The sequence below is a fragment of the Orbicella franksi genome, chromosome 8, assembly GCF_964199315.1.
Source record: "Orbicella franksi chromosome 8, jaOrbFran1.1, whole genome shotgun sequence".
Lineage (NCBI taxonomy): Eukaryota > Metazoa > Cnidaria > Anthozoa > Scleractinia > Merulinidae > Orbicella > Orbicella franksi.
The window spans coordinates 11,700,092-11,771,426 of record NC_138152.1 but is presented as its reverse complement, the minus strand read 5'-3'; the positions used below and the strand labels follow the sequence as shown (position 1 = coordinate 11,771,426).

Genomic DNA, 71,335 nt, shown 5'->3' with positions numbered 1-71,335 from the left:
TATCCTTTATTTGTAACTGCACTAGATTCATTGAAATATCGAGGGGATTATTAATTTAGGCTACATAAGTGGAGAGAACCAAGGAAATACCCTTCAATGAATTTGTTAAAGACGAAATGCGCGTTCTTATCAAGAAACTAGGATTTTTGACGAGCCATGTCTTATATGTGATTAAACTTAAAATTTCCATGAAGTATTACTTGGGGATTTTTCATGCACTTTCCTTCGAATTTTACAGGGAAAATATCCGTAAAAATCTTTCGATGGGAATTTTTCATTCATATGTCATCTTGGTAACAGATAGCATTTCCCAAGATTTTTTTCTATGAAATTTTCCTATGCGAACTATCAATTATCCCTTTCATGGAATCTTCGAAGCCCATGTTTTGGAATGTCATCTTCTTTCTTCGGTTAGGAGATCTCAATACAGCATACACTTTATTACCAAACTATACAAACTCTTGGTTACAAAAAAAAGACGATTGAAACAGAAAATTAGTTAGATTCACTCAGAATAACTAAAAGCTAATCGAGTTGAGTGAAATGAAACAGTATTGACTATTTTATATGAAGAAGTTGGTTGGCATTATAGCTTCAGGGGGTGGGGGGGGGGGGCAGTAAGGAGACAAAATAAGGAAAAAATGAAAAATAGAAATAAGTAAGTGGCGGAAGCAAATCACTAAATCACTAAATACCTAGGAATAAAGTAAATTAGCAATAAATAAGTGACTGGTAAGTTTCAGGTGAATGTTGGCAATATGGTTGTAAGATATTATGTTTAATTTTGTTTTTAAAAATTTTAAGGGGGAGTTGTTTAATACTTGAATACTGTTTTAAGCTGATTAGTTATTTTGTTTGATTGTTCTTTAGGTGGTTCAACTTCGAAAAGGTCGTTGAAGCTTTGGTAGCTGAGAATGTGTATCACATGAATGTGGAACAACTTCAAACGTATGCCAAAGAAGTGTGCTTTATCGAGGATAAAGACCAGTTCTACGCCATGCTACATTTTTATCATGACCTCGGAATGATTGTAAAGCACCGCAGCACAGTCATACTGAAGGCGCAATGGTTAATTGAGCTATTCAAGATGCTGATAACCATACCACCCTTCAACAAAGCGGTACGAGGACGTTATGCTTAGGACTTAAAAAGCCTATCGTCTATACGAAACGCCTAGCGTATTCCCTAAACAAACTCTTGGTCATATGGACCTACGTATATTTTTTTATTGAGGACAGCTTTTAAATGAGGTCTGTTCCTCTGGGCGAAGACAAGGGCATTAACGGTGTGAGTTACTAAAGTAGCTATTTACCATAGATTAAAACTACGTTCAAAGAAAGTAAGTCTCAAAGTAATAGCTTAGACGTGGCAAAACCAAAAAGCTGCCGGGATAGTTAAATTTAGCAAGATTAAGGAAGATTATGAAAGACGGACCTGTAAAATGAGGGCTGAAGTCTTAAGATACATCATACCTCAGTGACATAAATTTTTACGAGAGGCGATTTCCGTTTCTTTTCTCTAGGTCTTTTACCGATGCTAGTGAACATACATGAGACAAATTACAGAACGCAAGGTCCAGCAGGGTTATAAAAATAATCCCTTAGAATTGTAGTATAATTGTGGCCTCGCTAACCATGAGTTTCGCCATAGGTCAGTGGTTATAGCACTCAGCTGATATATGGGAGGTAATGGGTTCAAATGCCGTCGGGCACTCAGATTTTCTCTTGTCACATGCTCGTGACATGTTGAACTTCGTTTTCACAAATCTTCCTTTGCTTCAATAAAAAGTAATTGTGCAACGTAAGACTGTTTTTTGGTTGCTGTTAGGATCCCGTAGAATCCAAGTACTGGCTGGAGGTAGAGACAAGCGGTGTCCTCAACATGGAACTTGTCGATCGTGTCTTTTCCAAATTCATTCAGCAAGGCCTTGTCAAGCAAGACATCTTAGACATGATGGAACGGTTTGGTTTGATCGCCAAGTTCTCAGCTTCGCCAAGTGATGTGAAGTACTTTGTACCCGCTCAGCTTAAGTCGCCACCTGAAAACCTTGTTAAACTGGAGCCATCGCCCACCGATCCTTGCCCGTTGTATCTTCACTTTGTGGATGGTTTTGTTCCGCATGGATTCTTCTCTCAGTTTGTTTCAAGATCGATATCTTGGTGTTCCAAGACTGGATCTGTACAACCCCCAAACCTGTACCGAGATGGAGCTTGGTTTGTTGTTGGTCGGCAAATAATACATGATATGATTCTGATTTGCAAAAAGAAGTTCATCAAGATTTCCCTCAAGCAAAGAGCTGAAGAGGAAGCAGTTCCAGTTTCGACATCGCCAGAAACAGCAAGAAGTGTGCGATCGTTTGTGGAAGACACTTTACAAGATTTGTTGAAGCAGTTTCAGTACCTTGGTAATCTGCGGTACGAGTTCTGTGTTGCATGCCCCTACTGTCTGCAGGGACGTCAAGTGTGTGCAAACCACAGCCAAACCTTGTGCACACACGAAGATTGTTTGCACCTCCTTGAAATAAAACAAGGAGGACGCTTGATCTGCATGAAAAGCGTCAGTGACATGGTACTCACAGTTCGTGGTCTGGAAAAGTGGTACCCACAAAGTACAAGCCAGGTATGATTTATGAATAAAACGTAATGTATTTCACAAGTGATAACACCAGTGGTTGACATCGTAATTCAGCATGGGTGTTACAAAACAAACGCAAAAGGTATTATTTACCTATATCACTAATCAGGAATAAGTATAATTTCCAGAGGTAAATATAAGAATTGGACATTCTGATTGGTCGAAAAGCTCATCATATGACGCTATATTCACCCCGCTAGAGCTTGGTTACTAAGCTCCACATCTTTGCCATCTCGGCAAGTAAACATGGCGGACAGTCTCATTTACGCGAACGACATCACACCAAGTCCAGGATATTTGAAAGGGTGGGGAATTTTCAAAATGACTGCTGTCGCCCTTGGACCAAAAATCTTTTCAAGAACTCGTATTCAAGGCATTTAAGAATCGTAAACGTAGTGGTTGCGTTGATCGGCAGCAGGTCAGATAGATTGACCGAAATTTATTTTTCTTCAAACTAAAGCTACTCATTGTTAGGCCATGATGACAACAGTGAATGAAGTCAACAACGATAAAACAAAGGTAGCGGCTGAATTTATTTTTCGTAGTGTTGCGCTCGTTTGTTTTACTGCCGAACTCGCTGAGTACATTGATTGACAATCGATGTACATGCAAGCTTATTATTATTAAAACTACGGGTGCATACGTGTATGCGCACGAACAATTGCGTCTGTGTTTTTATGTTGTAGTCCATTACTTTGTAGTCCTTGATATTCACCTCTGAAAATTATACTAAATCAATTATTCGCCTCAGGCTCAGTGCACATTGGTGAATGTTCACCTCGACTTCGTCTCGGTGAATTGATTCACCAATGTTCACCCTGCTTTTGGCGAATAATTGTTCAATAGTCATCCCCATTACTTGTCTCTAGGGAAGCGTTCAAAAGGAAGAATGCGGTAGTTATTCATGCAAAGAACTGAAAATCAACAGTAATGGGATTCCCCTGTTTTGTTCACATCTGACAAGCTTGGAATAAAACTACTGGAGAAATTTCCACAGTTAACTTTTCCCTTGTATTCATTGTGGTTTTCGTGACGCGCACCCTAATAAACCAAGTTGAAAGAGTGTTGCAGTCTTGCATTGCGGGAAAGGTTTATCTCATGCCCGCTTACAATATAAACCGAGAAAATTGGTTGTATTCCTATTAAGACATTTTCATTCTCTTGCAGGATAGATTTCTTTCCACTGTAGCTGGCAAATCTCAGGGCGAGCCAGCACAAGGTAATCTAGGGACGTCCGAGAGAGTTTTGAATGTAACTCTCTTAGCCAGTGAGTGGCGTTCGTCTAAGGGAGGCTTGTCAACCATAAACAGAGAGCTTGCCTTACAGCTGGCACAACACATGGAAGTAGAAGTCACTCTATTGGTCCCACAGTTTGCCTGCTCTGAAGAAGAAAGGAGGGTCGCTAAAAGCCACAACATTGCCATTAGAGAAGCAGAGAGACGCCCGGGCTACGACTCCCTTGAATGGTTGAGCTTCCCACCAAGAGACCTTGCCATTGACGTCATTCTGGGTCATGGAGCGAAGCTTGGTAAACAAGCCCAGGTCATTAGAGAGTCGCACAGTTGTAAGTGGGTCCAGGTAGTGCATACTGCACCCGAGGAACTCGGAATGCACAAGAATTATTCCGAGGCCATTTCGAAAGGTGAAGAGAAGAACAGAGCCGAAGTAGACTTGTGCAAGTTGGCCAGTGCTGTTGTGGCTGTTGGACCCAAGTTGAAGGAGGCCTACTCTGCTTACCTGCGATCGTGCAAAGAACGCCAAGATGTAATTCAGCTGACTCCAGGTGTTTTCAGTGAATTTTCAGTCATAAAGCAAGCCACTTTCGAGAGCGAGAAGTTTAGGGTGCTGATTTTTGGCCGCGGTGATCAAGAAGACTTCAGTCTCAAAGGATATGACATTGCTGCTAAAGCAATAGTTCAACTGGAAGACAGCTCGTACCGTCTGATATTTGTGGGCGCACCGGATGGAAAAGAAGAGGACGTCGCAAACAAGTTGCTGCACTGTGGAATCCCTAAAGATCAACTGGTCGTCAGGAAATTTGTCCAAAACAAGGAGAGATTGAAGGAGTTGTTTTGCGAGGTCGACCTTGCTATCATGCCGTCCAGGACGGAGGGTTTTGGTCTGACTGCGCTGGAAGCCTTGTCTGCTGGTCTTCCCATTCTTGTGAGTGGAAACTCGGGTATTGGAGATGCACTGCGCTTGTTACCATTAGGCAAGCCATTTGTGGTGCAGTCAGCCGAGCCTAAAGAGTGGGCCAAGGCAATCGCAGCCGTCCGTCTGAAAGACCGGGCAGAGCGGCTGCAAGAGATTCGAAGACTGCGAACAAGTTACGAAGATACTTTCAGCTGGAAGGAGCAGTGCGAAGCTCTTGTTCAAAAAATGAGGGGATTAGTTCATGGTAAGACTTTCATTCGTCGCGTAGTTTGCTCTTTGAGTCCAATGTAATGGAATTGTTAACAGTTATTTCAACACATGCCTTTTGGAAAGTAAAGGCTAGGTTTTTTCCGTGGCCTTACTCTCGAAAGGTGGTGTACATTTTATGAAAAGGTTCTTTCAAGATGAATGTAAAAATATATTGTAGTTAAGGGCCTCTGAACGAAAATATTCGAAACACTAAAAAACAATTTCTCTAGATGACAAGTTAAATCAATCGCGTTCAGAACATATCGTATAACTGCACAGAAGACATTTCGCAGTCGCCAAATGTAGAAGGCTGTTTTGAAAAAAATTGATACCAGTCTTACAAGCAATGTATAGATTTCATACGTGGGAGAAATCTTGTCGTGGGAAAGAGATTTGTGTGAAAGATGTGAAGTGCTTAGTTTTCGGAGCCAATGTTTTGAAAAGTTTATCAGAGGAATGAAAACAAGTCTAATGTAATTTCTCTATATAAGCAGACGATTACTTTAAGTTTCATTTGAAAATACAAACATAAACAACAGTTACCCACTGGATAGTGATTTAACCGGTGGATAGCGTTATCTGACCTTTGATAAACTGGCCCCTGTTATCCACATTTTTGATAGTTTTTCTTGAACTGGACGCAAAGGTCAACGATCTAGGGATTACACTCGTTTTACAAGCGAATCCCTGCATCAAAGATTTGGTGCCAATCCTATGTGAACAATAGCGGTTCTGATGGCTACTATCTTTTTCTTTATTATTGCTGAGAAGTTTTGGGTTAATTTGGATTGTCAACAAGTTATTCGTCTCAAATGAAATCTCCTTTATACAAAATATGTACAGTTGCCAGTGGCAGATCATTTTTGTAACTTATATTTTCTACCACTTGTTTATTTGTTGCATACACCGTTCTCTCTCACAGGTTAACAAGGTTAGACCGCTTCACTGTGGTGATACATGACTCAAGAAACTCTTGAGGAAACAATGACTGTTGCAACTTCTTAAAACTGAAGGAAAGACTGCGTTTGAAGAACTTTCTGTTATCTCAGTTAACATGCACATTATGTAGCACAGGTATTACACAACTAGGAAATAAGTTTAAGAGCGTAACTTCTAACATCAACGTCAGTTGAAGCCCGCCTCAAGAGCACTCCGTTAGTGCGATCAACTCATTACTACGGGCACTTTTTTTGACCCGAAGTTAAGCAAACGCTTAGTCAGTCATTTTCTTGTTATTTGTTTTTTAAAGAATCCCTTGAATACAACCACAATATTTTGATGTAGTTGTAGTGATAGTAACGGGATTCCACTGTATAACCTCTTGGAATGCTGAGATGTTATCTTTCAGAAGTAGCTTAAAGTTTTACGGTTCCCAATTTTTTAAAGTGACAAATGGTCCATTTTAGCTTCCAGTGCTACAAAGTCTTTGCAAAACATTCGAAAACACGGGTGCTTTGATAATATATTTTTAACTCAAAGTGTTAATACTTTTTAGTTTGAGAATTTATTGTATGGTGTAGCTGTCGCTATGAATTTAAGTTTACACTCAGTGCTTCGGAAAAGGTCGAACAAATTCATAGAAGCCCTTCATGTGATAATGTAAAAGGCAATTATATTACTCCAAATGAAAAACAGAAACAAGTATGTAATTAGTTTTTGAAAAGAAATTTTGAAACAGAATGGTATTTCATATCTTTAGCGAGTTGGCCTGTAAATGTGTTCCAAGACTTAGGCTTTCAATATTTGTAGAGGTCTCCAATTAGCCCTGTTGTACAAGTAAAACTTGAGCCGGAACGTGTCCAAGTAAACTGATTGAAAGACTGATCAATTCATTCAACGATCGTCAAGGTCGCGTAGGACCTTCACCCACGAATAAATCTGTATGATTTTTATAAACCGAAATTCTGGGAAATGTGTCGCCTTTTAAACATTTTTTTTTTTTACATTCGCTGAAACAGTTTTTGAATTTGAATTCGCCAAGAACTAACAGGAATATTCACGGATGATTGTTATCTTCCTGGTACATCGTGTGTTACCGTCATACTTAAAGGTACTAAAGCTAGAATTATTAGACTTATGTAAAATGTGATTTTGTGCCCCAAGCTTTCAGCTCCAAGAGCTGAGTGAATTGAATTGATTTATAGTCTAGATTCAAGTGACAAAGTAAAAAGTAGATTATGGGCACTTAAAGATTGCCTAGGGAAACAAGAAATATTAAAGAGAAACGTTCAGTGGTATTTTAGTGATAACGGGCTGAGTATGCAAAGATGATGAGAAGCCTTAGTGCGCTGGACTCCTGCCATTTTTCACCCGAGAACGGGATTTCAGTTGCGCATGAGCAGAATATTATTTCCAGCAAAACACATTTAGACGGTACTACGCATGAGCAGACCATTACTTGTAGGCAATCATTTGAAGGTCACGTGGTAGGCTCTGGGCCAATGGAAAGGAAGAAAAAAATACGAATGAGAAAAAGAATTGTCGTTTTCCTTCAGGCAAAACTGCTTGAAATATTCTCCCAGTTTGTTTTGTTGTATGAAGTACAAGTGATCGATTCATCAGATAGTTCATGCTCAGAAGGTGAATTATTTTTTTCTTGTTCTAGTTTTCAGATTGCTGCGTTAGAACTTTGGACACTGGGACTTGAATTCAACATGAAAAATAGCCCGATTTATGCAGTATTTGTAAAAAGTAAAAAGTATTTGTGATGAGATTATTTAGATATCAAATTGCTCAGGACCAAAACTTGAAACTGAAAGGTTAACAGGATCGCAGGAATGCAATGCATAATTTCAGAGAAGTTTGAAAGATCACTTGTAACAGTTTTCAACATTGATGTTTTGATGGATCAATACTACCACTGTCAGGAGCTGATGATCCAGAGCCTCCATCTCCCATACTAGCTCTTGAACTCAACCATTTCCCACATATTTTGACCTCTTAGAAGTTTGCGCTCCTCGCCTTAAAAACGCCCAATGAGAATATATATGTTATTGGCCGGCTGGGAGGTCCGTATAGTGAAAAACTGTGACCGAGGTTTTAAAAATGCTGCCCGAGGCCGCAGGCCGAGGGCAGCACTTTAAGCCCGAGGTCACAGTTTTTCACTATACGGACCGACCCTAAGCCGGACAACAACATGTTTATCTTTTTTTATTGCGGTAAATTGGCTTACAAGTGGGTTTGTTTTCGCAGCTTTGTCATTGAATTGGTTTACGCGCCGTCTGCAGACTCTGCAAACCATTCGTAAAAAATCTAACGAGCGAGCGGGCGAGTAACTTATGGGGCGCCGTTTGTAAATTTATTATTTAGACCGAATTTATGCCATTTTCCCCTTATTTATAAATAATTGGAAACGCCACAAAATTTGTTTATAAATAAGACACAAGAACTTGTCCGTTGATATGTAAATAATTATTTTAGGTACGTTCTGATTTATAAATAATCTTTTACCATAGAGTTATTATATATAAATAATAAACTAAACAACTTCAATTATTTATATATCAGGTCATCTCTAAAATAGTTATTTACATATCATAAAGTTTGTAAATGCCATTATTTATAAATAAATTACTTCACCGGGAGTGTAAATTCATTATTTAGAAATAATAAATTTCACCTCGCCGAGTGTAAATTTATTATTTATAAATAATGAACTTCACTGAGTGTGTAAATTCATTATTTAGAAATAATGAATTTCTCCTCGCCAAGTGTTAATTTATTATTTATAAATAATGAACTTCATTGAGTGTGTAAATTCATTATTTAGAAATAATGAAGTTTCATTTCGCCGACTGTAAATTTATTATTTAGAAATAATGAATTTAACCATGTGTGTAAATTCATTATTTAGAAATTAATTATTTAGAAATAATGAAGTTTCATCTCGCCGAGTGTAAATTTGTTACTTAGAAATAATGAACTTCACTGAGTATGTAAATTCATTATTTACAAATAATGAAAGTATGAATGGCTGACCCAGCGTCTCTTGCCCGATCGATTTCGGAGGCTGTTTCTCGCGCTATAAGTGAGACAGTTAATGCTACCCTTGCTCAAGTAGGTAACGGCGGCGGTATGTAGCCTGAAATTCAGCACTGGCGGATCTGGGGGAGGGGCCCGGGGAGCCCGTTCTCCCCCCCCCCCCCCTAACCCCCCGCCTCAACTCTCTATTATGGAGTTCTTATTCACTCAGCAATTCGGCAGCTCACACTGCAACAGGAACAACTACTCAAAGGCCGAGGTAACAGGTAAATTTTAAGAAAAGAAACTGCTGCATGAAGAAAATAAAAATTGCTTGGCGTGTTAAGTGAAAGGTCTGATTTCTATTGAAATTCAATAATGGTTTAAACGTAAATGAATTTAGCTTTCCACGTGTACGATCTTTAGACTTGCCTGGAATAGACATGCTCAGTCGTGACTTCATCAAGCCAAACAAAGTGTGTCACACAGCTATCCGTCCAAAGGTCACAAAGGTCACAAAGAATTTAACCTGCGAGCGGGCTCACGTTTGAATCAAACACGCGAGTGACGAAGAGGAATAGCGATCGGCGGGAAAGAGGCGCCAAGAAAGTGACTTTCTCCTCTCGCGGCTTCGCCCGTGGATTTCTCGCTCTCAGCTACGCCGAGCGCGTTTGTGCTCCAACGTGAGCCTGTTCACAGGCTACAAAGAATTATCTAAACATCTAAAGACATTATTCGATTTCCCGATTTTAAAAGTTCTGCATTTTCTTCATGCAGCAATTTCTTGGCTTAAAATTTACCTGTTACCTCGGCCTTTGAGTAGTTGTTGTCGTTGTCGTTGTTCCTATTGCAGTGTGAGCTGCCGAATTGTTGAGTGAATAAGAACTACATAATAGATATTTGAAGCGTGATTCTCGCTTAAACTCAATTAACCAAAATAGGGGGGGGGGGGGCCTCCCCTAGATCCGCCACTGCTGAATTTCAGGCTGCATACGTACCTGAGCAAGGGCAGCATTAACTGTCTCACTTATAGCGCGAGAAAAAGCCTCCGAAATCGATCGGGCAAGAGACGCTGGGTCAGTCATTCATACTTTTATTATTTCTAAATAATGAATTTACATACTCAGTGAAGTTCATTATTTCTAATTATTATATGGCTGCGTCTCACAAACACTAGGAACTACCGAATTCACGAATATTATTGGCTGAAATCGATATTGACCGCGGTCTAGATTTTCCCATCTAGACCGGCATCTAACTAGACCGGTTTCATTTTGCGTTGACAAAGTAGCAAACTAAAATACAAAAATGTTCACCATTTTCTTTTATTTTCTTCTCAATCATTTATGGCACTGCCAAAAAGCCTGATGACAAAACAAACAAGTAAAGAGAACGAGCAAATTTCGGCAGGTTTAAGTTAAGCTCATCGCCGTTCGCAAGCAAACTGTCGGCAAACCAGTTACATTAAACGAATTAAAGTTTTCTTCTTTGCCATATAATAAACATCTTATTAACCGAGCTAAGTCGGTCTGTATGGGAGAATCTTGACCTCGGTCGTGTGTACAGACCTCACTGCGTTCGGTCTGTACTCACGACCTCGGTCAAGATTCTCCCATACAGACCTCCAGCTCGGTTAATAAGAGCTAAGTAATAAATTTACATTCGGCGAGATGAAACTTCATTATTTCTAAATAATTAATTTCTAAATAATGAATTTACACACACGGTTAAATTCATTATTTCTAAATAATAAATTTACAGTCGGCGAAATGAAACTTCATTATTTCTAAATAATTAATTTCTAAATAATGAATTTACACACACGGTTAAATTCATTATTTCTAAATAATAAATTTACAGTCGGCGAAATGAAACTTCATTATTTCTAAATAATTAATTTACACACTCAATGAAGTTCATTATTTATAAACAATAAATTTACACTCGGCGAGGAGAAATTCATTATTTCTAAATAATGAATTTACACACTCAGGGAAGTTCATTATTTATAAATAATAAATTTACACACTCAGTGAAGTTCATTATTTATAAATAATAAATTTACACTCGGTGAGGTGAAATTTATTATTTCTAAATAATGAATTTACACCCCCGGCGAAGTAATTTATTTATAAATAATGGCATTTACAAACTTTATGATATGTAAATAACTATTTTAGAGATGACCTGATTTATAAATAATTGAAGTTGTTTAGTTTATTATTTATATATAATAACTCTATGGTAAAAGATTATTTACAAATCAGAACGTACCTAAAATAATTATTTACATATCAACGGACAAGTTCTTGTGTCTTATTTATAAACAAATTTTGTGGCGTTTCCAATTATTTATAAATAAGGGGAAAATGGCATAAATTCGGTCTAAATAATAAATTTACAAACGGCGCCCCATAGTAACTCAGATATTAGACAAAGAAAGATGTATTAAAGAACAGATTTATACCGAACTACTTAATGTTAGTCGCATTTAGTTCACCATTTAAGTTCTCTAAAAGTGTTTTTCCGGTGTGAAATTTCGTGCAAAGTTTGAAGGTGTACTACAAAAACAATTTCTGCCAGTCGTTGCGAATCACTCGAAATCAGACTTTTCTATCGTAAATTGAGTAGTAGATAGCGAGGAAATTGGTGAAGTGTATTGCACAGAAATTCTCTCAAATAAGGCAACGAACGGAGAGGTAAACTCGACTGAAATTGACTCTTTTTAATTAAAATTGTACAGAGAGAGACACGCAGGACTACGCGCCATTACAGCGCCGAGCTACAAACAGCCAAACAAACTCTCACAACTTCAAAAAACTCAATTGAATTTACATACAGTGACTTTCCTTGCCATTTAAAGGTGAATAGAAATAAACTTGCGTTGATTAATCGGCTATGGAAGTGTAAAATGGGCGAAAGATTGACGATTACCGCTAATTCGTTCACGAAAATAAGATCAACTCGACGGATTCCGCCCACTGCACTGTGGCGGTCCGGATGAGAAAATTCCGCCCGCTCCAGGAACCAATCAGATTGCAGGATTTGTTGAATTCCGCCCGCTCACGAGCTGAGAAAAAGATAAAAAACTCTAACATTCCATTGTTGTAAAGCAAGACACACTTGCGCGTCATAAATAATGGTAGTGGGCTGACATAGGTAATTCGAAGAAAGGCGCAATGTTGTTTCTTTCTCCGAATAATCGAACAGTAGCATATTTAAAGGCGAACGTTTCTTCAACTAGTAAAATTGAAAACTCGACCCTCGACCCCCGACAAAAAGATAGACTACATAGCAGTGCGTCTTGAAGTAGAAACTTACAACTTTCCTGCCGACCAACAACACGATCTAGACATGAAGGCTCCCCCATGTGGCAGCAACATAAATTGAAACTTGAACAAAGAATTTCATTTCATGTGTTAATTAAGGGCTGGTTTTACGAATTTCGGTCTTTTATTTCGAAAAAAGCGCTCAGCCACATCGACTTTATATAACGTTTTCTGCTCCCCGAGAGAAGCGAACCTTAAAGGCTGCTAATTCCGAAAATAACGAGGGTCTTTACTAAATAAAGTTGTTCTTAACAGTACTATTACTATTACTATTACTAGAGCGGTTTTCAGTTGAGTGTCGAAAGTAATTAGACAATTACTTTGGTTTTGGTTTTACTACAGTTTGAGATTAGCTGAGAAGTCTAATTGGTAAGTAATTGGTTTTGGTTTTGGTTTTACGACACTCAATTGAAAACCGCTCTATTACTATTACTGTTACTATTACTATTACTATTATTACTATTACTATTATTATTATTATTATTATTATTATTATTATTATTATTAAAACCATTAAAATCACATAAAAAGACAAGAGGTTCAATTCACGAGAGGTTCGAGCTATAGCTGGTTCCAAGGCATACCACTAGAAACGAAACATATATTACAAATAAAATGTTATAATCAATGTAAAGTAAAGATGGTGTGTCATTTCTGAGCAAATATTATTAGGGAATATATTCATTTCTGAGCAAATATTATTGTCAATATTATATGTAAACCAAACAAAAATTTGCACAGCGCGAAAAGGCCTAGGTACGAGTTTAGCGTTACAGTGTTACGCGGGACTTGTAGGTAACGGGGCTGCGTAAGACATGACAACTGGAGATAAAGGTAGACTATTCATTCTCTTCATTCCGTTATTTACTCTCTTCCTACTCAGCAAGATAGTGTGCGCCCTGTGCTCAGGCTAAATATACAATGGCAGCATTCAATTCCAAATGGAAATACGAAAAATTAGCCGTCGTCGTTCGCGTTCCTCAGGCTTACGCAGAACTTGGTCATTTCACGTTCCTGTTTTGCAAAGGACGGCAAAGAATTGTACAAAGATTTATATCGCACGTGCACAGCTATTGTTCCACTCATTAAACCTTTTGTTTGGTGACGTTCTCGTTGCCGTCGTCATCGTGGTTTGGTCGGGGATACTCTAAAATCATTTAGTATGTTTCTCTTTGTCAAAGCTATCTCGAAACTGAACATGGAATACAGCGAAAAATTCGCAATTTAAATTTTAAAAATTACCCTTCGTGATTCACGTTCTCCATACAACGCAGAATTTGGTTTCTTCGCGTTGTTGGTTTGCAGAGAACGGCGACGAAATATACCAAGAATTGTAACCCACGTGCAAAGCCACTGCTCTGCTCATTAAACTTTTTGTTTAGCGACGTTCCCGTTGCCGTTGTGTTTTTCTTAAATCCTCTATAGACCTCTGTTCTACTCAACGATCTAACCAGTCGTTGCTGCCGCGATCAAAGTCATACCATAATGTAGTGAGTCCTTGTTTGATTCAGGTCCGTTGGGGAATTTGTTTTTATTCCGTAGAGCAATGGTGTATTACATTAGGTGTTCCTCACGCTTCAATATAATAAGCCGGTTAATGGAAAATATTAGCATTTTCATGTAAGCATAATGGAGCATAATAGTAACGCCTTTGCAGCATAATAGGCAAACTTTTTGAGCATAAAACACTAGCGTAATAGTAAAAATTTGAGCATGTGTAAAACCTTAAAAACTCAACTGTTTTTGGAGCGATCGTAACGATCTGATGGAAACCAACCTTATCACGAATGTTTTAGCATGCCAATTTCTGATTCTTTTTTTTTTTTTTGGGGGGGGGGGGGGAGGGGTTGGGGTGCGGATTTTGTGACCTCCTTTTTCCCCCCCAAAAATGCCAAAATTTCCAACACTCACGTTTTACGTGTCACTAGAGTTCAAACTGTTCTTTCAACAAGTTGTCAAATAGACTTCCTCTGACCACTCCTATCCTCGGATGTGTTCTTAGCATGTTCTTATTAAAATCTTGGTTATTCTTAGCCTCAAAGTTCCTAAAAAATATATTTCTTCAAAAAACGTACGTTCTTATAGAAAAAGGTTCGTACCCCCCCCCCCTCCACCCATCCCCCACCTCTCCTAGGTATGTTTGAAAACAATCAAGAAAAGTACCAAACACGAGTAACAAGCAAAATGGAGTTTCTAATGTTCAAGATAACTTTTATTGTTATTTAAATTTCTGCTTCACAGCTATAGTCTATTACCTGCATGTAATACATCCATCTATCCGTGAATTGCACTTCATTTCTACAACGCTGCATTTTTTTATCATATAATATACCCCAATCACCAGGAACAAAGATTTGATGAACGCTCCCCTGTTTCTTAATTACCACATCAAAACAAGACAATCACCATATATCAATGATGAGAATTTTCCATAAACCACTTGAACCAGCCATTAGCAATAAGAATAAAATTCACGTTGAAAACACGGAGACGCCTAATGCAAATCCGTTTCGCCCCAATCTAGACCAAGAAATCAAACTGTTCACTTTTTTGCTACAACAAATGTATTCTATTGTTCTTAAAAGAACTCAATTAAACTTAATGCAAACGTAAAAGGATGTAGGAAACCTCGATTTCGTTAATGATATATGTTACATCCTTAAAATGCCCCTTGAAGCAGCCTTTTTATGAGATCACATATATTTCAACCCTCACACAAGGCCATGTGGAATAACTGGTAGGGTGGAATCGCACATATCTCGCTTCTTCGTAAGTAATCAGTGAATGATGCACAATGCTGTTTAAGTCTTCATTTGCCTCAAAATCCTGTAAGTATACAAAGACAATGTGTCCACAAATTTCACCACCATAACCACAAATTTTTTTCCCCACACAGGATGGGTAAAACTCAACTTGTTTGATTACGTGCGTCACAGAGAAGGGAAAAAAATGACCTCAATTTTCAATTTGCATCGAGAGCAGTGCGCTTGCAAACTGTATTCGTTTCAACATAGAAATGAATCAATAACCGCTTAGCTTCGGGTGCGCAAGTTTGCTTACTGTCCCTGCTCATGCGTCCTTTGCGTGCACACGAAGAAGCCTGTCCCTGATTCACGTCCCCACAACATTTACCTTAGTGTGTGCCGAACGTAAGAGTTTTGCAAATAAAGCTCCGCTGATTAGCAATCCTTTAAGAAAATGTTTGTGCAAGTCAGCATGCGTAGGGCCACACAAACGAGGAATGTGTCCAATACATATAAAAACCCTTCCTGTTTTCACGCACATCGATTTATTTAGTGCATACAATTCAGCACAATAGCCCTTTTAATTAACGGTTAGCTTTTCTCATTTACATTACTATGTAATCCACGCGGATGTGGTGCAATTTCGGGCCGAAACTACAAAATTTGCCTCACATGTTGGATTATTTTAATTATTAACAACATCCAATGAAATAACTGCAGAGCGCCGCTTTTAGGCTTGGCTAAATCTACATATTATACCTTGTTCTACTCCATCCTCCTAAAATTTAGGTAAATCTCAACCTGAGCGTTCTTATAGAAAAGGTTGTTATAATAAAAAAAAAAAAAAAAAGGAAAAATAGTGTACCTTTTTCTGTCCATCCTCCTGGTACGTGCTCCAGGTTTGACCATCAGTAGAAAAGGACAGTTGATAGCTTGTCAGATATGATCCTGACGACTTTCCTTGTGTTGCCACAGCACAGACTGAATACTCGGCTCCCATATCGATTTGGAGGTAATCATCTGGGTTATCTCTGCTCCCCGCACACCACCCCGATGATCCATTTAGTCGGCCATTATATGAATAATATGAGAGGTAATGTGAGGTCGTGGTCATTTGACTATCTGGTATGTTGGATATATCTGCTGATACTCCTATTGCCGTGCAGGGACCTGGTACCAAGACAAAACAAATTGTCTCCTCAGTAATCATTTCTTTACAGAGTGTTTTCACATGAAGTCCCAGCAGCCTTATATGTGTCCCTGTCTATTGGAAAACTGATAAATGCAAGGCTCATATAAAAAACCGACGCTTCCTGCAAGTGAATATATGAAAAATCATAAGAGAGATGTGAAGACATGAATTATTATCGCAGTTACGTACATCTCTCTCCGCAGTTCAAATATATGATCTCAGTTTTATAAAAGATATATTTACTTGCATTTTTCACCGTCCAAGGCTACATTACGAACGTAAAACGTAACCAGCTCCCAGTTGGCTTGACAGCTCAGACGTTAGAGCACTGCACCGGTATCGCAGAAGTCAGGGGTTCGATCCCGTTCAAGCCTGTTTGTTTTTCTTATTATTATTCCTCAGGCTATGATTTTATAACTGCCCAAGTTGTGGACATTATTGCGATATCTTTACAATACACGCTTTCTGTCGAGGGACTCTTGACTAATAGTTGCCCGGAGAAAAGCTGTCCTCTAGAAGGCCCGAGAAGGAAGTTTGAGGGCTTACATGTGACTTTTTTATTACAATTTTTTAAGGGCTACTGTCCGCGCATCTGTCCGAGACATTAACACTCTGTTGCCTTTCTTTTCCACCACTAAATTTTCTTGTAGCGAAATACCCAAAACAGAAAACGAAATACCTCTTACTAACCGAGTTCCAGGGCCGAACTGTAAGTCACGGACCGAGTTTTTCCCTATCGATTTATAGCCCAAGCGCGAAGCGCGCGGACCATAAATCGAAGGAGAAAAACGAAGATCCGTAACTTACAGTACGGACCGAGAAGACGAGATAAGTAAGATATTTATTATATCTCTACTGTGTGTCTGCCGGGTTTGGGAACGCTTTCTATTCACGCGGAACGGCTTCAAATTTCTGACCCACGTCAAAAGCAGAACGAGTCAATTTGAAATCGCTGTTAAGTGACCCTTAAGTCGTTAGCAGGAAGTAAAAGAAAGTTGCCTAAGTATCGTGTCTAAGTATTTCATAGCAATGTCGGATTTTGCCTATTGACCTTTCACAGTTTCTGACGCCATCTTTCTTGGGGGACAAACACGACAAAAATTACGGTAGATGTAAGGGAAAAGTGGAGAATCTAATGCCTAACAACTCACAGAAAATTCGAGTTCGGAAATACATATGAATAAAAAACTAAAGATACAAGGTAAAGGAATTTATTGGTTCGAGGGAAATAGCCCCGCTAAAAAAGCTACAATATAGGATTTCATGTTTGCATACCTTTGTTTTTAAAGCCGGGTCGCAATTCGCAGGAAAATTTAGAGGCATTTGAATGAAAAAATTTAAAGTGTAATTCCTCGCCTCATAGCAAATCTATGCTCTTGAAACTTGATCAGAAAACCCTTTTATTGGTTTTCGTTTTTTTTTTTGAAAGTCGTAAAATCTTCAGAACGTCAGTCACTTAGCTCTAAAATTATTGGGCATCCAACTTTTAATTTCCATACATTTACTGAACCTTTTACTGTATTTTTCGCTGTGTTTGCCCCCCAAGCAAGCGGGCATCAGAAACCGTGAAAAGGTCTATTAACCTTCAGTTGTTGGAGCAACAGTTGTCGTTGGAGCAATGGTTGTTGTTGGAGCAAGAGTTGTTGCTGCAAGAGTTGTTGCTGCAGCTGTTGTTGGCTGAGCTGTTGTTTGAGGTTTTTTCCACTCTGCAATCTCCTCTTCAATCTCTGTCAGTCGAGCTTCGAGGTTTTTGATCAACTGGAGCACTGCAATGAAATCAAAGCAATTTTACGTTCCAGAGGATTGTCAAAAGGCGGTAAAGTTCAAATAGCCCTCTTGTGCTGAGACTGTGCAAAGGAGGATACTAGCAGTAACTCTTAGACAAGACCTGTTCCGCATGAGATGTCGAACGTTCAAGATATGATACTCAGGGGAGTTTAACGCACAGACCACACTACGCCGGAGAAATTTGGAAACGTTTTCTTCACTCTGAAAACGTATCAAGTGTTTTCCGTCCTCACTACGCCGGGGAAATTTTTAAAACACTCACTGGTCATTGATTTTGGATTTGTGTTTAAGGAAAACTCGATCCGGGAAATCACATCATTATCGTGACGTCATCGTTTTCGAAAAGTTCCCTTTTCAAAATGTTTCCGTCCACGCTAAAACGCAAAGTCGACGTTGTCAAACTTCTCCGGTTTGAAGAGCTCTTTCGACAAGCTCCATTTTCGTGACGGATTAGTGTGGACGGTAGGCCTTATCACAGAAATAAAGCTGCGTTTTCAAATTCCTCCTGCGTAGTGGAGCTTGATTTCTACGGTTAGGCCTACCGTTCACACTAATCCCTCACGAATGCGGAACTTTTCAAAACGCTCTTCAAACCGGAGGAATTTGACAACGCCAGCTTCCGTTTTTCGAAATTAGACACTGTGGTCCTCCAGATTGGGGGTTGAACATAGGGCTGACAACCTTATTCCTATGCTGTAAATAGCTAAATGTCACAGAAACTTATGGTCTGATGACGCTTAAGGGCGCGAAGGGGATTGAGTAAGTGATAGTTCACTGTGTTGGCAATCATGGTTTACTTACGTTTGCACTGGTCCTCCAAGTCGAATTCCACCGATTTCTTCTCCTTGGCTTCCAGCTTCTTTAAGATCCCTTCATAATTTTCTTTTTCCATAACAGGAATGGGGCTGACATTTTCCATCAGGATAAACAGCAGCAGACAGGTCACAAAAGCAGTCCTCGGTCGAATGATCATTTCTGTAAGACCTGTTATTTATTCTCTATTAATGTTTATGTCAAGTGACTGTCTGGTTCCGCTAGCCCCTATTGTTATTCCGGCCCGGCAGCGCAATTCTCTAATTCCATTCCTACTTTACCAATTATAATATTTAATTTAAGGGTAAGAAAGTGGGCAAATAACAATTGTTGTTATTCTTAAGCAATAAATAACGGACTTAAGATTTGGGTACGAGGACGACTTTTCAATTCTAATTTGCAGACTCCACATTATTACGTCAAACACCCAGAGCGAAGTCACTGGTTTGAAATTTGAAAATCATACTCGTAACCCAAGGTCTCAAGTAATGCAACCTGCAAGTAATATGCTACTTACTTGACGCTCCAATTTGATCTAAATTTGTTGCGAATACGAAAAAATCTGAAAATCTTCAACAGTTGTGTCATTTGAGAAACAATTTTTCTTTAAGAGATCTATTAATTGTTGTTGTTGTTTTTGTTGTTGGATGGTATGTAAATGATATGTTAAACTTAAAATTGATCAAAAAAATATAATAAATTAATAAAATAATAAAAACGAACAAAAACATGTTTCTGGTAGGCACAAAATTCACGATCTTACGATATCTATTCTGAAGACATGATTGATTATCACAGTTATGCACACAGCTTAAGCAGTTGTGAAATTAAAGCCAAAAACAAAATCCCGTTCAAGTCTGAATTTCTTTCAGGCTTTAAATTTCACAACTTCTTAAGTTGTGTGTGTAGCCGCGATGATCAATCATGTCTTCATATTTTTCTTCGCAGTTCAGATATATGATCTTTCATAATTACATTCACTTGTAACATATATTTTGTTTCATTTTCCTGAAGAACAATGTAAACCTTTTCAACTAAAGAATATTGATTTTTACGAAATGATCAGTGAGTTAATTGAAAGTAATTGATAATGCATGAGAATTTTGAATCATGGCTGATCAAGGGCGCTTTTCATTCAACGAATAGCTTCCGAAACTTATAAAATTCCTTGGACAGTACAATTTCGTGAAAATCCGAAAATTGTTGAATATCAGGATTGTGAACCATTGAGCCACAAATTACGGTAAGGAATTTTCCAACTTATTCGGTAATACTTCTAAAAGTTCTGGAAATTCTAACCGGAATTTTGGGTCGAATGAACAGAGCCCCAAAGGCCAGCTGTACAAACAACTTTCGACAGATCAATCTCTGACAGAATTTCATAATTGAACAACTTCTTTTCAACAAATTTTCTCATGACTTGGTGTCCTAAAACAATTTAGAAGACAGCTGTTAGTATCTTTATTTCTTAAGGCATATCGAAATCAAGGGAAAAACAAAGTTGTTTTTTTAACCTCCTGAGAGTGCCTCGATCAGTATCGCTAGACTTTGTATGTTTAGCTGTAGCTAAATTTCCATATCTACTCAGTTTACGGTTTATCTCTTTTAAGGTCAATATTTTGTAATGTTATTTGAATTTCGTTCTTTTACGTCTAAAAAGAAAGGATGTGGTTTACATGTAACTGATAGGTGAGAATTGGCCAACTTTTTAACGATGGCGCGCCTCTTTAACTCGTAGCTGAAATTTGAGATCTCCAAAATTTATTGATAGCAGAGAAATGGGCGGAATTTGTAACCAACAACGGAGAGATAAATCACAATCTCTGTAAAACCTGGATATACAGGGCATGGGTTTAATTCATTTCAACTAATCATGATTGTAAAGTTTTTAGAAGTTACGTAACAATGAAGATACATTCAACCATACAACACAGTATTTTCTACATGAAATTGAAATGAACCCAAATTATGTTCATAAAGCCTTTAGTTTTTCAGTATGTACTTATTATTTGCGTCATCTCTGCCCCAACGATAGAATATAAAAGGTTCTTACGGAGAAAAAGTAGATTCACTTGAGGAAAAAACAGGCCAAGGATCGTGTAATCTCACTGATCAAGAAATTCTCAGCAATTCCTACCTTTTTTCGGTATAATTGAAGATCTCTGAGAACAATTCGAATACTGAAGTGCAGTGCTCAGTGTTGCGTGCGGAGTCAGTAATAGGTGATCATAATAAAGTCAATAATGAGATAAGGAGTTAACTGTGAAGATGGGTTGATGGCATTTGAGGTGAGTGAATAATCACCCATGATCGGCTGTTTAAACAAACAAGAACTAACTACAGCTGACATTGGCCATTTGGGTCACACGTTATTCAAGACAAAACGAGTTTCTTTCACACCGTCGCACTGATAGCGTATTAAGAATCAGAAAGGTAGATTTTTTTGTTCTCTTCTTTTTCGGGGAATTTGATAGACAAAAGGGAAAACATAAATATCTCAATTTAAAGGAACAGTACCACGAGAGGTCATCTAAGTTTTTGTGCAAATTATGCTAGAATTATGAAGGTGCACTCACTGATCAATAAAATAACCTTTACAGTTTTCTGCTTTTTTGAGACTTTTAGAACCAGGTGCGATTTTTCAGGCTTGGAACTGCACTGTTTTGAATGGCTGTGCAATTTTTTTAAGGTAACTCTCCACTGTACCTTTCGTTGTGTTTAAGTCATAAATTAAGGTTGCAGTGTCCTGTTGCATAGCAACGAACTTCACCCGCTTTTTGCCATCAATTGTATCTATCTTTAAAACTAAGCCGGTGACTCCATATTTTGTTATACAAATCTTTTATTACACACTGAGGAAGAAACAGGGAAAATTAGAAAATATTCTGCGGAGTAGATTTTTCTTAAATTTAAAAAGAAATGGAAATTTCAAGATTGGAAAAATTCCACTCCACAGTTTTGTTTGTTTTTGTTTCTTTTTTAATTTTGCACATGAATTCCGCTTTTGCTGTTGAATATTTTTTTTGCATCAAAAAAAGTAGGGTCGCCGGATAAGTTTTTGAGATATTAGCTTCGTGGATAAGTAATTGCAAGCGCGTGTTCTACGCGCACAATAAAATCTCGACTTTGCAAGTTTTACGAAGTAGGCCTGGGGCCGCCATGTTTGTTGTGAGTTTTGCAAACTTGAAATCTCGCGCGCTTTCTCGCGACCCCTCGGGTGATCGCGTGATGGCTAGCGCTGAAGAGCGCGTTAGAGCCCAGGCCTCTTGATATTCAAATTTGAAGACGTGCGGCCGACGTTTTCAAATTTTAGACCACTTCTTTCCTACTCTTCAATAGGCACAACAGTTGTAAACAACTTTCGTGACTAGCACGGTGCATTTTAGCAAGGGTAGGCAACTACCAGTGAATTTCCAATTAACACCAACACCTTCATTGGATTTTTAAGTAGCCCTAAATCTTGGTGGGAGTGCCCCTTTAATTTGGACAGAACCTCAGTCAGCAATCGCGCACTTTGTTTATTCAGCCAACGCTAAAATTTAGTATTTAACTTACTCCACGGTTTTTTTTTTTTTTTTTTTTTTTTTGTAGTTCTGTATTTCTGTATTTTAATATTTTCAATGAAATTTGAATTCCATACTCTGACTTCTGAGTAACCTTCACAGAGTGCCGTTTGAAAAGTAAAGGCAACAAAACTGTTCGCCGACGAAGTACGTGTGAGTGGCGGGTTGCCGAGAGAGTCTTACTAAAAGGCCTAGAAGAAAGCTCTTAAGACGTTCTCAATAATTGAAGTAAAATTTGAAGTTCGTTCTTTGACGTCTGAAAAGACAAGATCGGGTGTTACTGATTACCGAGAATTGGTCAAACTTGTAACGATCATCTGACAAATTAAATGGCCCTTTTTTCAAACTCATAGCTGAAATTTGAGATCTGCAAAATTTACTGATAGGTTAGAAATATAAAGGATATATCTACCTTGAAATGGGTTTTTTGCGACTTGCGTGAACTTGCGAGCAAACTTGCGAATCCGTTTGGCCAGCGAACGCAAGTCTCTCCGCAATTTCGACTTGCGGCTACTTGCGTTCGTTTGACCAGGGCTTTAGCAAGATTAGACCTATTAATGTAATAGTGAAGTGAGCAAAGAGAATATACAGTTTTGATAACCAAAAAATAAAGCATGAGTGATTTTCCTTTCTTTTTCTTGCAATGGAGTCTATACGGTCCAATGACTAAATAAAAATATGAACAGTATTGAACATAAACGATATCGTTTTGTATTCCTGACTCGTCGTAGAAAATATTGGGTTGTGTGCTTATATGTATGTTTTCATTGTTACGTGACGACTAAAAGCGATAGGGGATCGAGTAATTTTGGTTTTCCGTAGACAAAAACCTAGTACTAGAATAATTTTAGGCATATTAAAAACCTTTTTTTGCGTTTTCTAAAAGCTAAAGATATGAATACTAGCCTGAAATAACACCAAAGAAAGTTTCGCATGGAATCTCGAGAAAATAAATTTTAAAAATCAGAGAAATTGTGCCACCAAATGTAAAATTTCAACATCAGTTTCATTTCACCAGTACTTTCAAGTGTTTCTCATGAATTTCATAATTTGTTTTCGACATTTGGTGTTGTTAGAAATAATTTCTTCTGAGAAGATATTTAAAACACTCGCACAGAAGTTTGCATTACCGTGTAAATAACCTCGGTACGAAATTTCTGTCCGCCTAGCTTGTTACTCGAAATTCTGGTGGATTCCTTCTTAAACACTGAACTTTGAAAACAAGACCCAAATAGATGGAATAGATGAAACTAAAACTCAAGAGCCGCTTTCACAGTTTTATATACACGCTATTAATTAAGATGTTTTTAAGTTACCATTTCCAGTCGTTGAAGCAGTTTTAGTAGTTACGTAACAATGAACATCAGAAGAATATGCTTCTGTGAACATACATGAACATTCAACTATACAACCCAATATTTGCTACATGAGATGACAAGCTCGTCGTTTATGTTCAACTTATGTCCATAATAGTATTGTGCCATAGTTCAAACCATTCTTTTAAAAAGCTTTCAAACTAATTAAAGTTCCTCTAGTGAGTCACCGCGTCGAGTACGTTTTTAGTATGTTCTTATAATTTGGGTTCATCTCGGGCCCCCAACGTTAGAATTTCAAAAAAAGCTCAACAAAAATTGTGGATTAACTTAAAAAAAGTACCAAGGATCGTGCAATCTCATCGATCAACAGAAAGTTTAAGAATTCTTACCTTTTCTGGATATAATACAAGATTCCTGAAAACACAAGCTGAAGTACTGATGAGCGCGGAATGATAGATTATTCTAATAAAGTGAATGATGAGATAAGAAGTCAATCGTAGAAAGGGACTGTGACACCAGTCATCAGCTGTTCAAACAAATTAGACTGATCTATGATATTCTGATCGAAGTGACCTGCAATCGTGGACTTTGTATATTAAGGACGGTGCTTACTAAATACAAAGGTTTTTTGGGCCAGATTAGGATTACTGATATGGAAAAAGTAGATCTTGGCAAGGGCTATTGGAATCCACAAAGAAAACTGGGGTAGCCACGCATTTTCCCGAGATAATTAGCCTTGAATCTCAACAAATTTGCTGATATCAGCGTTTTTCTGAAGAAAAAAAAAATTTCCTTAGAATTCGCCTTTACACACAGAAACGCAAACACATTCATTGAGATCTTTAAACTACATGGCAAATGGTAACATCTAAACCTCTTTTGGTATGTTTTTAGTTACAAAATCGTCGCAGCAGCGCTTTTAGCTTCTCTGACAGCTCTCCCCTGGTTTAGCCAAAATACAGTCTAACTAGCCGTTTTCCTCGCCACTAGAAACTATTCACTTGTTGAATAGGCTTGCCACTTCCAGTTCATAACATAAAACGTAAGGGTAGCCACGCGTTTTTAAAAACTAAATGCGTTGTTTTCATCTTTTTTGAAACCTGTTACGGTGCCCGTTACAGTTTTTCCGTCACCTTCCTTAGTAAATGAAACATTTGCGTCTCTCGCGCTTGTTTAGCGCGCGCACTACGCCATTGGGAGGTATATGTTTACAGTTGGATTTCATTATGATTTTCTGCGGATAACAGCTAGTTTTTCAGATAAAAGACGTTAACAGTAGGTGGTTAACGATATACTGCTGTTCTGGTTTTCCTGGTTTAAGTACAACTTCATTAAACTTTATTTGGTCACAATAGTTTAATTTTACCTTTATTTTAAGGCCCAGATACACGGGGCAAAATTGCGCGCAATGGTCAAATTGCATCGTGTATTAGGCTCAATTTCCGATGCTTTCTCGAGTCCGCTCTACGTTCCTCCCGAGGGAGGAGCGCGGCCTCCTTTCCCGAACAACGGCTGGTAATCGCGGCTAATCGTGTATCCACCCCTAAAATTGTTGAGCGCGATATTGCGGTAATAGAATTTCGTCCTACCTCTGCAACATTGCGTGTAACAAATTTCTTCGTGTATCCACCACCTGCAACATTTCGTGCAACAGTGTGAGGCAAATTTCAGTGTTTAGCCAATCAAATCTCACATTCAAATTTAACCGCTGACTTTTAATCAACGGCGAAACCAAAGAAACGAAGGTTGAAAAGAAAAGAAGTTTGGAGTGTTCTTCGTGTATTCGTAAGTACTCCTTGTACGAACTGGGATCTTCCGTAGCCAAATCTCGCACAATTCTGTGGGATGCCACCATCTCCTGCCTTCTGGCTATCCAGCCTCGGACCCAAACACGGCGATTTTTCCTTTTAATGCGACATTTCTCCTCGCCATCTAAGAGCATTAGCGCAAGAATTGCTACAGCGTTTTTCTTGCATAACGACGCCATTTTGGATTGCGCGATGTAAACATGATCGCAAGAGAGCTTGGTAGCTGCTCATCAAATAGTGCGCGTAATATTGCACGAAATGTTGCAACCGTGTAGCCAGGTCGAGTAACAAATGTTGCGCGCAATACTGCACCGTGTATCCGGGCCTTTAGCCGCGTACTTGGAAGCGTAGTTGATTACGTCATTGTCAATCCTAGCGCGCGCGTTGTGTGTAAACCATGCATTGCGTGTGCGCAGAACATTTGCGCAGTAACAAAAGTAGGCAACGTCCTTAAAAGTTAAAATCGCGTATTTAACTTACTACCTGGTTACTTATTCATCAATAGCAACAGACTTATAGCTGCAATCTTTAGCCGCTGCGCATGCGGCAGGCGTGGTTGGAAATAAAATGCTCTGGAAACTTGGGCTGTCATAGGTGAGATTGACCTGGAATTGAGTAGCTTGGATTGTAATGTGCATCGTCTTAAAACTGACACGTTAGGGGAACCACGTGATATTGGGCTTGACTAATTCCCAGTTTTCGGTGAAGAATTCCTCAAGATCACGTGACTCTCGTAAACCCACCGAACAAACTCCTTCGATACCGACATGATCTCAGGTAACGCTGGCATAAAAATCAACAATACAGACCCGGTATTTAGTTTATTTATTTGAAAATGCGCTCATTAGAAACGGGGCACTTTCACAAAATAAAAAAAAAAAAAGGTTTTTGTGAGCTCTTATGCAATGGCTATAATTTGCACCGTGTCTTTCGCTTTTGCTTTAAGCTGATTAAATGACAAATACTGAATAGCCTTTCCTGTCTTGTTTCTCAAGTGTCATTAAAGCGCCTCGCTTCATTTACGAGCGAGTGGAGTACATGTCTTTGTCTTCAGGGTTTGACTGTCCGATGTCTCCTTCAGGCTTCACATCTCCACTGGCTGAATCTTCTTGCACAATCACTTGATCCTTGCTGCTTTCAGCCTCCGCAGTGACAACCTTATCATCACTGACTGGCACAGGACTCACATCTCCAATTGCACTTGTCTTTCCACCAGTTAACTTATCAACAAATGGAATCTTACTCCAAAATGATGACTGAGGTGTCACTTCTGCGGCCATGTCTGGTTCTGTGGTTTTCTCTTGCACGTCACTCACTTCAATCTGGCTTTCCACAACTTCCTCTTTAGTGACTTCAACTGTAGGACTTCCCTGCTCTTCTAAAACTTGTGTTTCCTCTGCACGAAGTTTAAGTTCCTCTTTAGCAGCCTTTTCTGCTTGTTTTTGGTTATAGTTGCTTCTCTGCTCATTCACAAAGACCTTTAGTCTCTGATAATTGGTCTGCGTTATGTCAACCGCCTGTTTTGGATAACAGATAGCTGCTGCAGTTGTTCCCAAAACAGATGCAAAGAAAATTCTTCTGATTGGCCGACCTGGGATATAGAATCAATGGTCAGCTATACCAGGAAAAAAAACAGCTTAAGTTTACCTATTAAGCCACTAAATGAAAAGGTTTGTTCAGAACTGGAGGGAGTTACCATCAATTTTTACAGTCGAAGTGAGGTCCGATTCTGTACCTAATTGTACATACATGTAGGTAAGGTCCCGGGGGAGGGGGGGGGGGTTACTCCCTTATATGGGCTATATAGGTATGTGTGGCCCCAAAGGGTAAGGTTTTCAGCCGTTTTAGCCATAAACAGGGTATCGATTTTGGCCATGGGTATGGTTTTAGCACTCTAGTCTTTAATTGGGTATATTTCTGAGGAGAAGCTACTTTTTCATCGTTATCAATAACAATGTCAACAAAAGTCCTTCAAAACTTCAGTTTAAGGCAACTTCGCCAACCGCAACGGTCATAAATAGGGTATCGAATTTTTGGCCAAGTCATAAATAGGGTAGGAAAAATTGCAAATTTTGGTCACAAATAGGGTAAGGGTTTTGCGAATTGGGCCGCACACCCCTACCCAACTTTTCTGGGAGTACCCCCTCCCCCGGGGGTAAGGTTAAGTCTGCATTGGACTGAAGTATCCCATCTTACCAGAGCTTATTCTGTCTTGGTAGCGTTAAATGACTAGGATTATTTCTACTCGCCTTTGGATGGGATGGCTAGTGGACTTAGTAAATAGTGTTGCCTCTCGATCAAGTGGTGAGGGTTTGAGTGCCAGCTGGAGACTCTCATTGTGTTGTGTTCTTGGGCAAAACACTTTACTCTCACAGTGCTTTCTCCACGTAGGTTTATCAATGTCTCCAGGCAAATTTAATGTTAGGGGATAACCTTAAGATGGACCAGCATCCCATCCATCTGGTGTAGAAATACTGCTAGTTGCCTCACACTACAGAAACTGCAGATAAGCAGCGGCTTGATGGGTCTCTTAGATCATATGCAGGCTTTGCGTTACCTCCGGATGGGTTGTTAGTCCAATGCAGGGTTACCCCCCAGCATTAAGTCTGCAACTGACTTGCCCATGGACACGACAAAGTCACTGGTGTAGACTCAGTTCTAGAACACTTTATCCTTAATTTGGGGTGCTAACTGTTAGGCCACTGTTCCTCTTACGACATTTTGTACACTTTGAGGAGTATCTCTGCTTTTCAAAAATCTGAAGGAAGAATGAACGGAGGTATCAGACGACGACACCCACGCTAATCATGGCTTGCACCTTTGCCCATGCCTCTGTTTGTTTGCATTCTTCCTCTTGAATTTTCAAGCAAAAGAGATACTACTCGCAGTCTAGACAATTTGCTGACCTTATAAACCTGAAAAATAAATTATTTCTGTTGGCAGGCTTTTTATAATACTTCTAAAGGATAAATAATGTTTATGATAATACTGTTGTACTTACGGCCTTTCCCTGCTAACAGAACACCACTCAAAACAGCAGCTGTTATTCCTCCAACTTTGATCTGAAATTGCCTGTCTGTACGAATCAGTTCGACAAATTCTACAGCCAATTAAAAGAAAACAATTTCAAAATATTTATCTCATTTGTTCTTACCATATTATTTTTCCTAATAAAAAGATTTTCACTGGATTCATGAATATTACTGACAACAAAATACCCTCTAAAAGGGCTGAATGGCTCATTTTGGAATAAGAAGTTCACGAGTTTATTACCATAAGATTTATTTTCAACTGTGGTAAGAGTGTTCTTGACCTTTGCCACACTTTCCTGCCAAAGACATGGAAAAACAAGCTATATTATTTCACATGTATTTAAGCAATATTTATTAGAAATATAAAGCAGAAGTTCAGAGATTTTCTGTTTAAACACAGCTTTGAAAGGCAAAATAGTTCCTTATGTTTATAAAATTAATTTTGGCTCTATCTCGGGAAGGTAGGGATGACCTGAATACAAGACTGCCCGCCCACCTTGGCCAGGGACATTGTGTTGTGTTCTTGGGCAAGCCTCTCTCCACCCAAGTGCATTAACGGGTACTGGCTAACTTGATGCTGGGGGTTACCCTATGATAGACTAGCATCCCATCCAGGGCGGAGTAGAAATACTCCTAGTCGGTTCATGGTACTGAAACTGTAGACAAGCACCAGCCTGATGGGCCACTTGGCTTGCAGACATTACCCACATTGTGCAGTTGATAACCTAGTCTTGAATACAGTAACTTTGGTTTAATTATGCAGTTTCTTTGTCGTTCAATACTTGGTGAAGAGCTACAAAATTTCAGTAATTTCTGTAAGAGATTAATGATGAAAAAGTTGCAATTCAAGAATAGTGATTCCTCCTGTAAGCAAACACCCTTGGGACCAGAAAAAGTGTCCACTTGAGAGTGGTGTCCGCTTATAAGCGGTCAAAAATGCAGAGTCATTGTTCAAAAGAATGGCAGTCCAGCAAGATTAGGAATGGACCATTATTTTTTTGAGGAGGGTGGGGTAGGGGGGGGAGGGGGTTTGGGCAATTTTCTGGGGCATGAAATTTTTTTTGCTGACCACTAGGTTGTGTGTGATTTTTTTTTTGGTTGGCAATAGATGTGCAAGAATTCTTTTTAAAGTCAAACACAGGACCTACACGTAGATAGTAGAAAGCACTTGCTCTATTTTTTCCCTTGGCTTCCCTTACATGATTCAGCTGCTTTGCTATGCAGGAATGTTTTTTAGAAATTGCCCAATACCCTCCCCCCCCCCCACCCCCCCGTCATCAAAAAAAATAATGGTCCGGAGGTAACGTTCATACATGTAACATTTCTTGCTCTACTCACCTTCACACTAAAGGTCCACCCCCAGACATATTTCCTAGCTACTGACACTTTCTCCTCTAACTGTGAGATTTCTTCTTCATTCAGGTTGTTCTTTGACTCTTCAACTGGGCCATCATAAATCTCCAACTGAAATGAAACATCGAATGTGAAAATGTATATTGGTTAGGATGTCTGCAGTTGCATTTTCGGTTTTGTAAACACGTTTTTTGCAAAGGCAGACCCAAGATAGTCAGAAACAGAGGACATACTGTACATGTAGCAGCTTAAGGAGAAATGAGAGTATGTCCCCTCTACCCTCCTGGTGGGAGGAGGGGCTAGTATTTCTCCCCACCCCCCCCCCCCCCAACTAATAATATTATTTGAAAAAAAGTGCCAAATCAGTTTCAGTAGTGCACAGTATCCCTTCCCTTCTACAGATATTGAGTTTACCAGACCCTATCCACCTCAATCCCCTGCTATCTCCATAGTATTTGAACAGGTTCTCAATAAACAGTGCCTTGATTTCTGTGGGTCAGCGAGATTTTTTAAAAGTGCAGCTCTTTGCGTGTGTTTATTATTTCATACCTCTCTGGGATGGACCTTCATGGAACCAGCTTTGACAGTTTGAAAAAATGGCACACCAAGGACAGGGACTGAGACAGCCACCAACAATCGACTCCTCTGTAGTTTGGAAGAATACTGATTATTGACTGCACCACCACATTGCCGCAAAACAGAAAACTCTTTTAAATCTGAAGTCCGTCTCTTTGAATAATTAACTGCTAACCTCTTTTCTTTTTGTAAACATTCACTCATTCATTCATTCTGTTTATTTGCCTTTTTACCTAATACAGTAATTATTTATATATTAAATATTTCAATGTATGGTGAGGTGACCTCTAAAAACCACCAGGCTTTAGTTGAGGCCACCTGGTACATAACAATACAGTTATATAGATAGTGCTACAGAGTGTGGCTTTGCCAGTTCAGTAATTATTTTACTAAAACTTCTAGCAGTCTTTTCTTAAAATTGGGAAAACTTGGAAAAGAAGTGATTGTAACAGAAGGGAATTCCAGATCTCTGGACATCGGTAAAGAATTGTGAATTTTTTCAGATTAGTCCAGCAATGATGCACGCGATAATTATTGGCTGTTCTGGTGCTATTGTCACCTGCAGTTGCACTATACTCCACACATTTTAATTTAGTAATTTCCAGACCTGCATAACACTCAAGATGTGAAACTATTGTCCTGTAATTGTTAGATTATGTAGTTAAATACACGAAACACAGTCCAAGAAAACTATCTATCAGCTAAAACTTGATCAATCTCTTCAGTGAAAATTAAAAAAAAAAATTGAATTAAGGTTATTGGCTTACAAATCCTCTCCGATGCAATTGCTGGAAAAAAAACCCTTAATTCATCCTCAGATTTAACTCTTTTTACATGTTAACTGTTGTTATCGATTTTCATCAATAAACAAAAAAACAATATAATCGTTCCCAAATATCATAATGGCTGGCGTAAGTTTCGGGTCATCAATATTAGCTACATGATTGTACACTGTAGAAGTCTGCAATTCTGCGAAGAGTACTTTTTTTAATCGAGGAGGAATACAGTTTTGGTGATTACTGTAACTACAAAAACGCTAGCTCTCAAAGCTTCCCTAATTTCCCCTTTTAAGGCTTATTTACAGGCTAGAAACCTGCTACAAAGTTAAGGACATAGATGAACATACCCAGCGAAGTACTCCTCCGACCGCCATTTTGGCCGCCATCTTCTCATTCATGTAACACGAAATGAACCTTCTCCATTATTTCCATGCTGCTCGAACTGTCCTATGGGTATTTGTCCTTCTGAAAATGGCGGCGACTGTTAGTTGAGAAAAATTTAACTACAATCAAAGGTAGATGAAGGCAATGCTACTTCTTTGTCTGTCTTAAAAGAAAAAAGATAAGCCATGTTTATATACCTGAGCAAAAAGGTACGTTTTTCCTGTTTTCTGGCTCAATAATTTCAAAAATACAAGTTTGTTTACGTCGCGAACGTTGTCAAGGTGAATTTTTTTTCTGAACCTACGCTATTTTTTTTTTCTGATATTTAGTCCAAATTTATGTTTAATTTGTAGATTGCCATACCCAATAACGTCAAGCTGAGATGTCTGGCCTGGAATCGAGAACAGGGCTACATAGCTTGTGGAGGAGAGGATGGAATGCTCAAAGTCCTCAAGTTAGAGACTCAGCAAGGTAATATAACTGTATTAGTCTTAATTATGCTTATTTTTAAGACGTAATAGGCTTAACCCTTTGAAATGATAATTTGAGTTCGCGAGTAATACATGTAGATCACAGTGATAGAAGTTAACCCGGATCCTTTGATACTGAAAGCATTAAATCAGCAATTAGAGAAGGGTTTTGATACACTGTATACATGTACATTAACATATATACACATACCTACATACATGTACTTTATTTGATACGTAGGTTAAAAATAAGGCAGCCATAGGCTGATGTGGACCTAACATATACAAATAACTGCAAAATACAAACACTGATAATAAAAATTTACAAATATGATATTAAATTAAAATATTATTTTCAAAATAACTTTATAATATTATGCTTATGTACATCAGTCGAAAGTAAATAAAAGTAAATACATGTTATGCATGGAGTGCCCAGTTTTCCAGGATCAGAACTAAGGCATGCTGAGTTTTAATGGGGTCTGGGTAGCCCTGAGGGTATGTCAACTAAGGAATGAGTCTTTAACTAATTATTAATAGCTTGTTTAACAATATTTTAGTGGGAACATTGTTTCCCAAATTTCTTGCTTTGGTGAATAAATGAGGAAATGTAATTGCTGTATATACAAAAGGAAAATGGTCCTGAAAAATTAAGGAGCATGTTGTTTTTTTCTTTCCCATAAACAAAAATTTGCTTCTGCAACATGAAAGTAGCACGTGGCAGTTTTCTATTTGTAATGTTCCCTTGACAACTCTCTTGACTTTAATCAAATTTCCAAGTGAGAGTACCGGCCACTACCTCAACTAAACAGGGGTCTTTAGTTTTACACTCATTGGTTTTAACTCAAAATGTTGCAATTGTGGTATATGAACGTAGCACTGTTTAGAAAGATTCACAGACCATAAAAGGTAAAGTCTGTATACGAGCCAGGTGGCCATCAGGCTGGAGCCATTATCCCATTTTCTGTAGCATGAAAATTTGCTGTTAACTACCCATTTATACACCTGGGTGGAGAGAGGCACTGTGAGAGTTAAGTGTCGTGCCCAAGAACACAAGTCCCATGCAATGTCCCCAGCCAGGACTCAAACCCAGACAGCTTGATCCAGAGTTGTCCGCACTTAACCATGAGGCTCCCACATTTGCAAACCACGACTGTACATAAACAGGAGCCAAATATTTTCTCATAAGTCTGACCTTAGTTGCTGAGCCAAAAATCTGGGCCTGATTTGGTTGGTTAGTTGACTCAAAGTATCTTGTTAAATGTTGCCTTCTGTTTTGATAAATGGGTAGAAAAACTGTGTTTTTACATAAAACAGGAAAAGATGCAAAGGTAAGAGGACTTGCTGCTCCAAGTAACCTGTCAATGAACCAAACCCTTGAGGGACACACTGGTAAGTATTAGGTTAATTAAATACTGATTATTTAAATACTTTGTAATGCACATGCAGGATGTGCATCTTAATCTAGTTGAAAGTTTGGTTCCTCTGCTTGAAAACTCAGCATATTAAATACTATTTGCAGCTTAAGAAATTTGAAAAAAAAAGCCAAGATTTTTCAGTTTTCCTCAAGCTTCATTGTACACTCTCAGAAAACTATTTGTTTCTCGCAGAGATAATGTCCGTGGACAAATATCGATGCATATTTTCGCACCAAATGGAGGCTGTTGTTTATTTAGTATCACCAACTAGTGAACTAATGCAAATCCTGCATTTTGATTGGCTACGCTACTAGATCCTTGAGTAGCGAAATTGGCGCAATCAAGCGTGATGCTCTTTTTTGTTTTATTCCCAAATAAATATTTCTCCAACTTGCATTTGCTACCTTTATTATTGCCTTTTGTATCTGACTAGTTGGGTACGTGATACTAAAACAATTAGACCCTTCGCTATTGACCTGTACCCCTTGCGGGCTACAGGTCTAATTGTTAAATATTGCCCAATTTTCAAACTGCGTGTGTTGCAAAAAATATTTGAAGGATAATAAACATTGACAATAGCCTCCATTTGGCTCGGATTTGTCCTCAGCTTGGACATTACCTAGACTGTCTGCTTCATAGAACAGATACCAGAAATGTCCGCAGACAAATATTTGAGCATATTTCCGCACCAAATGGAGGCTAATGCTTTGGATTTATTCCTTATGACATCTGTATTGGTTGCCCTACTACATGTAAGACAGTGGATATCAAGGGCCAATTACTGAAATCAGCCAATTAGATTAACCTTATTTGCAGCGCAATAATACTTTCTAAGATTAATTGACTGGGTACTGTTTTCCAGGTGCTGTTCAAGTAGTAACATGGAATGAACACTTTCAAAAGTTGACTACTAGTGATCAGTATGGCCTTATCATTGTCTGGATTCTCTACAAAGGTTTGTGATGATAATTTGGTTCACAGAAGTAAGACTAATAACTAGGAAAAATAGATTACTTTATTACACACAGGGCTCAAAAAAAGTGCTGTCCTGTCTTCCGGGACTAGTAGATTCTCCTTCTGCACAAGTTAGGAGATCAGGCAAGTTGTCTGCCAACTAAATCATTAATTAAAAGAGCAAACTATTAAAGAGAACTTTGCCCAGGACAACAAAGTTTTAGAGCTACTTGTCCCAAGGGCAAGCTAGAATTCGATTTTTTCTAGTCCTGCATATGGCTGAACTGGTCCGCAATTAAAAGGATAATTGTGATTGGTTCTCTTAGTGGTAGAATTTTCAATGTAGCCTGCTAAGATTGACTGCTGACAAATTAATTTTGGCAAAGTGCTTTTTCAATTTGTTGCATAAAATGAACAGCTTTTTGGTGAGAAGAAACCATTTTAACAAGTTTATGTACTCAACAGGACAATTTCAGTTACGGTTTATTTACATGTTCACAAAAGTGGTCAACATGAGTCTAAACATAAATAAATGTTTACCTTTCATGCGTGCATTTACCAAGAATGGATTACAGAGACACACCAATTTAGCAGCAGATTAAAGAGAACTATTAAAAATATTATTATAAATACTTTACTAAACTAGAGGTTGTTCTGTCTGGATATTTTTTTAAATGCACAAATATAGGTTCTTGGTATGAAGAAATGATCAACAACAGAAACAGAAGTGTGGTGCGTGACATGAAATGGAATGCTGATGGCCAGAGGATCTGTATTGTTTATGAAGATGGTAGGCATACCTAAGACACTGTAACAATGTTAATTTATCCATGTTTAGCTTACATCTGGGATCCCGAATGTGTTCCCTCACTTCACTTGATTTATACCCGTTTTTCAAGATTAAACATTGTGTTTAGAGGCTCCAGTGCTTTGTTGTCTGTCTTAGGGAATAAGTTACAGACACGATCTCATGATGGCGGAACTAAATATACCCTGTACATGGCTAACTATTAGGCATAGGTGAAAGTGGAATTTGAGGCAGGAACTCTTTACAATGTAATTTGTTTCTTATACTGTTCATTTGATTAACACCCTGTGAGAAATAATTATGTGTGCAAATTATTCACAGTATTAGCCCTTAACTAACTTTATAATTTTTATCTCCTTATAATATTATTATGTATATCTGAGCTGAAATTCTACCAGTTGTAACTGTATCTACATGTAGATAATTAATATATATATATGTTCTTTTGTGGGAAGGAGGGAAGGATATTATAGATTCATACAAGAAAAGTGACTCTGATTTTTGATAATTTTTCTTAAAATCATGGAGTACATAATACAGTGACATGTAACTAGGTACTGACATACCAGTAAGCTACATGTACAAGTGTATGAGCATGTAATGTAGTTGTTATTGACCAAATGTAACATTGACCATTGATTTGTGATCCTCGTATCAAAGAAAAAGGTACCTGCAGTTAGGTGAAAAATACACATTTCTGGACCTTTTGTTAACCAATTAGATTGTATGCACAATCCAGTTTGTCTAAACTGCATGCTGACTGAGAATAGTAATACATATTGTAATATAATTAATATTGACATTTGATATTGATTTGTGTTTTGTATTTTAGGTGCCGTAATTGTTGGTTCAGTGGACGGAAACAGGATCTGGGGAAAAGAACTGAAAGGCCTACAGCTCACAAATGTTGAGTGGTCTCCAGATGGAAAAAACATTGTGTTTGGAATCAGCAATGGAGAAGTTCAGATTTTTGATAACATAGGAAACTTTTGTGTAAGATTTAGAGAAAATGAAGTAATACTACGATTACCGGTTGATTAAGGTGCAGTGGAGGTGTTTTTTCGAAGGTTCTTTTTTTTGCCGTTGATGAAATGTTGAACCAGAAATTAAGGTGTTGCCATGGGCAACTTTCCTCATTCTCCAATGGTGTTTCCGGCACTTTGCTGCCAATGAAGTCAAAGGTGTCAAGTTGCCAATGGAAACGGAGCCAGTTGCCCATGACAACCACACAAGTTGGATGTTAAAACCTGGTCACCAAACTTTCGTCGCGCCTTACTCAACTGACACTCATAGTAGCTTCACTTGACAGCAAAAAAAGTGGTTCTCCCTATTTACAGTTCATTTATTTTCATTTATGTTTACTTTCCAGACAAAGATGACCTTGTTCTGCCTTGCCAATGTAACAGGAGCTGTTAAGATCGCTGGAATTGAGTGGTAAGATATTTTTCAGTTAATCAATTATGATCAGAAATACAAATCTTGTGCCCAATAATAAATGTTATGTTAAACACAAATATTCAGAAACACCGAAAATTTTCAATAAAAGTTGATTGTTTCTACATCTACAGTTTAAGGAATTTTGATTTTTAAAGTTATATCTACATCATATACTTGTAAGACAAAGGATCATTTCCTGACTTTTTTAATAGTTTCTCTGCAATGATGTGAATTAAAAATGCAGTCTATAAATGTGTCATTGGTTGTATATGTAACATAAAAGTAATTTAGATTGAAATAATTACATGTCATGTATGTACATGTAATATATTTTTTATTTACATGTGAATGAAATACATGCACATGTAACAGGATATTAGAGAGGAACTGGGAAATAATAATTCATGCAAACAGTCAACAGAACTTTTTCTTTACATGTACATGAAATTGTATGATTACATATCATGGTCATCTTCAACTACGAAGGACGAACAACATATACACCTGATGTTTGGGAAACCAGGTTTACACAGCCAGAATACCCAGCTGAATAACATCAGGTTCACTGAAAATCTAATTAATTAACATGTGTTGAACATTTCTAAAAACACTCTTGCTAGGTATGATGGAAGAGAAGGGTTTGTTGAGCCTAACTGTCCATGCCTGGCAGTGTGCTTTGACATGGGACGTATGCAGATTATGAGACATGAATTGGATGAAAGTGAGTAACTTACAGTGCTGTGCATCTTGTCTTAGTTAAATGTAATTAGTTTAATTTTAGTTTGGTTTGATTTTTGTTCACTTTTGACTCTTGTCACAGCTTGTAGAAATTGCATGTCATGTACAAAAAGGACAGTAAAAATCAAACTATTTAATTGAAACTACAACATTTTTCTATATGAAGGCCACTGAATTTGTTTTCACAAAGAATTTATTTCCCGTAGCCTTTTGCTACATGTGTTTTTTTCTCACAACCCCATCCTACAAATTATGCCTTGTATTCAGCTTAGTTCTTTAATCAAGCAGAGGATCTGATCAAGGGGAAAGACAAATACAGCACAAATTATACATACATGTATATACATATTACATATTTCACGCGGGTGGCACAAAGATAATGTATGAATGTTATTTTTTAATGGTAGAAACAATATTTTATGAACAAGCACAGCTGTGAGTGATTTAAATATTGATTTTAACCCGAGAGATTAAAATTCATATCTTCATCAAGGGACCTTGTCATTTTCTTTTTATTATACATGTATAAACAAACTGACTGTTTGTGCAAATTGAAACAACAGTGAGAAAGTGGGAAATGACATCATCAATATCCTCACTAGTGAGAATATTGAAAATACATGACCTGGGTCCTGGATGTATTTTCATATGAATTTCATGAATGGTTTATTTTCCAGTAAAACACTCTATGTAATAATTAAAAGCTTAATAACATATCTTTCTACTATAGATCCTGTTTTGATTGACACTTCAATGGCTGTAATGAACATTCAGTGGAATAACTGTGGTTCAGTGCTGGCTGTTGCCGGTATGCAAAGAGCTGCTGGCCAGGTGAATGAGCAAACAATTTCTGACAACTGTAATATTCATAGCAATGCTACAAATTATGTGTTTGAAGTCTTAATTAAGCCCGACCAAACAATCGCAACTTTGCAACACAACACGTTGCAACATTCGTAAGCGCAACACGTTTGGCCAGCCTGTTGCGACGTGGGGTGTTGTGACTCAAGTTTGAAATTTGCCAAATTTGAGCCAACAATACTCAACATGTTGCATATTTTTTCACAAAAACTGAAGAAGGCCTACAGCCTCATGGTCAGTTTGGTTTCATTTGTATGAATCACTTAATCTCCTGAACCATGAGAACTTCATTTATGGTCACCGTAATTTCCAAATAAGGATGTTAATTTCCAAATTTCTCTGAACGGTTTAGGTAAGTTTGAAAATCAAATATTACATTTTGGTAATTTTTCCTTTTAACAGTCACTTGAAATTTATGGCCTATAAAGTTCCTAGAATACTATAATTTCTTCCCCAACCAATAGGTAGTGCTAGCATGGCTTGCACACTACATGTAAAGACACATAGCAGCATATTTTCTTGCTTATCTTTTGCTAATTCAATTCAACTGAATTTTTTTTTTTCCAGGACAAGGACATCAATGTTGTACAGTTTTATACCCCATTTGGTGAGGTAGGTCTCAGATATAAATACTTGGGAAAATAATAATTTTATATAATTATATTGGTCTCCACTATTTATTGTTAGTATAACAGATTTTAAGGTACCACTTGTAATGATATATCTTTCTTGTATTTGTTTCTTTTGTGTAGCATTTGCGAACTCTAAAAGTCCCTGGAAAGCAAATAATGCAAGCTTGCTTTGAAGGTGGAGGACTGCGTATTGCCTTGGCTGTTGATTCCTTCATCTACTTTGCCAACATCAGACCAAACTATAAGGTTTGTGGAAGGATGGTGTCACTGTATGTAGTTCCCACAGTAGTTACTGTAGTTGGTAGTTGGTAACGTACATGTATTTACATGACCTAAATTAGTGTGAACAGTAAAATAAAATAAGTTAATGTAATTTGCCAGAGCTAGAGTTTAATTTAATTTATTTGTCAAGTTTAATTAACCAAAGGAAATAACACTCAATAATTGCAATGATGGTGGACATTAGATCTTGTAATGGATTTTTATAGGCTTATTTCTCTGTTTACTCTTTCGTTTGCATTTCACTTCAATTGAGAAGATCATCAAACTCTCCAGACCATGTTTCAGGCCTTGAATCTTGTCGAAATATGAGCCTGCTTTATATGTTAGGTTGTCAACTGTCATCTTGGTGTAGCACTGTCTGTATTACATGGACATGTTCATCAAGCAAAATTTTTAAAATCTGGCTGACTACATGTATTGCATGTCCATGTGCACATGGTGCAGTTAATTTTTGATTTCAGTTAGTCAACTATTACTTGTATAATTATGTAGTTTGTTTTGCTCTAGCTAGTTAGTATTTTTTCACTTTATTCCTCAGGGCTAGTCAACTAGAAGAACTAGAAGAACATGAACTAGATATAGTTGAAAACAAATGTACACTGTACACTGAAATAAAAAATAAACTGCAACATACAGCTATTCAATCAATACATGCATGCAGATTACATGATAAATTTCCCATATACATGCATACAAGAATTTGAAAACTTGTCTCCTAACCTTAAAGAATTAATGCCTCCCTTCCTCTGCATTGAAAAGTTGCACATCGGTTTTTGTACTGTGATTATACTCTTTATTTGTCTTAGTCTGATACAATGTAAACAATGTTATTTTCAGTGGGGATATTTCTCTAACACAGTGGTGTATGCATTCAACAAGCCTGATCGACAGGAGCACTGTGTGATATTCTGGGATACCAAAAATGGAGAGGTCTGTGTAGTTATTCATTTTTCAAGTATTTCCCATAATAATAGTCACCTGTTTAACTGAAAGTTGTAAAAATTAATTATTCTAAAGCCTATTTTCTCAATAGGGTTTTCAATAATTTATGCAATTTTTTTTAAGAAAAAATAGCGATAAACAGTTTTTTTTAATAAATAAATATATTACTGGTGCTATTACTAGACAAACAGACAAATGGGAAGCTTGCTTACATGCAGGTCATCATTAACTACTTGATTTTCTCTTAAGGAGATTTTCATTATTTTATAACTATAATAATTTTTTTCTTACCAGAAATATGTGAAGTATGTGCGCAATCTGTTATCAATCACAGCATGTGGAGAGCATTGTGTGTTGGCCACCAGGGCTGATGACAGTAGTGGACAGGTAACTGATCAAGATATACATGCTTAAGTTCTCTTTACTAATAAGCATACATTTCTGAAGATTTGGTGATGGGTCAATCTTTTTTTATTGTCTACCTGATAGTGGTCTTAGTATTGTAACAAGAGGCTATCCAGAGGTTAAATTAAGAAAAAATGAGAGTCTCACAATTAAAACCAAATGTTCCATTGTAATGGAATTTGAAAATGAGTTTGCACAAGATTCATAACATGACAACCACCTTGTACAATGTGTTAAAGGCATTTTTGCAAGTTGTGCCAAATGACCTTCAAAGTATAGGATCTTGAAAATATACAGGTTTACTAAATGAAGGAAACAAAAAAGGCACCACGAACAAGATTGTGCATGTAACGAATTGATTTATCTGCTAGACAGCTAGAAAAAGCTAATGAAAGAAAACTCCTCAAGCAGGGCAAGAACCAGAAAAAAACACTCAAACCATGCGTACACTGTACATGTACAGGTACATGTGTCTTCCTAGAATGTACTGAATATATTGTTTTACGTTGAAAGTATCTTTTTTTTTTCTGTCGTTTTCCAGCATGTCCTCGTACTTTGTAATGCCATTGGTACCCCATTAGACTCCAAGTATATTGAAATAGGTAAGCTGCAGTTAAGAGCACGGTATTAATTTTGTTTTATATGTTTAAAAATTTGTTTTGTCCTTTTGGAGTAAAAAATGGTACCTATAAATATTACGTACAACGCTGTATGTCAGAATGGCAAACGAATGATTATTTTAACTGGCAGAGTCTCCGAGCATAATGAGAAAGTCAGCGGGTCTCCGGTTTTCATATTGTTGACCTGCATTGTTAGAATTTCCAAGCTCAGAATATTGACAAAGTTCCAAATTCCATGCATAACATACTGTACCTGTGTCCAAAAAGTAATTCAGGTATCACATAAAAGTACTATTATTCCATAGCGCTCTTGCGGGAATGCCCACGTATTATATGTATATTGATTCTATTAAACATAGAATCAGAGATCTAAGCATTTTTACCATCTTAAACCGTGCTAACATTGTGAACAAAACTCATGAAAGTACTGCTCCATAACTTTCGTTTGAATGGTCACACACTAGGGTTTCATTCACGGGCTCACAAGCTACTCTGAACCAGCCCGTACAGCAAACAGTAACACCCTTGGCTTAAGTACTGCTGAATAGCTTTCATTCGAATGGTCACGCACTAAGGTTTCATGCATTGTTAGAACCACCTTGTGCAGCGTAACAAACAGTTCTACACAAAAGTACTGCTCACTAGCTTTCATTCGAATTTGCACACACTAGGGTTTTATCCACAGACTCAAAAGTTAGAACCACCTTGTACAGCAAAATAAACAGAACCACGTGAAAGTTCTGCGCAATAGGTTCCATTTGAATGGTCACACACTAGGGTTTCAACCACAGTCTCAAGATTTCGGTAAAATCATATTGTTCAGTGTAGTGAACAGTGCGATTATACGTGTGAAAATAATTCCCAGAAGCTTTTATATGCATGGTTACACACAACGGTTTCATCTTAACCTCAAACGATGATAATCAACGATTGAAAGCGTTTACTACAGTGTCATTCAAAGAGTCTATACCAACTCATGCCAAACCTCTCTTCATGCTAGAGCCTCTGTATGTGGCCATGACCAGAAGCCACGTGATAGCTTCATCCAAGGAGGCCTTTTATTCCTGGCAGTATCGAAGCCCAAAGAAACTCACAGCTCTGGAGCTTCAGACACATTCCAAGAGAAAAGATGTCAGAGAAAGGTTAGTTTGACATTGTATAAATAGATCCAACTTTTTTTGTAAATAAGTCCAGAGGAAACTTTCGAAAACTTTAAACATGGATTTCCTTTGTCAAGGAAAATCCTGGCTTGATGTTTCGTCCATTCTTGTTGAAAACATTTCCATCGGTCGCTAAAACGAAACCCATTGTGTTGGGCTTTGAGCGCGAACGTCTGGGTGACTGACATGTTAAACTTCAAATGACTGATAGCGAATCATGCAACATTTATACCCAGTAAGATCAGGTTATTTTGTGACGTGACCACAATTAGATGCACTCTTAGAACTTTGCAGTCCTTCGCAGGCTACCGATTATTCTCTTGGTTAATTCCACCTAACGCTTGAACGTGAACCATCAGATGTGGTCTAACAGGCTAACCATCGGGCCAAGTTTAAACAAAGGAATTCATAACTTAATCACGGCGTATATTTTGAAGAATTTATTAATAATTTCTCTTTTTTTCCTTAGTGTCAGTTTCGATTGAGGAGATATGTTAAACACGGGAGACGGTGTTTTATCAAATTTCCAAGCATCTCGGTGTTCGTCTCCTGACCAACTTTCTCGTTGTTTAGAAACGTGGTAGATCATGGTCTCTCTTGTTTGATATATTGCTTCTCCCATAATCTTCTTACCGTGCGCTGGATAACTTTATAGTTGCCGAGTTCCTGATTCATTTGGCGTGTTTTGTAATCATTTTCTTTGTCGATTTAAAGATTAAACCTGTTGAATCTATATTGTTTAGTTAAAACTGATCAATGAAAAAAGTTAAGTTTAAAGTGGTTAGTTGAAGTTAATCAAAATCTTAATAAAATAACTACTAAACATTGCTAAATTATTTACGCTCTCAAATGCATAGAGTTAATTCTGCAAATTAAATTCAAAAAATGGTGGCAAAACGGAGACTTAAAATTCCAGAAACTTAACAAATTCACTGCAAAGAGACATTCTTTTTGTTAACAACACTGATCAAATATGTTCTTTTAAATTATTTTGTAAATATTTAACCTTTGAAGTGATGCTGGAGCGGCTTATTATCCAGAGTACTCCAACCTGCGGTAAGATATCAATAAAGTATTATTTTTACTAACTGATAAATTTATAAAAATTTAAAAATCAACTATATGATCACTTTATAATCGTTTACAAACATCTTGTATTCTATTCTAATAAATCTCGAGCAACTGCATATATTTCAGTTTTTGCTTTACAGTGTATGTAAGATTTTAATAGTGATGCCATGCTTGTCTAATATGCTTAATTTCACATTGGTCAGTGCAATTCTACGATATATGTATTTATTATCCAACTGCAGCGAATACTGTCCGAATAACAGTACAAATATATAGCGATATTGTACAGTTATTTGTACAGTAGAAAACCTGTTTGCCGGACAGGTCGGCGCGCGCACGCAAAACTGTCACACTCTCCCTGTTTCACTGATAAATTTATTGACTAACAGCAATTGGATAATAAATCTCTTATTAGATGTTTTGGTGTGCAGTATCGCTTTGTATTTTGACTCGCCCTACGGGCTCGTCAAAATACGGCACAACTCGTGAAAATATACAGCGATACTACACACCAACACATCTAATAAGATATATATATTGGGATTGATTTAACATTGATGTGTTGATATTCTGATTAAAGAAGATATAAAAAAAAAACATTTTGAAAGAAATGCAAAAAAGTGTTGAGGGAAGCTGGAATGCCTAATTTGTGAGAAGCTAGTAATAACGAAAAAGAGACCATACTTTAACGTACAAGGCGACTCAATTTGTGTAGAAGTGTTTAATTAGCCGACTTATTAAAGACTCTTTCACACCTAAACTAAGACATTTTATATATTTGAATCTTGAGACTTGACAAACAAAAATTGCATTTGATAATGGCGAACGTCTTCTACAGTACTAGCATTTATAACTTTTACATAGAGTGTTTTCACGTGACGTGACGGCAGCTGTATTGGTTTCTCAAAACAATGACATAGCAGACATGTAGGGTCCCAGATCAATCCTCGGGAGTTGAACTCTTTTCTTACGTAAACATTTTCCTTTTTGCCAATACATTTGCGTAGCTGCTAGCCACGTGAGTGAAAACTCTCTATATTCCTTTTTAAAGCGTGTTGATATTGTTATAATTAGTATTATTAGTGAACTTAATAAATGGGTGGCCATATAATAAGTTTTGTATTCAGGAGTTTTCATTGTGGCCTATGAACGCAGCCCAACAGGAGTTGGCAGGAAGTCGAACAATTACTTGGCATGGCTGAGGCGAAGTTGAAAGGGACAAAACAAAATAGTGTACAATCCTGCTCAATAAACTTAGTATAAATTATGTCGTGAGAGCATTTTTCCTTCAGCTGCCTAACATAACCACTTCCTAACTAACAACCACAAGTTTTTAAGCCTGTTAGATTTCAGCATGATTTGGAAAATTACTAATGCATTAGTATTAATCCAGTATTTTGAAGAAAAACAGGGTAACGAACACTGAAGAAAACGATAAAGACAGTCAGATGTAGCGTTGACTTGTTATTGATTTCATATTAATTTCAGGATGTTTCATATTGATGATGTACCATCCGGAGCTGGAGAGGGCATCAAGGACGTAAGCAAGGCTCTAGCGGTAGGGATAATACATATTTGTCATTAAGCTAGTTAGAGGACCTTACTAGAAGAATATCAGTCCTAGGTCTTCACACTTGAGGATCCATACTGAGAAGCAGCAGTCATGAATGAACTTGAGTGGATTAAGATTGATTAGCCCAACTTTAACGAGACATATCATCACAATTTGTTTGGCAGAGGAATTTTCTCTTTTTTGGGGGTGGGGCGAGGGTGGCGGGGGTGGGGGGGGGGGGGGAGGGTTGTGGTAGAGCGTGGCGTCAACGTACACAGAAGGCAAGTGTTTCTCGCTGCGTCTCTCGTGCTTCGATTCCATTCAAAACTGATTGTCCTACAGGTTATCTACAGGTTAAGGCACTCTTCGAGTGAATCATCGGGATTTACCCGCACGAGTTCACTAACAATGAACGAGAAATTTCAATACCGCACTCGGCAAAGCCTCGTGCGCTGTTGAAAATTTCGAGTTCATTGTTAGTGAACGAGTAGTGGTAAATCCCGACAATTCACGAGCAATGAGTGCGTTAACATTTTTATTATTCAAATTGAATACACTGCACAAAGAAACACTGCATTGAAACCACTATATTTGAGTCAGCCGAAGCCATGGTGTAATGACAGTGGGGTGTTGAATTCACAGCACGGCTATTACACCACAATAATGACGTCAAGGTGGCTGTTTCGTCACAACCCAGCATCACGTGGTACAAATCAGCCAATCAGAAAATCGGAATTCGTACAGTGTATGAAAGTTGAATAATAATTTTTATTATTTATTATGAACGTAACTTTGTAAGAGTGCAAAGGTGTCTTCAGGAAGAAGAAAAATGAGAATTAGTCACCCGATAACATTTCACCAGAATTAAATCTATTTACATAAGGAAGCGTGCATGAGAATGGCAGTTTCAATATTTGCAACTCAGTTTATCTTGCTTTAAGCCTCTGTGTCAAAGTTGAACATTCGCTGTACCAAGTTACAGAACTTGATATTACTAGTGACACATTTTATACAACTGTTTCTTACGACTCATTTTTGTCCTTTATTGTACTAACTGCCATGTTACTTGTCTTGCTTACAGCCAACGCATGATCCAGTGTGTTGTATTTGTGCCTCGGATAAACTTCTGATTTTGGTAAGTGTTGTAAAATCGCTTCTTCCCTGATACGTTCATCATCGTAGTTTTCGTTAGATGCTTCCCACTGTCTAATAACTAATGGAACCTATAAAGAAATGGTGGGTATTCAAAATTGACTGACTGACCCACCCACGCACTGACTGACCGACTCACTGACTGACTGACTTGCTGACTGATTGACCGACAGACTTATTACCGGACGGACAGACGGACTCACTGATTGACTGACCCATTGGCGGGGGGACTTAGTGACTGTCGGACGGACTGATTGACGGACACACGGACGGACAGACAGACTGACTGACTGACTGAGTGACTGACTGATTAACGGAGGGACTGACAGACTGAGTGACTGACTGATTAACGGAGGGACTGACTCACGGACTGACGGATGGAAAGACAGACGGACGGACAGTTCTAAGGACTGACTGAATGACTGATTGATTGACGAACGGACTGACTGACGGACGGACTGACGGATAGACCAACAGACGGAGGATCTGGCTGACGGCATACCTGAAGGTCTGACTGGCCTGCTGTAAAATACTCTGAGACCCAGACAGACGAACGGTCAGACAGACAGACTCATATGCTTTTGGTTTCATTTTTTAGGGCCGTGAATCAGGAACCATTCATCGCTACTCATTACCCAAGCTCGCACTGGAAATGAAGAATGTGCTCAACTGTCGCCCACACCAACTTTCACTAAACTGCATCTCCTCGTAAGAACTCAAATCTAGCTTTACAGTACCGTGGCATTTTTTGGCCGAAATATCTTCAAGATTGCTCTTGCCCTTTGCTAAGCAGTATGTAGAGTCCCACTTCTGACTAGCCTTATACCCTTTGAAACAAACCGTGTTGCTTTGACCAACTGTCGTGACACGTGCTTGTGACAAGCTGTCATGACATCTTTTTTTTTGTCACGACAACTTGTCTTGAGAAGTCGTCAGTAAAAAGTTTTCGTCATGTTTCTTTTGTGTGGCTCGCTTTGTACGAATGTTTTGGTCTATCTTGGGCAAGATTTTAGATATATATATAATTTTCCCCTCCCCGCATCAAAAATAAAATGGTCCATCTCTCAGAAACTTAGAAACTGTTGTAACATCTTCTGGCGATAAAACCAATCAAAAATATAAATACGAAAATGCCATGCATATACAATAGGCCATTTCCGAGTTACCTTGTGCCCCACGAGTCCTCGTGTGAAACCTTTCATAGGAAAATGAGTTTGATTAACATGAAAATGAACCTGAAGGCAGAACACATTTTCATATGAATGGTTTCGCGCGTAGACTCGTTTTGACATAGAGACAAAAGGTAGCGCGGAAATGGCGTAATAAACCTATACATGTACATTATAAACACCCACATTAAATTATTATTATCGTCATTTAACGGTGTTGAATGAATATGTAAATAAAGGCAAAAATCAATAAAGGCAAACCTATAGTGTTTTCTTTTTTCTTTGCACAGACGCTTGGCTATCATCGACATTTCCGGAGTTCTATCATTCTTTGAACTAGTAAGTTATTTGAAAACAGGTTATTTAGTGAATAAAATGATACTGAACCAGATAATGCTCTTTTTTAAACAACTTGATTCGTGTTGTTGAATTTAACAGGATGTGCGAAAAGCCGATCCTTCAAGAAACGAAACAGTGGTCGGTGAACATCTGAAGTTTGAGAGAAAAGACGTGTGGGACATGAAGTGGGCAGACGTGAGTCTTACCAAATGTCAAAACTCGTTTTGTTATGGTTTCTTTACCAAAAAGAAGACAGTTTTTTGTGTTCTCTAAAGCCTGGTTTTCTCTAGCGACGCAAGCACAAGCACAAGCGCAGGTAATAGGGATGATCCTAATGAAAATGAAATTCGACGCAAACACAAGCACAAGCAAAATCATCCGAACATTCCGAAATGGAGTGTTTAGGCGCGAGGTAATCTGGATCCAGTGTTTTCATTGGCCAAACATATCCACGTGCGGTAAATATCCTTGTGCTTGTGGTATGCCTGAGCGGTATTTCGTTTTCACTTGCTGCAGCGCAAACACGAGTTTAAGCGCAAGCACAAGAAAAAGGAAAATTTTTGATCCTTGCGCTTGTGCTTATGCCTGCGTCGAGGCCGTTTTCACAGTGAAATGAGAATTGTTGCGCTTGTGCTTGCGTCGCTAGTGAAAACCAGGCTTAAATTATGAAAATGATGCGTGCTTGAGGTGTAGAAAAACTACCTCTGAACGCACGAGTACAACGCGATTGTGTGTTTAGCAGTTTTTCTAGACCTGAAAAATGCATTATTTTCTGAGAAAACATAGGAACACCATCTTCTATTTGCAGTTTGGTTTAGAATAGAGCATCAGCATTGTCCGTAAGTTGCAGTAGGGACCGAAAAGAAGACGGTAGGACGATATTTAATATATCTCCACTGTGTCCCAGACGGGTTGGGGAGCCATCCCAAGCCGAGCGGACGATTTGAAAACTTTTAGTGAGCCCTTCAGTATAGAATACGGCCCGCTTAATTGACAAATCACAGCGCTCGTGTAACTGATAGATATAATAAATGTGAATAATGGATTTTAGCAAAGATTTATTTATCGCTCAATTTGTCGATGTCCTGTGCTTTATTTCACAGGATAACGCAGAGCTGTTTGCCATGATGGAGAAGACAAGGATGTATATATTCCGTAACCTCGACCCTGAGGTACTTGTACACCACAATGAGTAGAGAGGAAAAACTTTGTTTCAACTTAGTTGTCGTAAAGAGCAGCAACCCTTTGCTTGTCGAAATTAAGTGTTTCACAATATTCCACTACCATGACGGGTAATTATTTTTTTGAGTCATAACGGCATTGAGTTTTGGCTTAGTTTTTCCATTTTGTGATACGTCTGTTATTGCTTGTCGCTGGGATTAGAGACATTAGAGCGTGATGTACAGATAGCAAATGATTCGTCTATATTTTCACTCTTCGATCGCTTCCTAATGGTCTCCCGTTTATCTGGCACTGCTCCACAAAATCAAATCAATTTTGTCGGGTTTTATACTACTTAACAATTAGATTTTGAGCTTTCTATCGCGTGAAAGTTGACAAGGGTGCAGCCCGAATCAACTATCACGCATAGAAATCGAGAGCGAATAATCTAATTGTCTTAGTATAAATCTACTAGTCGTTCAAAACTTTATCCAAATCCTCTTCACTGACACTTCGAAAACGCAAAGAAGCGACCGTTGTTTTGTCAACAACTGTACACCGTGACTTCTAGGCTACTCACAATCTACAACAGAATAGAATATGAGTAGCATAGGTAATGAGAGAACGACATTCATGATAGAACGCTAGTAGATTTAGACAAAATAGGGGTATGCTTATTCAGCCTGTTAAAATCATTCCAACAGAATGGGTAAAGAGGTGCGCTTTCCTGTTCAACGTATGTAGTATATGTTAGGCACTCAGGTCTGTTGTTCGCTCAATATATAGCTAATTTGATAGTAATTCTGAAGATACTGATGAAAAACAAGTTTTCTATCGCGTTACTTTCTTGTAGTAGGGTTGATAGTAAAAGGTTACGTCTGTATACGAGCCAAATGGCCCACCAGGCCGGAGGTTTTCCCGGTTTCTGTAGCATGAAGCGACTAGGGGTATTTCTACTCCCCCCTGGATGGGATGCTAGTCCATCGCAGGGTTACCCCCAGCATTAAGTTCGCCGGTACCCATTAATACACCTGGGTGTAGTCGGGTTGAGGAGGGACAATATTTGCCAGACTGATCTCGCCTTCTCTTGTCTTCTGTCATTAATGTTCAAACTGTTTTTGCTGTAGGAGCCGATCTTGAGCTCCGGCTATATCTGTCAGTTCAATGACCTGGAGGTGAGGGCTGTGCTGTTGGATGAGATCATGAAGGTAAGTCGAAAAACTGAAATTGAAATCCCAAAATATTTGAATGGTTCCATCGAGGGCAAATGTGCGGATAACTGAGGACTAGTCTCCAATCTTGGTCATTTCTTTGAAACGCTGTAGTGGAGGATGTGTTGTCGATATATCACCTTCACCTTAGGGACCTTACGCATATACAACAGCGACGGCCAGGACGACGCCTGTTAGAAAATGTTTTAACATTTTACTGCAGCATTTCGTAGTTGTCAAGATTTGTTCAGCATGTCTGTCGGTCTAAAAACTTTCCCTGCTGAATATGCCACGAATGCGCTCGGTTCTAAATAGAAATGCGGCGAAAAATTAGAGCCGTGTTGTTACATGTTCGTCAACGAATTTGGAAATTGGTCATTTTATGTTGTTGATTTCCAAAGGACGGCTACGAAATGTATCAAGGTACATAATACGCGTCCAATGCAGTGGCGAATCTAGGGGAAGGACCCGGGAGGCCCGCACCCCCCCTTCCCACCCCTTATCTGCCCCCCACCTTAGCTCAAGGTCTAGCTAAGGTCTGGATCCGCCACTGCATTGTGCTTATTGATTCTTTAGTTTGGTGACGTCCTTGTTGCCGGTACCGTCGTGTTTTGCGTTAAGTCCGTCAGCAGAATTTACATGTGGACCTTGGGCATGGAAGAGTTCAAGGATGCAATTCAAACCTTGTTTTTCTTTTTAAACAGGATCCCGACCATCCAAACAAAGAAAACTTGATGGACTTGGAAGTTAAGGTAGGATAAAGAAGCTTCCAACAGTGGTAATATGTACCTTTAACCACTCGCTGACACTCAGTGAGTAGCGATAAGTGAATAAAGATGACTCCGGCAGTTCTGATCCTAGCAGTTTATGCCTGTCACGTATTAACTCAGTGGATAGAGCGCCCGCCTGGTGTTCGGGAGGTCATGGGTTTTATTCCTGTCGGGGACTCAGATTTATTCTTTGTCCCACGCTCGAGTCATGTTGATCAGATCACCTTTCACATTTCATTACCGATCTTAAAATACACCATTTTTATTCACTTATCAACACATTTTTTTTTTTTTACAGTCTCTGCGCGATGCTGGTGACCTGCTGGAAAAAGTTGGCATTCCTGATGCGTACCAGTTTATCGAAGATAATCCTCACCCTAGATTATGGTATGAATGTAAATCATTTGGTAAAACGCAGCTATAACAGCTTTCTTCCTTTCATACATGTACCTCGACATATTCCCCTTTGTTATCGAAAAACTGCTGAATCCACTGGAAGAACCAATTCTCACTTTTTCTTTTAATTCCACAGAACGAACGCTACTTGCAATGCGATACTTACATCACCTACATTTAGATACTTCACGGAAAAACTCTTTCTTACATTACGTTAGATTATTTACATTACGGTTCTTATACAATACAATATTTACACTACTTACATTGTTATACTTAAACCACTTACTAAACAAAACCTGTATTTACATACTTACTTACAGCTTAAAAGAAAAATTACTGATTTACATCACATGTTAAAAATTTGTTTGCATGTGGTCAAATCCAAATGACCCAACTCAGCCTCCCAGACATCAACAAAAAGCGGGCAAAAAGACGCCAAAATCCTCACAATGATGGAAACTTTTGACTGATTTTACTATGACTTGTTCAAAACACATTAATTTTTTTTGTATATAAAAACGTTGTTTGGAGTAGAAAATTTGGAATTTGGAGTTTTTAGTTTTTAGGCGGTAAGAATGAAGCGTCAAAAGAGACGTTCTCTGCATTTGCAGACTACAGTTTTAAGAGTGGGTTCTCTAATTCCGGGTACAATGGACAAGTTTACTTGAAGCAAATTTAATGATTTTCTACTTCACTGTTCACTCGGGTTACCGTTACACGTACCTCTGTCATTGCAGGCGCCTGTTGGCCGAGTCATCCCTTGAGAGACTGGAGCTAGAAGTAGCGGAGAAGGCTTTTGTTCGTTGTCAGGATTATCAAGGAATCAAGTTTGTCAAGAGGCTCGCTAAGTTAGACGTGAGTTTAGTTTGGTTCTAAACCTTTGTGTCCTGAATAACGAGGTATCTCTCTGTGCATGTTCAATTCCTTTCCCGGTCGAGACACTTCTGGGACTGGAGCCGAATAATTCCAAACTGATGACGTAGCTCTACTGAGATCCGTGTTCTTGATTGGCTACTCCATGCAGCAACCAATCAAAGAACAGCAAAAGTCCATGTTCGCGTTGGTTTCAGGAGTCGGTACAAAGTCAACTTTTGACCCTGCAAACATGCCAGCAAATCCTGAAATCTGGAACCTTCGATTCTTCTTAACGCTCGATTATTCGAAGCAAATTTGCCGTTCTTGGCAAAAAAGAGTTTGGTGGTTTGTTTTGACTTTGTCAAAGCGCTTAATTGGGAACACACCCCCTTTTGTTTGCGGTCATGTATTTTGGCAGTTTCAAGTTTATCCTGGCTCCACTTATTGTACTCTTGGCGTTTCAAACGTCGTTTGCGGCCTCTCGTTGATTGTAACCTCCCAATTTCTTGGACCAATTTCTGTTCCCCTTTATTAGATGGTTTGAATTCTACTGTATTTACAAAGACCCGAATGCCGTTTGTAAAGGTAGAAGTCAAAGGTACATACAAATTACCTTAAATTAGGAAGTGCAAATGGTCCAGATTCATCAACACTCAACTTACTTTACTGGAACTTTACTGAACTCTACGGTTGAGCAGCTATGATAATTTCATTTTACCAGTCAGGGTATGGTTGCCGAGCTTTACTTAACAGAAAGGGATATGAAGTGTTTAGCATTCTCAGATGTTTCCATTCATTTACAGAATGAAACTAAGAAGAAAGCCGAAGTTGCTGCATATTTCAAGCGATTTGAGGAGGCAGAAAGACTCTACCTGGAAATGGACAGAAGGTAGTGATCATGGTGTTATGATGGCGTGGAACCCAGAAGTGATTAATAGACAATTTCTCCCTACTTGTTAGTAACAAATTCAATCGGATGACTACTGAGAACCGAGGACTTGATAGTATTAGATCGATATGCATATTTTCCTTTCCCTTACGTACACTCTCTTTGGGCTCGTCACGTAATCTTCGCCGGAAGATTGCGTGACGAACACAAAATGCGTCTGCGTTGGAGGCTACCGGAGTTTTCTACTGATCGTGACTTAAGAAATCAAAGATCTAAAAAATTTAAAAATAAGTTGTGATTAAGTAATAACAAATGATGATATAGGGCTCTTAAATAGTTTTATGTTACTGAACTTGCGTGCGTTTCTTATTGGGAAAGTATTGCGAACGAGCTAGTTCAATAGAGTAGATATGATGGAGGCTTTTTCACAGCTTTGCTGAAAAATTAACGCATCCCCGCGACCCACTCTCTGTAAAAGCGCGGGGAAAAGTCAAACATTATTTACTTTTTTCCTGGTCCGTTTTGGTCAAAGGTGGACTCTAATTGTCCGCCAAGTATGAACGATAAAAGATTGCTACTTGAAAACAAACTGTTTTCTTATGTGCAATCATCTAAAAAAAAAAAAAAAAGTAATTCGCCGAAACTAACTCATAAACGGTCCATCTTAGCGGTCCGTATTGCAAAATTTGGACCGCTCGGTGAACCAGTGAGAATTCTCATTTCACTTTGACAAGTTTGCCATATATTTAAAGTTATCAGTGTTATTAGAACCCGCCAATACCTCCTTAAGTATCAGATATCTCAAGATTGCGGAACCATAAATGCTATAAATTCTGGTATTAGACTTTGTACATTGAATGTTTCAGAGACCTTGCTGTTGACTTGAGGCTGAAGCTTGGAGACTGGTTCAGAGTCGTTCAACTCCTTAAGACCGGAGGGGGAGGGGGTAAGTACGCTTGGGGAGGGGGAACCAATGTCTGTCTTTGGCAGCGCCGGCGGCTGCGAATTCAGGTTATAAAAAGCAAGGTTTTTCTGTAGTCCGTCAATGCCAGTAGCTCAGTAATTGTGAGAATTAAACATCCCAAAGAAAAAGACAAGAAAAGGAAGTCCGCTCTCCGCTCTTTTTCTTTGTACGCACGCTTTCATTTTGAATTAAAACCTCCCAGCGGTGTGTTAAAGGAGCATTGTCATCAGGAGTTATGAAGCATTTTTTTGCGGTGTACTATACCACCTTTAAATTGAAAAAACCTCAAAATAGTACTTTGTCATTACTTTGCTAAGTTAGGAAAACACCAAGGAGACCCAAAACGGAACGAGTTTGGTTAAGGATGACGAAGATTAACACGGATTACAAACGAAGAACTTGGAAACTCTAGGCTAAACTTTTCAAGATTCACGAACCATGAAATAGTTGGTTCAAAATTGGCACCGCGTCAACTGTGACGTCATATACCGTGACACGTGATCTAGCTCGTTTAATTTTTCAGGTGATGATCAACTTCTGGAGCAGGCCTGGAACGCAATTGGTGATTACTACGCTGACCGGCAAAAGTGGCAGAACGCGGTCACATATTACGTCCAAGGAAGGAACCAGGCGCGGCTGGCCGAGTGTTATTACATGCTGGAGGACTATAATGGGCTGGAGAAAATGGTCAACACCTTACCAGAAAATCATATCCTGTTATCGGTCAGTATACATAGCAATCGTGTTAGTAGTAGGCTCTCAATGATTTACTATTAGCGTACCATGAAATTCAAATTGACGTGTCTGTAGAAGAAATAAGTTTTTGTTTGTTTGTTTGGTTCGTTGGTTGTTGTTGTTGTTGTTTTTTTTTTTAAGGAAGATTGTCTGTTTCGCAGGAAATTGCTGGAATGTTCTCTACAGTTGGTATGTGTGAACAGGCAGTGGCTGCTTTTACCAAGGTACACACGATCAATAAGTCCTTTTCATTGGCGACCGTGATAGGCTGTACCCTCAGCACTCTTCCAAGTATTTTTCAGACTTTTTAGGATCAGTATAGGCTGAGTTTTACATTTTTCTCAAGTTTGAAGTCGACGCACAAACAGCAGCATTCAACGTCAGGGAAAAAAAAGAATTTTCCTTATTGTCTATATTTTTCCGTTGAAATTTTTTATACTTAGTCATCCGATCATAACCTAGGTTGTCGGAAAAAGTGCTTTTCAACCGACTGTCTAAAGTAAAACAGAATGCTCTGGTTTTGGTACACTACACTGGATGATTCCCTTAAAATACACTTGCTAATTTTTAACCAATCAGACACAAGAACAAAACCAACTGCGACTTGGTCACGTGGGTTTTCCCGCGCTTTGCGTCTGTGACGTGTATCTGATTTGGGTTCCTATTAGTTTATTATGTTACTTACTTGCGCTGACGGTTTTGGGTGCTCGACTCTCTTTTGAAAATGCTCTCATAGTTTATATAAACCTGTAAGCAAAATTATCATTATATGATTATATGATCTTTTCTCCGAATGGAACATCCATTCTTACATTTAGTAGACATTGACAGTACACTCCACGTAGAGTGCCCTTTAATAAATAATTTATTTATTTATGACACAAATAGAGCAGTTTTCAGTAGGCCATTTCTGAGTTGCCTTTTGCCTCTATGTCAAAACGGGTCTCCGTGCAAAACCATTCATATGAAAATGTGTTCCGCCTACATGTTCATTTTCATGCAAATCAAACTCATTTTCAAAAGATAGTTTTTGCAGGAAGACTCGCTTTGAAACAGAGGCACAAGGAAAGTCGGAAATGACCTATTGAATGTCAAAGTATTGGCTCTGCACTACTACGCTACACGATTGGCTTGAATAACTCGCGCCACTTATTCATCCAATGAGAAAATTTTAAACCAAAACCAATCATGACTCGCTCACACTCGTTTCCCCGCGCTTCGCGTCAGCTGCATGTATTTACTTCGAGTTTTGATTGGTTCACTGGATTGTCTGTGACCTTTGTGATTGGCCAGAGTGATTACTTTGGTTTTGGTTTTATGACACTCACCGCTCTATATGCACTCTTCTAATTTCTCACTGTTATTTTCCAATATACTGCGCCTTTAGACAGGGAAAGTGAAAGAAGCTATTGACTGCTGTGTTCATCTTAACCAATGGGACCAAGCCATTGAATTGGCCAAGCAGCATAACATCAAAGAGATCGATACTCTACTTGCCAAGTACGCTTCTTACCTGCTAGACAAGAAGAAGACGTTAGACGCTATTGAACTGTATCCTTTTACATGCGTTCATTTCTAATCCAACTCAATATGCTTTAAATATAACCATCTTTATTTCCTTTGTGTATATACTTGCCTTTCTGTTGTTTCTCTGCTTTAGTAAACTATGATTTAAAGGTTGCCAGTGATTTGAAGGTAATATTGTATTGGTGACAAACGACTTAATTCCGTTATCGTGCAATACCAATCGTGACTTGGTGGCGCGCGTTTCCCGCGCTTTGCGTCAGCCACATGAAGTTAATTCGAGTTTTGATTGGTTCATTGGATTGTGTTTGTTTTACGACACTGGCAGTGTTGGTTTTACGACACTCAATTGACAACCGCGTGGGTGTGACTAATACAAAAAGCACTTATCAGATTCGTACTTACATCGCCTTTAAGGTTTCTCAATAACAATAAGAAAACGCTTCACTGGCTGGCATGACAACTTAAAATACCATACGCTACAACTTCTGCGAATTTTTCTTGTTCAGCTGCAAAACTTGACCAAGCCTCTGGGCATAGCGTCGATACAAAACGTTTTGGTATGGCGAGAACAGAAACACCTATGCAATCGATATCAGTTGTAACACCAAAGGTTGTCTGTCAGTTTTGCTATGATGCCTTGACAATGTTTAGCTACCGTAAAGCAAATCACTTTATTGATGCTGCGAAACTCCTTTTCAAAGTAAGTGTCAGCCTGTCTTCCATGTACTATTTGATATTACGGAGAAAAGAAACCTGAATGTTGAGTAGCTTTGTTCGCACATTGAATCGCAGCATGCTTCTTTTATTGGCTTAAGTATTCGATTACTTGTGCTCTTTGTGATGGTTGTCCAATGTAGACATCCCATCACGTAGCAAACAACTTCATGTAAAATGGAGCCAAGTGTTCCCCACCGCCAGGGCTCATGTTGGTTTTCATTGCATAAAGAGAAAGGTAATGCACTGTGAGGAAAATGCCTTGACAAAGACCATAGCACAATGACCTCAGTTGAGGCTCAATCAATCCATCAAAAACATTATCAACCAACACTTTAACATCAGTCAAAGGCTCGAACTCAGACCGCTCGACGCAAGCAAACCATTGGGCCAATGCTGCACTTACTGGAAGTATTCTTTCTATGAAATTAATTTTCATCTTAATTCCACTCTATTACAGGTTGCCGGTGAAGTGGCAGACGCCAAGACTAACCCACTTCGTGCCAAGAAAATGTATGTCCTGGCAGCTTTGCTGGTAAGATTGGAAATTCTGATTTTAATTCATAGCGGCTTAGTTCATAAGTTATTAGAAAGAATACTAACTTGCGAATAGAGACACCTCTTCGAGCCTCAGTTAGTGAACATCTGCTTACCCTTTCCACTGTTCTTTACCGATATTTTGCTTTACCGTTGTGTGTTACCGCGTTACGGTTGCCGTGTGTTACTCGTGTGTTACCGTTAACGTGTTTTACTTGTAGGTGGAAAATTACCATGAGCACGTGAAGATGACGAAGATGAAAACTGCTTCTGGAAAAGAGAAGAAGAGTACAAGGGAGGTGGGTATGGACTACCAGTAGTCTCTCTCTTGTTTGAAAATTCGCGGGGGAAGAACGTAACTGAGGAGTAACCCAAAACAACATGAGCGTGCGAGCGTGGTATGCAAAGCCCCAGTAGCGCGGGTGTCGGAAGACGTGTGTAAAGAGAGAAGGAGTTAAGGAGAATTTGCTTTCCGTATAGGGGGATTCATGCTGAAGTCATTGTTTACATTTTTGCTCATTTGCATACGACTTTGCGTAAAGAAGGAAACATGTTAGATATGAATTGACACCAGGCGGCTAAATAGCTAGTGAAACCTAATACATGGTAAACCTTTTCAGCTCCTTGGGTGTAATATTCAAGGAGATTGTCTTTCAAAAACTGCAAAATTTCTGGGTGGCAAAAGCGCTAATGAGTTCATACATTCTTTGTAAAAATTTGAGTTTATAAACCCGTGTTACACAAAAAGTATTCAATACATCAGGCTCATATTCATTGGCAGATTTAATCGTACTATGACCTTTTAATATTCAGAACCGATTTATTTATTGCTCCATCAGAAACTGAATTGCTTACGTTAATGAGGCAAATATTGTAAACCAGGATTCCCCTATAAGAAGTAACTTGTTACATTCTGTAGCTTAATTTTGGACTAGACCTTGCGTTAAGGATACCCAAAACATAAATACTTGACTCATCTTTTTACAGTTTTTTAGTTGTTATAGAATGAGGGCTCTTTTAGCTTTTCAAAGTGTAAACACGCTCATTCTGTAGTCACCAAAATGCACAAAAAGTGTTAAATGTTTGCTAGTGTTCTGTGCACTAAATCTCTGACTTTTTCTGCTTTTAACCGTTTTCATTTTATGTGTTGTCTTACAGGAAATTTATTCTGAGGTAATGTCAGTCGAGTGGCAGGTAGAACTAAATTTACGAAGCTAGTATCCACTTAGTTGATAAGAATGCGCAGATGCAGATATGGATAAGTGCTAGGACTAGATACATGTAGAATGTATCAGATACAAGAGAGCAGTTGATTTCAACTCCTTGTATTTATAAAAGTATCTTTAGACCAGTTGAAAGAGGCCTTATTATAGTAATAGCAAAAGAAAGCGTTCATAGCTCTCGGCAATTAACTCTGGTTTCAGTACCATGAAGCGACTAGGAGTGTTTCTACGTCTTCCTGGATGGCATGCTAGTCCATCGCAGGGTTACCCTCAGCATTAACTTCGCCGGTACCCATTTATACACCTGGGTGGAGAGAAGCACTGTGAGAGTAAAGTGTCTTACCCAAGAACACAACACAATGTCCCCGGCTGGGGCTTAAATATGAAGTTTGCAGCTGAGGAAAAAGCAAACATTTAATACGTGGCTAATATCGTTGTTATCGATGCCAGTTTGAATTTGACATAGTACAAGATTTAGGATCTACAGAAATTGTACTTTTCGTCGTTTTTCCCTGTTTTCCAAAGGGCGGAAAAACAACAACCGCGACCAGTATGGGGACAAACCGATATGGAAACAGTATCTCGCAAGGCCATGGATGGATTATAAGGCTAGGAAACACTGAGGCAGCTAGAGCGACTGAAACAGTATAACGAAACAACAAAACAACTCCTATTTCTTGCCAGTTTTCATCGCTTAGTTAATTACAGCGTCACCGTGTTTATCTTTAAACAGGCGACATCTGCCTTAGCTGGCTTGCTGGAAGAGGACGCCATTGCTACTGATGAGAGTAAAATCATCGACAACGCCTGGAGAGGAGCTGAGGTAATTAAATCATTTTTGTTACGTACCAAAATTTTCGATCAAATCGTAGGGAACTGCTAAATTCTAAGTTTAGTAAGGTAGAAAAACATCAAAGAAGTAATACTGAATCCAAACGGAGCATTATGGGTAAGAATGGGGAAGATTGACACGGATTACGAATGGCAAAACTTGAAATGTCTCAAGTTGCGCAATTCAAGTCCTAATTCTTAATTCCTTGTGGTGCAAAACGTCTTTACTCAGTTTCAGTTAATGTTTTTAAAGGAAGGTTACCGGTAATTTAATAGTTCGTCTTCCTTTTGCAGGCATATCATTTCTTTCTCTTGGCACAAAGACAAATGTACGAGGGAGCCATCGATGCTGCAATGAAAACGGTGAGAAGCGAAGCACATAGAAGACCATCTAACCTGACTTTTGCGAACGGGACGCGGGAATGGTACCACTTAAGGAGCTACGTAGCATTCGATTTCTAATTATAACCGGTTATCAAATGGTGGGCTTTCGAAAGGAAGTTTTTGGGGAAGGAAGTAGGATCTCCTTCTCTTTTTCTCCCCCATTCCTCCTCCCCTCCCTCCCTCCCCCCCCCCCCCCCCTCACACCCCTCCTAGGAAGGCCTGATGCTCAGGATAATCAAATCGTGTTTGCTATGGTAGTATGTTAGTACTCTTGTTGAGCTAAGCGAAGCCTTAGAAGAGTACGGAATGGTATGTTGTATGGGTGAACATGACACAGCAAGTTAAACCCGTCCATGTCAGTCAAAACCCGGGCAGTATCTGTCGAATAACGCTTATACATGTATAGCTATCGTTTTTTGGTTCCCTTAACTGCATCGTATTTGTTTTTCTCCCCAGGCCCTGCGCTTGTGTGATTACGAAGACGTCCTGGATCCAGTGTGCATTCATTCTCTTCTCGCGTTAGTCAGCTGCGCGAACAGGGCTTTTGGAACTTGCTCCAAGGTGAATATTTAAATGTTTTCTCTATAAGGTTTATTGCTTTAAAAAATAACCTCAAAACGTCTTGCTTCTTTTATTTCGAGTCCATCGACAGATATTTGAGCTTGCTTTCTTTGTTTTTGTAGGCCTTTATAAAGCTGGAGTCAATTGAAAGCCTGAGCCAAGAACAAAAGACTGCTTACGAAGAACTGGCCTTGGAAATATTTACAAAGTACGTCAATCTTTTGAAGTGATTTTTAATTATTACTTTGTGAACTGTCCGCGAACTGTCTGGTTGACAAATTTTGACTCTGATAGTTACGTTGGTTTTGCTTTTTCTTATCCAATTTAAACAATTCTTAGTTTATAAGTTAAAGAAATGAAAATCATGTCGCGCCTTTGTGAAAGCTTGGATTTGCTTGGAATTTTGGTAAAACTAACAGAAAGATGTCTAGTTATGTTTCATAACTGAGTATTTTGAAAACAACTAGTAAGGCGTCTAGCTCTCTTTGCAAGTTATCGCATGAAAGATTCATATCTTTTCTGGCTAGTTCTTTTCGATAACCCTTACTCTGTTTAATATCATTATTTGTAGGCATTCTCCTAAAGATTCTCGTGGCAACAAGGCGGAGTGCACTACCTGTGAGACTATGATTCCTGATTGGTATGTTGCCGTTTTTTCTTTTTGGTTTCGTTGTTAGAGTCGAACCTATGGTAAACGGCTACAAAAATGATCAATTAAAGAAAAGTGAGGTTGTGCTACTTTAAGGAACAAGAGAGAAAGTTTTTTTTTTGTCCAAGAGTATGGAAATGTGGGAAAACACCGTACCATATGCACCAAGAATGTTATTATCATGCACTTATATTTCGTTTTATAAGTTTTATATCCTCCACTTGGTGTAATAGGGCTCTGTGCACATGTGGGCCTTGTATCAGTTGAATTTACTTTTTGCTCATTAGTCCTGTGGTACATGTAGAAACGTAGTAAGAGAGAAAACAATATACTTCTGAAGTGAAAACAAGTTACGTTCACAGACATGAGTGATCAAACTGAACTTGCTTACAATTTTTGTGCTGGCTCGAAGAAGGAAACGTCCAGTGCTCAACCTCGCTCCTCCCTTCCGTCCCCCTGCTAGCCCCCCCCCCCCCCCCCCTTACCCCTCCGTTACTGATTTGGAGCTAATTAAAGAAATCCTCAACTGCTTTGTATCAAATTTCTCCGTACCCTGAACGTGTGTTTCCAGTTTATCCCTATAACCTTTCACTTCAGACAATATTTGGCAACTTGATTCAACATTCAGCGTTTCCTTTATAAATCTAAGAATTTGATTTCATCAATAATTTTTCTCCGCACCTTCCTAGGAGTCAAGCTTGCCCAAACTGTGACACCAAGTTTCCGACATGCATTGTGACCGGTCGTCCACTGATGGACTATCAGTTCTGGATGTGCGGCACGTGCAAGCACCGAGCCTACGAGCAGGAGATCAGCAAAATCAAGCACTGCCCACTTTGCCATGCGCCGGTCTGATCTCCCATTAAAACTCTTTGTATTGACGTCATACCCAGCTACCTATTAGTCAGGCGCGTTGAGCAGGATCTGGGTACGAATCTTCTAACGGTTTCACTTAAAACTGCAAGACTCGTTGATTTTAAAACATGGAATTTTTCCTCATTATGCCATTTCATAATCAAGCTTACAGTTCGTGAGGATTGAAATGGTGATTGCCAATCGAAAAGAAGAAACAAATTCGCCCAACTGTAAGTGTAAGAAATGTATGGAGATCGTAATGAGAATCTGTTAAGCTAAGGCCTGTAAGGGTAAAACTGTAACACTTATTTATTCTGTCATGTTGCTTCTTGTGCGCCGTTTTCCCGCCTTGTAAATAGTCTTTCCAACTGATTCTACTGTCCTTACTTGTTTTGAGCAAGTTTTATAAAATGTTTTTCCATCTGTCCTCAAAATATACCAAGTAACGTATTCATTATCAAAGCATTGAATGAAAGAAACAAGCTCTGTTGTATTTATAGAGGAACAACCGGACGCGGTGTAGGATCATGGTGAAAGCCGAGTCGTTCTCGCCAATTGTAAATAAAGATTTCATTTACATGTTGGATAAAGGATCTCAGTTCTTGGACAGTTAAGGTGTAAACTAAAAACTAAAATTACAGAGAGTGGACCAAGTGTTGTTTTCATCCAAAGCTATCGAAGAGTCTCCGGTCGCTTCTTGACCAATCGGAAAATAGCGCCAGCACTCGTAGGTTCTCTGGAAGTTTTCGTATTAATGTGGCGCCGCCTGGAGACATCATTTGCTCAGCAACATCTCTGGTCAAGCGCGGGCTCGGCTGAAGACAGCACCTGTCCTCTAATATGTCTATGATCAATGACTGGTGACGTAAACTTCGTGACGTCATTATGCCCTTGTACTCGTACCGTCGCACAGTGATTAGGATGTGAATTTCTTTCCCGTGGAGCCAGCACTGTAGTTGATCGATATACCTTTCTTGGAAAGTACTTCTCAGTCTTGTATTCTAAGAGTCAGTGTATACTTACCAGTTACAAACTGAAATCATTGTTAAATTTATCATTAAGTGGTGATTGTATTTTTTGTGCTATGTATCGTCCCTTTATCCTGTTAAAACATCGAATGTCAATGACCTTGTTTTTACCTGCGTGACAACAAAGAATACCTACTTTTTTACTTGTAGCAGGTCCACAGTAGGTTTCAGCTGTCATTCTTGTAACAACCTACTTACCAAATAACGTATATTTATGTTCTCTCATTTACCGAAGCTCTTTAGATGCTCCGCTTAAGAAGCAAAACAGAAACAATCTACATCGATTGAAATACCGGTGCATAAAGACAAAACAGCTAAAAGCAATTACGACTTTGAAGTACAAAAGCGCTGTGTTGCATCGTCATTGAGTAAATAAATAACCTTGTTACATTCTGCTTCGTATCTGTATCTTGTCTCGAACATAAAATTCATTCATATTGTCAGCAGTGCACAGTAGCCAGCTGTTGTTCTGCTCCTTTTAAAAGAGCACAGTCACGGCATTTTGAGTTATTTTGGACACGTACAAAATTACCTTTAAATTGAAATAAAAGTTGAAAATGGTAGTTTACTGAGATAGAAAAACTCGAAAAAGAGAATAATAAGCCGTAAAGCAACATGGATGGTTAAGGATGGAGAAGATTGGCACGGTTTACAAACGACGATTACAAGATGCGCCAACCGTGACGTAGCTCCTTTACGCCCACCAAACGCACGAACACCAAAAGAAGCAACAGATGAGAAAATCCACAGATAGTTCCCCTCTTTGTGCTCTGTAAATCATGTTTTCATCAACTTCTTGTGAGTTGCCTTCGGTGTGAACAATGTCCACGCTGCTATTCTTTTGTTTCGGCATGAAATACCGATTCTTCAACCCCAACACTGGTGTTTTCCTTGTAGTTCACTGAACCAATGATCAAGACTTATTTTCTGCGGAAATCGATGCTCGACTGCCTGAAGGAGTTAGCTTTTCTCTCCAGCGGAGACAAACTTAGTAGAAATGAATTGGTACCAGCAAGTTACCTGCTGTTATTAAATACGATCCTCCGGACAAGGTAACATTAGACTGGCGTCTTCAATAACCTTGCATTATGAATGAGATGACAAACATTTAGCTGGAACAAGTTACTATAATGCTTTGTCATGGTAATCAGATGCCAGTTTGTAATACACTCGTTTAATTATACATATATCGGCTACCCAAAGCGACAACTAAAAATTAGCTTTTCGCCTGTAATTTCAGAATCAATCACACAAAGTGAGCAGAAATATTTCCTTGCGAGAATGCTGTTCATATAAATCGATTCATAATAAATCATTAATATTGAAAATAAAGAAATCATGTAAGAATTCTCTTTGTGGAAATGTGTTACATAATAAATCATTGATATGGAAACCAAAGGGAGATTCTGTCAGTAGTGAGGCCTTAAAATGAGTTTTGGCACGGCAATATTGTAAGTATTACCAACTTTAAGCAGAGGCTGATAAACAAAGTAGCATCTGAGCCAACACATGACTCTGCAAGGGGCCCTACCCTATCTTCCCCTGGCAAAAGATCTGACTTCAAGTAGACATTAGTGTTTCTCTCCCAGAAAAAAGATACCTAGAACAGAACATAGTAAAAAACAAAATAATAGTTAGAATTGGCACTCCATAATATAGGAATTATCTATAGCGTCTTAAAATTAGTTTTGGAAATAACAACAGCAGCTGTAGAGAAGTGAAAGTTTGAGAAAAAGCTCTTCAACCCGTATTCACACAGCATTTCTTGTTCACCGAAGTTTCCTCTTGTGTTTCTATTTAAAACAGCGTGGGTCAACTATCACGCATAGAAATCAAGAGCGAATAATCTCATTGTTTTGACGGTATAATTCTGCTGGTCGTTCAAAACTTTATCTAAATTCTCTTCACAGACACTTCGAAAAAGCAAAAGAGCGGCCGTCATTTTGTTAACCTCACACTATCAGGATACTCACTAACTACAACAGAATATATAGTGAGTAGCGTAGTCAATAAGAGAACGGTATCCTTGATGGAACGCTAGTTATATACTAAAACTCGATAGAAACGCGGAACTTTCTTTCTATTTTTTAATTATGAAATAAAACCTCTCTCAATCGCGGATATAGGCTCGATTACAAGCCGCTGTTCGGGGGAGTATCCCGCGCTCCTCCCCCAAAGGTTCCTCTCTGTGGTGGGAATCGAACCTATGTAAGATCCTTCTTTCTTCATTCCGGTCTTGTTGAACGGCGATGGATTTACCACATTCTAGAACCCAAGTGCGTTCGTTTCTTTCAGTGAATTTGGGCTACTGTTGAGGCCCGTAGACTAAGAATCGTGAGGCTCTGGGAATGAGCTATATCCAGACTCGTATCCAGTCGCAATTTACGTGTTTGGGGAGAAGATAAGATTGGACACTAGAGTGAATTAAGGCATGTACCGTTGCAGTTATGTCCTATGTGGCAGACATGTCCTCTGACGTAATGTGATGTACGAAGCCAATCATATCATGCGATCTATCTAATAACACGCAACATAAGACTGGCAACTAAACTCCGTTGCAGTTCGGTCTTCGAGTAAAATTGATTTTTGGAGGGGTAGCGTACGGAAGCAGTATTTGACTTTGTATGTCTTTACTCTAAACCAGAGTGACTCTGAACGTAAATATGCAGCGACTACTTGCAAGAATTGCATTTACCTCACAAGATTTCTATCGGAAATTGACCGCTTAGTGTATTTTCAGTTTCAAATTCAACATGAAAGTTCGATCGAAGATTTAAACAGTGGTTGCTCTCCGGTTTGCGAACTGCGTGTTCCCGGCCAGCCAATATTAAACTCCGCGCTTTGATTATCCTCAAATCGTTCAGGTCGTTCAATGATATTACAGAGGCAAAACAAAATTTCTGAGAAGCAGTGTAACCAATTTTAGTTTCGGTGCTGTAAAACTACCACTCAATCTGCGCAATATTTCTCTATTCCCAATCTTGTCACGTACTCACACGAAATCCGGTTCGCAAAAGCCCTCTTCTCAGTATACGTTTGTTGAGGCTGACTGACTAAACCTTCTTGGGTAAGCCGTCTCCTGTAGCATCGGACATTTATTACAGAAAGTTTCTTGTCGAGTAGATTTTATGGCCGGAGTGCTTTCTAACTGTTCCTAGTTCGCTTTGCTTTACGAAAACAGCAGTAGTAGTCGAAAAACCACAGAGCACTTTGTGGCCTATTGAAAACACCACAGAGCGCTTTGTGGCCTATTCAAAACACCGCAAAGCGCTTTGTGGCCTATTCAAAACACCACAAAGCGCTTTGTGGCTTATTCAATACACAACAAAGCGCTTTGTGGTCGTCATCGTTATCATAGCGATTCTGTCAGTGGAAGTTATACTATGCGGACAAAACTGGCACAGGGGCTCTCTTATTTTGACAAGGAGGTTGGCAAGATTTTCGCACCATCCCTTACATTAATTGTGCAATTTTTTTGACCGACTCGTTCTTTTCACGATTGCTATTTGAGTCTGTGATAGTTTGAGATAGTTGCATACATAATTAATGTATGGAGCTGTACGGAAATCGTACCTGGGGATTAGCCGAGTGCTCTTAAAGAAACCTCTGAAAGGAACCAATAGATTTTCGCAAACGTGCTGAGGCAGGTTATGTTGAACACTATTTCAGTTTTTGTTTTTAGAAAGAAATATCACCGAATCTTCGATATAAGACTTGATACCCTTAAAAGTACTCGTTATGGTTATCAGACAGAGCACTGACTGCTAATGAGATTTGCATTCCTGGGATCGGCTGGAACTAGCTACAAGGGGTGCCTGTTATTAACCGGGAGAAACGATGAAATGAAAGCAGAAGGTTGAAAATTAGGAAATCAGTGATACCTCAACAACCTATCACTTGTTTCGGTTGGAGAATCTTAGAGGGATTTATTATGTTCATTGATTTATAGCTCTATTGTTAGTCCTCGTTTGTAGGCACACCCCTCAGGAATTTAGCATTGAACATGGAATGAAACTCACGTCAGATACTGATATGAGTATTTCTTTTTTATACAAGTCTATGGATCTCGCCATATCGACCAATGTTTTACCAACACGGACCTCATACTAGTTCAATAACATAATTCAGTTATGACAAAGAAGATCACAAATCTTTTTTTTATTATTTATGGCTAGACTGGAATTTATACAACTGGTGTTTTCATGAGCAGGTATAATTACCATTAGTATCACCCAACTGGTGGACTAATGCAAATCCTGCATTTTGATTGGCTACGCTACCAGGGGACTATTAGTAATAGTCATCGAGTAGCGAAATTGGCGCCATCGAGCGTGACCCTTTCTTTCGTTTTATTCCCAAATAAATATTTCTTCAACTTGCATTTGCTAACTTTATTATTACCTTTTCTGTCCGACTAGTTGGTCAATAGCCCATTCGGCTTCGCCTCATGGGCTATTGACCCGTAGCCCCTGCGGGCTACGGGTCTAATTGTTAATTATCACTATCAACTACAATCTTATACATGTAAATCTTTCTACACACGGGCGAACCAAAACAATCTGACTTGTGACCTTGAATTAATTGGCTTGAATTATCTGCAATGCTCACGATGATATAAACCGTTGCTTTACCCAAACATTTTCGAAAATTATATTTTAGGGCCTGTTTTTAGCCTGTGTTGTAAAACCACTATAATCTTGAGATTTGTATTGTTACAAAGGCAAAATAACCAAAGTTAGAATTAGTTTGAGAAATACTATTTTTGACAGGTAGATGCCTTTTGGACATACTAATAAAATACTTATCATTGCATTTACAGTGGTGCACTTCTAACACAGGCCACCAAACTAATTTTTTTTCAGCATTTTTGGACATGTTTTCAACAACTTTCTTATGGCTTCCATTTAAACCTGGCAAATCCAAACTTATGAAAAGAAATGTGAGAGGTGGAGTTGTCGACTGACCAACAGGTTACATGATGCTTGTATTTTCACCATACCTAGTTCATGCATTTTGATTAGCTTGTTTAAACCAAGGAAGGTGGCCACAGTTAGTCATGCACGACTGTGACTGGGTTCTTGTTGCAAAGATGAAAAGTTCTGTCAGTCTTTTGTCCCTTAAATCTAGGCCCAACAAACTATTCACAGACAACACAGTGATTTTTGTTTCCTTTAGTAAAAAAAAGCAATGACATATTTTCTTCAGCCTTTGAGCTTGGGCTAATTTGAATAAGCAGTTGTAAATGTAGAACAATCAAAACAATTTCAGACTTATCCTCTATTTACTTAAGAGAGCTTGAATGTAAAAATCGAGAAAAAAAGCCTTTTTGCGGCGGATGGCAAAAATAATTTTTTTTCCAATTTTCTTCAAAAACATTTTGCAGGTTGAGGTTCTATAGAAAAAGCAATACCTGCAATATGGAGGTCATGGGGGTTTTATTTGGGAAGAAATGTCGCTTGGAAGTTCACACCAAATGGCGTGACTAATATCCCGGGGTCAAAATGTCCAACTTCAGCTGGGAAAGTATGAAAAAGGAAATCGCGAGTTCGGGCAGTTGAACAGCGCTGATTTTTTGCCAGTGCCATTCAAATATGTATTATTTTGTGAATTTCAGGTCAAAAGTTGTTTTCTTATGATATTTGTTTAATAAACGGAGTTTAAATCTAGTAAACTCTAAACTAGTCAAAACAGTCGCTTAAAAATTGCGTTAGAAAAAAACTGCAAAATTCTGCGGGTCCAACCAATTATTCAGGCTGATTTGTTATTGATTCTTTAGATAACATATCCCTCTGGAGATAAATGAAAAATCTGTTTGGAAGTTCTGATTTTAATCCGTCTTCCATCACAAAACTTAATGCAAACAACGAGCCAACTTGAGCTTTAATTTATGCATATTTCCGTTCCGACAAGCAAGCTCTGCAAAAGTATGGCTTGTTATTGCCATTTTAAAATTACATTTATACTTCCATTTCAAAATTAATTTGTTGCAATAGAGCCATAAATGTAGTGCAAGCTGCCACTCATTTTTAGTGAATATGAAAGTAAATTAAACTGAATTTATTTCTGCCGGATCGGATTACAGGCGAATATGTTCATTTCATATTTGTGATGAACTTCGGTAAATTTGTTTTGTCCTTTTGTTGCTACTTTTGGATCTCTTATTCATCGCTAACAGGTGAGTTCGATATATTTTTTTCAGGTGTTTTTTTCCAGTTATAATGGGTCAGTGCGTTTCGCTTTCGGTTCGTGGGAAATGAAATATCTGGTTTCGATATTTGTCGCTGTAAACTACGCACAAAACAGGTTCTATTACTTACCACTGAGCTCAAACTAAATGATTGAAATGATAATAGCCGGCGTATAATACATGCAAATATGAATACTTCAAACTTTATACGCTCTTGGTTGAATTTTTATAAAATACTCAATGGGCGGGCCGATGCAAACGCAACTATTTTCGTGTTCAACTGAAAAGTAAACATCAAAGAACAGCGTTGTTTAATATTATTTGCTTTCGTTGAATCGCATGCTCAAAACTTTCCTGTTGCTGAAATGCGGTACAAAGGTTTTGCTTTTTCAAAGTAGCAAGCTTTTCACTGGTTAAGTCACGTTATTCTTTAGGTTACATTCAATTAGAGAGTGTCGCGATTAGCTACCCACACGGAAATTCGATGAGCTGCTCTATCGGTACCTTGATTGGAAGTGAGTGTGGCACTACGTCGTCGAAATTAAACAAAACGGAAGAGACAATTCCTATTTCACTTTGCGAGAAGGATGTGAGTAAACACTTGCATACGACAAGTGTGACTGATATCAGCACAGAATATGACCTAATACTGACAAGGGCAGGTGTATTTGAGTATGATGAGGAGTATATATCAAGAACAACAGTGTGCCCAAAGCACCGATATCAGTTCGGTGGAGGATGGTTCCAGAAAAGAGTATGTTGCTACCCAGACCACACTGGCAAAGCCAAGCCGGTTCAGGTAAGATTAATTTATTCTTGCTGATGTAGAAATGTCATAATTGCATGTTTTTCAATTATACTTTCCGATTTTGTCGTAAAAAGGAGACACTCAAACAAATGATGTCAAGCGCCGTTTGGACCAAAAGATAGCCTGTGAGCAAAGTCAAACAAGCAAGCCGGCGAGGATTCTGGGGCAGGAGAGGGAAAAGCCACGTTTTTCCCGCTTCCCCCTAGGCCATCCCCATCCTCCCCCCCCCCCCCCCCCCGCTCACCCCAGGCAACTGAACGACTTATTTTCCAGGATTTTTTGCCTTCCCGTTTCATCTGGCGCAACTCGTGGATTTGTAGAGATCTGTTTCACTTTAGTTATGACATTTCTTGGTTAGGTATCTGCACTAACTGCCGAAAGAAACTTGCCATGCTCATGAAGGGCGTAGCTGCCAACAAAACAGATGAAGATGAACTAGAAGTTAGAAGGAGCTCTAGGCTCGCTGAGAAGAGTCCAGTCAGCTTTGAGGATCTGTTTTTGCCACCGGAAACTCCGTTGCCATTTGGCCAAGAGTTATCTCTGGATGAAATCCCCGGGACTCCTGGTTGTCAACCCTTTGCACTTCATCGTGATCAGGCTCAGTGCAAAGAAGAAGACGAGTCTCTTAAGAAGCTGAATGACTTTTTGGTGAGTCGTGAATGTAGTCCAGTGCGGCACCGTGTTAGAGGTATGTTGTCCGAGGCAGCAGAACGCACTAAAAGAGAACATCTAAGAAAAGTTAGGCAAGGTATTGTTGCTGTCGTAGAAACAATTGTACCTGGACAGAAAGATGAAACCTGGGCAGAACTGACACGGTCTGGTGTCTTGGATGCTCAATTTAATGCTAGAAAGATGGGGAGAATGCAAATAGAAGCGGACCATTCAATACATGCGCTAGTTGCTGCTTACCACCAATCTGAGGCAAGAGTTACTAAGTTGCAGATTTTGTCAATTATTGTAGATATATTCCCGCAACGGCAAATTCAAGATCTACTCCCTGAAGTTACAAAATACCAACTGTTTCAAGCTAAAAAACATTTAATTTCATGTGGAAGAGGGCAACACTTACCAGCTGTTCCTAAATACCGCGTTAGCGTAACTTTGCCCAAAATAGACCACTTCATTGGGTTCATATCAAGTCCTCACTTTGTTCAAGATGTTGCCCACGGTACGCGCACGCTGAAGTTATCTTCGGGAGAGACAATCAGTACGCCTAATGTTGTACGCAATATGGTTGCAGCGAGGATAATCAAGCGATACGTATCATATTGCAAGGAAATCGCATTCAGCCATTTAAGTGAAAGAGAGCTGTACAGGGTTTTAAAGTATTGTCCCGCCCAACAGAAAAAAGCATTACAGGGCC

General features: G+C 38.7%; 4 protein-coding genes across 10 annotated transcripts in view; 2 read left to right on the top strand and 2 right to left on the bottom strand.

Annotated features, from left to right (window-relative positions):
• The window catches only part of LOC145495347 (uncharacterized), a 19,830-nt gene extending 12,961 nt beyond the window's left edge, over window positions 1–6,869 (top strand). For 2 of the 3 annotated variants that reach the window (XM_081474948.1, XM_081474947.1), the window contains 3 exons: window positions 871–1,120; window positions 1,828–2,619; window positions 3,802–5,947. In XM_081474948.1, coding sequence (XP_081331074.1) covers window positions 871–1,120; window positions 1,828–2,619; window positions 3,802–5,079 — 2,320 coding nt within the window. In that variant the 3' untranslated portion in view covers window positions 5,080–5,947. The other variant, XM_081474949.1, reaches the window with a different exon arrangement.
• A 7,577-nt stretch (window positions 6,870–14,446) lies between these two features.
• On the bottom strand, window positions 14,447–24,645 carry LOC145495924 (contactin-associated protein-like 5). 2 transcript variants are annotated; one of them, XM_081475523.1, is made up of 5 exons: window positions 24,132–24,645; window positions 18,852–19,034; window positions 17,846–18,028; window positions 15,936–16,240; window positions 14,447–15,152 (listed from the first exon to the last, which is right to left on the bottom strand). In XM_081475523.1, the coding sequence occupies exons 2-5, from the start codon at window positions 19,021–19,023 to the stop codon at window positions 15,012–15,014; spliced, it is 801 nt and encodes a 266-aa protein (XP_081331649.1). In that variant the 5' UTR covers window positions 19,024–19,034; window positions 24,132–24,645; the 3' UTR covers window positions 14,447–15,011. The 2 variants fall into 2 exon arrangements, with proteins under 2 accessions (XP_081331649.1, XP_081331650.1); XM_081475524.1 differs by lacking the exon at window positions 24,132–24,645 and adding an exon at window positions 22,839–22,932.
• A 351-nt stretch (window positions 24,646–24,996) lies between these two features.
• Window positions 24,997–31,688, bottom strand: LOC145495914 (uncharacterized). Of its 3 annotated transcripts, none has more exons than XM_081475515.1 (6): window positions 31,640–31,688; window positions 30,485–30,627; window positions 29,921–30,046; window positions 28,824–28,878; window positions 28,552–28,650; window positions 26,348–27,141 (listed from the first exon to the last, which is right to left on the bottom strand). In XM_081475515.1, the coding sequence occupies exons 1-6, from the start codon at window positions 31,686–31,688 to the stop codon at window positions 26,570–26,572; spliced, it is 1,044 nt and encodes a 347-aa protein (XP_081331641.1). In that variant the 3' UTR covers window positions 26,348–26,569. The 3 variants fall into 3 exon arrangements, with proteins under 3 accessions (XP_081331640.1, XP_081331641.1, XP_081331642.1); XM_081475516.1 differs by having other exon boundaries at window positions 26,349–27,141; window positions 30,485–30,580; window positions 31,638–31,688; XM_081475514.1 differs by lacking the exon at window positions 31,640–31,688 and having other exon boundaries at window positions 24,997–27,141; window positions 30,485–31,260.
• Window positions 31,689–31,793: 105 nt separating this feature from the next.
• LOC145495884 (WD repeat-containing protein 35-like) lies at window positions 31,794–63,301 on the top strand. 2 transcript variants are annotated; one of them, XM_081475478.1, is made up of 40 exons: window positions 31,794–31,883; window positions 32,028–32,145; window positions 33,462–33,536; window positions 34,425–34,517; window positions 35,205–35,306; window positions 36,157–36,317; window positions 36,694–36,758; window positions 37,382–37,482; window positions 38,230–38,330; window positions 38,928–38,972; window positions 39,113–39,238; window positions 40,112–40,204; window positions 40,511–40,603; window positions 41,163–41,223; window positions 42,242–42,383; window positions 43,416–43,457; window positions 44,961–45,030; window positions 46,106–46,159; window positions 46,775–46,884; window positions 47,636–47,684; window positions 47,784–47,879; window positions 48,788–48,856; window positions 49,973–50,053; window positions 50,761–50,808; window positions 51,125–51,213; window positions 51,963–52,080; window positions 52,884–52,969; window positions 53,836–53,915; window positions 54,457–54,656; window positions 54,830–54,892; window positions 56,056–56,219; window positions 56,847–56,895; window positions 57,370–57,444; window positions 57,668–57,745; window positions 59,403–59,492; window positions 59,795–59,863; window positions 60,341–60,445; window positions 60,568–60,653; window positions 61,017–61,085; window positions 61,784–63,301. In XM_081475478.1, the coding sequence occupies exons 1-40, from the start codon at window positions 31,860–31,862 to the stop codon at window positions 61,947–61,949; spliced, it is 3,606 nt and encodes a 1,201-aa protein (XP_081331604.1). In that variant the 5' UTR covers window positions 31,794–31,859; the 3' UTR covers window positions 61,950–63,301. The 2 variants fall into 2 exon arrangements, with proteins under 2 accessions (XP_081331604.1, XP_081331605.1); XM_081475479.1 differs by lacking the exon at window positions 43,416–43,457.
• The last annotated feature ends 8,034 nt before the right edge of the window (window positions 63,302–71,335 follow it).

Bases quoted from the DNA above. Each gene is read 5' to 3' on its own strand.
- LOC145495914 (XM_081475514.1), bottom strand. From the start codon at position 30,715: ATGAGTGAATGTTTACAAAAAGAAAAGAGGTTAGCAGTTAATTATTCA. The intron at 28,879-29,920 runs GTGAGTAGAGCA...TGTCTTTGGCAG, and splicing joins GGTGGACCTTTAGTGTGAAG to GAAAGTGTGGCAAAGGTCAA. The intron at 28,651-28,823 runs GTAATAAACTCG...AATTGGCTGTAG, and splicing joins AGTTGAAAATAAATCTTATG to AATTTGTCGAACTGATTCGT.
- LOC145495884 (XM_081475478.1), top strand. From the start codon at position 31,860: ATGTTTATATACCTGAGCAAAAAG. The intron at 33,537-34,424 runs GTAAGTATTAGG...ACTGTTTTCCAG, and splicing joins AACCCTTGAGGGACACACTG to GTGCTGTTCAAGTAGTAACA. The intron at 60,654-61,016 runs GTACGTCAATCT...CATTATTTGTAG, and splicing joins GCCTTGGAAATATTTACAAA to GCATTCTCCTAAAGATTCTC.
- LOC145495924 (XM_081475523.1), bottom strand. From the start codon at position 19,023: ATGATCATTCGACCGAGGACTGCTTTTGTGACCTGTCTGCTGCTGTTT. The intron at 18,029-18,851 runs GTAAGTAAACCA...ATTTCATTGCAG, and splicing joins CTTGGAGGACCAGTGCAAAC to TGCTCCAGTTGATCAAAAAC. The intron at 16,241-17,845 runs GTTAATAGACCT...TCTTGGTACCAG, and splicing joins TGTTGCTCCAACAACTGAAG to GTCCCTGCACGGCAATAGGA.